General features: G+C 55.3%; 2 protein-coding genes across 2 annotated transcripts; both read left to right on the top strand.

Moving 5' to 3' along the window:
* Positions 1 to 1,414: 1,414 nt before the first annotated feature.
* Positions 1,415 to 25,142, top strand: VSIR (V-set immunoregulatory receptor; the record flags this gene model as incomplete). Its single annotated transcript, XM_079698722.1, has 7 exons — positions 1,415 to 1,496; positions 12,266 to 12,691; positions 13,443 to 13,499; positions 19,769 to 19,876; positions 23,308 to 23,335; positions 24,632 to 24,828; positions 25,011 to 25,142. 7 exons carry the CDS (start codon positions 1,415 to 1,417, stop codon positions 25,046 to 25,048), a joined length of 936 nt encoding a protein of 311 aa, XP_079554848.1. The 3' UTR covers positions 25,049 to 25,142.
* Positions 25,143 to 56,327: 31,185 nt separating this feature from the next.
* LOC307062849 (uncharacterized protein C10orf105) lies at positions 56,328 to 56,699 on the top strand (the record flags this gene model as incomplete). The annotated part of the gene is made up of 1 exon (XM_079718740.1): positions 56,328 to 56,699. The coding sequence occupies one exon, from the start codon at positions 56,328 to 56,330 to the stop codon at positions 56,697 to 56,699; it is 372 nt and encodes a 123-aa protein (XP_079574866.1).
* Between the last annotated feature and the right edge of the window lie 4,249 nt (positions 56,700 to 60,948).

Raw genomic sequence — 60,948 nt, 5'->3', positions numbered from 1 at the left:
GAGGGAACCTGCACTGAGTTGGGGAACAGCCTGAAGCATTTGTCTCAAGAATGAAATACCTTTGAAATCTCTCCTGTTATCTTTGAAAGCTCATATAAATTTCGCAATCTTTTCCATAATGTGTTTGCATTAGTTTCCATTAAAAATGGTGGTAGAGGCCCCAAATACTTGAGTAAAGATGACTGTCAAGGAAGGCCACCGCGTTCATCTTGTGGCTCTGCACACAAGATACAGCTCTGAGCACTTGCCACTGGCGAGGAGCCCAGCATTGCATCCTCCTGAGCCCCTTCGGCCACAGCAAGAGCACACGAGTGCCGCCCTACAGGAAAGGGATGGATTCCAGCCTCACCAATGGGGGTGGTACTGACATTTCCTACTTTCCCAGACTCCTGGAAGTGGGTTTAACCATCGTCCAGTCTGCAGGGGCTGAGAGTGGGGGGCTCTAATAGTGCTGCCCCACGGAGCCCCTTCTCTCTGAGACCAGGACTTGAAAGAGGAGAGAGATACTGCCAGCAGTGCCAGTGCTGGGTGGGGTGCAAGAGCAGAGGACTAGAGGGGGTGTGTGTGTGAGAGAGCATCCTGCAGACATCTAGGGTGCGGGGAGTAAGAGAGGCTGGGGCCTGGGTGAGGTGAGTACTGCTGAGTTTCTGTGGGACACACTACCTGATGTTACACACACACACACGTGTGTGTGTCCTAGTGTAGGGGTGTGCCAAGCCTGCTGAGTACTCCTGCACCTGTGCCATGTCTGTGTGTGTGTGTGCACGTGCACAAGGGTGTTGCAGGCTCTGGAATCTACAGTCAAGCCTCCCCCAACTCATTCACCTAGCTCTTTACAAAAGTTACATTTCATTCATCTATCCATCTATTCATTCATTCATTCAGTCATTCCACTACTGGGAGTGCCAGGACCTGGGCTGGGCTGGAGGACATCAGGTACAAGCCTCTGCTGGTGGGTGAGGGCTGATACAATCTATGATGATGACGATGTATCACGCTAAGTTAGACGCAGATGTACTTCTCAGGCTTTACAACAATACTAATCCTCTGCAAAGAGTAATGGGGGAGAGAAGAAAAGGCTTCAAACGGGCGATCAAGTGGCGCTGACTCTTGGCATACTGACTGGCTCCCCCACCTACAAGGCCAGCCGGGTGCGAGTCAGCGGGAAGCCCCTCCCGCGGGGGCCCTTGGAGAGGCAGCGCTCCAGTCTTGGCCGCCCGGGGGCGCTGTGGGCCCCTGGGAGCGGGCGGCTCTCGGGCTGCCGGCCGCGCTCACTTGCTCTGCGCTCACTCGCGCGGAGGTTTCCCCGCCGGCCGCGTCCCGTCCGCTCCCTGCGAACCAGGAGTGCCTCCTGCGCGCCCCCGGGCTCCGCTCCGGCCCGGCTGCGCCAGACGCAGCTCTGCCCGACGGCGACATGGGCGTCCCCCCAGTCCCGGAGGCTGGCAGCTGGCGCTGGGGGCCTGTGCTCCTCGCCTTCTTCCTGGCTGCCTCCCGAGGTAAGGTCGGCGGAGCCTGGGTGCTAGGGAGGAGCAACGGGAGAGCACAGCGGGGCAGGGTGGGGGATCCCAGGTCAGATGGGGGCGCCCTGGGAGCCCCCTTCAGCCTGCCGTGACCCCAGCCCGCGGCAGGGAGGCCGCTAGGACGGCTTGGCAGGGGCGGCGGCTCTCTGCCAAGTGCCCTGGCTGGGTGGTGGGCACATGTGTATGCCGACAGCTGCCCAAACAGCTGCCTGTCCAGCCCTTCCCAACCCAGAGAGCCCAGGCACGAGTACCTTCTGCAGAACAGAGGTAAACACGGTGGAGACAGCCCAATGTGTTCTAGTGGATGCCACTGGCTTTTGACACCTGTGGCTTCTCCCTGCCCCACCACAGGGCCCCAGGATCTTACGAGGCGCCGAAGTTGTATACTCTCAGTCAGTGTCCTGTACCCTGGTGACACTCTTGGTTGAGCCTTGGTGGGCACTAGTCAGTGCAGGCACTGGTCCACAGCTGGACATGGGCGCCCTTTGGTCCTTATCCTGAGGGTCTGATGGCTGAGAGTTGAGTGGTCAGCTGATTCCCAGCATCTTAGCAAAGCTGCAGCTCAGGGACTGGTGTAGGAGATGCACTGGGGAGAATGTGGGACATTTCCCAGCTTGGCTGTGAGCCCCTTCTAAGTCCTTGGATAACTTATAGCATCTTTCGGGCCTCAGTTTCCTCTGCTCAAACACAGAAGCCATACACAGGGAGGTGTCACTTTCCCCTTCCAAAGTCCAGACTGTCACAACTCTAGGTGGTATCCTAGTCAGGACACAGGGGTTCCTTGAGTCAGGGGCAAAAGTCCCGGTACCCACAGCCTGGCCCCTGCTTCTTGCCTGTCCAGGACTGAAGCAGTTGGATCTTGAGGGAAGAGGGGGCCGGCAGGCAGCCTATGGAACTAAACTTTAAACTTTTTCCCTGGGAAGGCTCAGGGAAAGTGTGAGTCATGCAGGGAGTCAGAGGGAGGCAGGAGGGAGGTGGGGAGCTTGGCAAGGGACCCAGTGGGTGAGTCAGAAGAAGAGGAGTAAGGGGAAGACAGGGTAAGAGCAAGAGGAGGGTTCGGAGAGAACCTGGAAAACACCTCAGAAACTGGGGAGCCTGCAGGCAGCATGGTATCTCAGCGCTGGAAGGCTGGCCTGGGCCTCCTATAAGGAGGAGGGAGCCCACACCCCACAGACAGAGATGCCTAAGCCCTGAACTGGATGCTCCCCAGGAAGAGCCGAAGGGGGTGGGGAGCAGTCTCGGCACCAAGGCCATGGCTCATGGCAGACAGGGCTTCCCAAAGGAGCAGTGGATGGTGGCAGGCAGGACCGGCCAGCATCCCACCCACTACAGACCGCCTGCCCTGCCCCATCCTTTCCAAGTGACCCCAAGAGGCCCTTCAATTTTCTTACCCCTACCCTGTCCTCCCCTGGCTGAGCTGCTCTCTGTTCAGCAGCCCCAGTTTGGGAAACTGAGTTCCAGAGAACTAGGGCATAGAGAGCCAGCTTGCACAGAGCCAGTAGCAGAGAGGCTCAGAGCCCCTCACTCCATATTGTCTCTACAGCTAGGAGGCTTCACCCCCAGAGGTCTTGGCTACTTAAACAGCTTGGCACTCCATCTCTTCCTGGGCCCAGCTCAAGGAGATAATTAGGGTTTGAAGCAGCTTTCCACTGAAAGGAGTCAGGAGAATTCTCTTAGTTCTGAACTACTCTGGGACTCCGTGTTCCTAACTGTAATATGGGTGTGCTAATGAATATTCATGCTGCTACCCAGTACAGTGTGCCAGAAGGGGGATAAGAGATAGGGAGGCCTGGTTGCAGGCATGGTCCGGAGGGTGTCTGAGTTGGAAAGACATGCTCACCGGCCTGCTGAAGTGCTGGGTGGCCCTAGGCAGGATTGCTCACTGTCAAAGCCTTGATGCTTTGGGAAGGTGAGATGGAGGTGGCTAGTGCAGACCTGTTTGTTCTCTAGCTCTTGGGGCTGGGCCAGCACCGTGGAGAATGGTGGTGGTGATAATGGCGCACAGGACCCTAGGAAAATTTGCAGATACCCCTTTACTGGGCCTGACCCAGGTTGAAATGGGTGGAGGGAAGCACCTAGGGAGCCAGGACCCAGCAGACCCCAAGGGTCGCAGAGCCTCTTCTCCCCCTATTGGCCTTCCCAGGATCTGTGGAAGTTATTGTCCCTGCCATGTCCTCACAGGCTGACCCAAGAGTCCCAAACTCTGGGACTAGCCCATGGAGGCACACTGGGGCTGGGGAGGTGAGAGCCCATCTTCCCCTGTATGGTAAGCAGGGTTGCAGGGCCTTGTTGAGTAACCCAGTGGTGCAAGCCTCTGACGCAGCAATGATCGGCTCTTAGGAAATCCACAGTCTGCTGCCCAGAGGCCCTGAGGTGGAGAGAAGCAGGCTTGAGGCCAGCCCATGGGCATAAGGGAGCCTCTACCCAATGCCAGGCGTACGCAGCAATACTGGGGAGCCCCTTGCTGAGTTGGGCTGGTTGCTCTCTCTTTCCCCCAAGTAGGGCAAAGGTTCCCTGCTGGGGCCTGACCTCCGTAGGAGAGGGTGGCCCAGGTGGGAGGTACACTGCTGGAAGGCCACCTCCCTATATGCACACACATATGGGATCTTAGGCCCAAGCAGACAGAGGGAAAGAAGAGAGGAAGAAAGGGGTCCTTGGTGCCCATCAGGTATACTGGCAGTGACCCCTCACCAGCATTGACCAAGCCCCAAAGACTGAGCTTGAGGTGCCAGGTTTTAAGCCAACCATTCATCCAGGAGCAGTCTGGCCTCACCAGGGGAGGGGGCACCAGGGAGCTGCGGTGAAGCTTCTGATGGACCCTTGGATCCCCTTAGCAGCAGCGTGGGCATGCCCAAGGCCTTCCTGATGCCACCCTGTGTGAGAATGGAAGGGACCTGGAGTTGTGTGCCCTGCATGCCAGGGCTTCCCGTTCAACCCTGTCACTTAACAGTCTGGCTTGGGGAGTCAATCAGAGCTCCGTTCAAATCCCAAGATGGTCCTTTACTGCTCTGTCACTTTGTACAAGTTACTAGCATCCATGAGCAAGTTCTATCATCTCTCCCACAGGGATGATGACAGCACCACCCTCAGAGGGCTGCTGTGAATATTCGGTGCACACGTAACACAGAGCCTGGCATAACATAGTGCCTGGCACCTGGTGAACTCTGGCTGTGTAGTATTATTCTGCCTCTTGGCTTTTGGAGGCCACATGCCATTGGTTTACCACCTTAGCTCCTTGCTTCCTGCAGGGTCTGGTAGAGCGCCCAGAGCATGGGAAGGCATTGACTGGTTTCACTGGGACAGGACTCTCTAGAATCCTGGAGGTCTGAAGTGCTGGGCCCAGCCCTCTGTGGCACCTCTACACACTTACAGTCTGTAATGCCCATGGAGGTGCCTGTAGATTCTCCTCTTAAAGTTCCCCAGAGATGGGACTTTGCCACTTCAAGGCAAGCCGGGCTCAGGGTTTCCTTGTCTTATTGGGGTCTTTCTTGCAACTGAGCTTAACATTCAGCCTGTTTACTTTGGCTGCCCATCCCCAGAGAGAAAGACAATGGCCACCATTGTGTCCATCAGTAACTCAGTAATGAAGTTGCTCTGCTCGTGACCGAGCCAGCTTAGTCCGTTAACCTTTCTACATAGGATCTTACTTCCCATGGGGACCGGGGGTCAAGCCCTGTGTCTGCTGTTCACTTACTGTGGGACCACAAACACACACTCCGCCTTTATCTGAGCCCTGGGCAGGCTGGGTAACAGGGTCTCGGCAACGCTGACCACTCACTTCGGAAGGGTAATTCCATGATGGTGTTTCCTGACCTTCAGTCCGTTTGTTCACCACTTTGGGGATTTCTCCAGTGTCTGCCCATCATTATATGTGCCCTCTTTAACTCTACTCATTCTTTGACTTAAGTAAATAGATTTTAAAAGGAAACTTTGTATCACCGCCATAAATGGAAAGCCTGTGTCACTTGCCATAAATAGAACAAAATCATAAAAGTACATAATAGGAAAACCAAATAAGGTAAATTCTAGTTGGAAACTATAGCCTGGGGAAAGCTCCAAGCCTGCTGTACCTTGCAGGAAAAAAAAAAAAAAAAAAAAAAAAGAAGAGCTTAGCATATAATAGAGATGTTTTGAAGACACACTGGCATCAAACTGGGACTTTCTCTTTGATGTAATCAGGACTGAAAGAGAATCGAAAAGGGAATAACCTTCTCTCTATGCGATTCAGTGTTATTTAATGCCATAGAACTGAAAGTAAAACCACCTATGCTGTAGGTGCCGTCAGCTCCTCTCCATTGAAAAAGAAAACTCACCACTGTGAGGAGTGGCAGCTGGGGGCAGGGGACAGTTCAGCTCTCCTGGAAGAAGGGAGAGATGGCAGTGCTCATCCTAAGAGGCCAGGACAGGGTCAGCAGGCCTTTCTGGGCTTCTTCCAGGCCCCAATTCTCCCAGCCCCCGTTGTCTTTCCCAAATAAATACGGTGGCTCTAGCTGGGTCCTCTCCCCATGCTGGGGCCAACGGGCTGTCCCAACAACTACGGAGAGAGTGGGAGAGGGAGCCTGCAGCCTCACTGGCCAGGGCAGCCTGTCCATCTTCAGGAAGGAGGTGGAGCCTCTGGTCAATCCCTGGCTACTTCTACACCCCAGACCTCTGGAGCGAGATGACCTGGGTTCAAATCCTGGCACCACCACTTGCTATTCATGAGACTCTGTACAAGTTACTCAGCCTCTCTGTGCTTCAGTTTCCTCATCTGTAAAGTGGAGACGATAATAGTACCTACCTTATAGGGAGGGAGGATTCAATAAGTGACTCCATATAAAAGCGATTAGAATGATGCCTGGCACAGAGTTAAGAGCCTGCTACTACATCATTACCACCGAGCCTCCTGCACTGAGGGTAGGGCACAAAGAGATTTGAATCTGAACCTTAGGAAGTCTTCACAGCACAGGATCTTGAGGGTAGCTGGCTGGAGCTGGTAGTCTGGGCTACATACAGTTGTCCTCAGGGAGGGCCTGGGAGAGCTGAGGAACGAGTCATCCAGAGACGCATCCACTGGTGCGGCTCTGGCCAACCGCCCAGGCCCTCCCTGGGGAGGTGTGCTGGCCAACAGCCTCCAGCCCCAGATGCACTGATGCTTTCCCAATGTGCTGGAAGTGCCGCTTCCTCCGATAGAGCCTGGCTTCCCCTTCCCAGACTCCCTGGTCCAATGTGAATGGACACTTCCTGCAGGAGCAGGTATCAATAAACACATCTGAGATGCCCTTTGTCCTCACTGGCCGTGGAGCCCCATGGGTGGACCTGCCGGCTTTGGGCCCTCGGCCCTTTGTCCTGGAGGTACTTCCTGGAGCTTTAGCACTGGAATCAGGGCCAGTCCTGATTGGGCCTTGCCTCTTGCCCTCTGTGCTCTCCATCTTGATAAAGACAGAGCCTAGCCTTTCCTTATACCCTCCATGGACTGTCCTGGAGGACAGGGTCTGGCAGGGAGCTGGAGACGAGGTCCATGTCTGTCTGGGGCCCCCTCTGAGGGCGAGGCCCTGGCCTTCTGCATCTAGCACAGGGCCAGCAATAGCAGGCCATCAGTAACCGTTTGTTTACAACCCCTAGCAGCTGGACAGAGTTCAGCTCTTTGGGTGGGGCCTCCTAGGCCTGACTAATCAAGCCAGGGACCCACCTCCAAAGGCTGGGGCGTTGCCTTGGCGACTGTGGACTAAGCTCATGCCGGGTCAGGGTAAATACACAGGCCTGTCTACACCCACACACACCCATCCCATGCACACCCACAGGGTTTCATGAGGTGAAAGCTTATGGGGGGAAAGAGGTCACAAAAAACTAGCATCCTGAGATGAAGCTAAACAAGAACTCCTTTCCCCTACACTGGAGCTTTTACAAGAGGCTGAGGCCCTCTGTGGCTGAGGGTCCCACTGCTAGAAAGTGGCAGAAGCAGGGCTAAATTCTGAGCAGAAGTCCCTTAGGGAACTCTGCACTCCCATGGCCTCTCTGCCTTGGGCCTGGCTCATGTTGGGACCTTAGTAAATATTCGTGGAAGGAAAGAATGATGTTTTCGGTTTGGGTCTGAGGCAGAGCAAGGCTGGCTGCGTGGAGAGCACAGATGTCAACCGGGGGTCAGTTCACTCTCTAAGTACCTGGAGGATGAGGTGTCAGCCCCACCCGCAGGAGGGGTGGAGGGCTCTTGCTGCCTGTAGTGCTGACTTGTCCAAGGTGTGGGTCTCAGTTCAGCCACGTAGGGCTGTGTGGCCTTGGGCAAATCGTTTGACTTCTGATTTGATTTCCTCTTCTTTAAAATGGGGATAATGAGACCTACATCAGGGGCGTTGTGAGACTTAAACGAGTATAAAGTGCTCAGCAAGTCCTAACATGTAAGAGGGGCTCATAAATGCCCGTCATCATCTTTGTAGCCCATTCTTGCCTCCTTCCTCTGCCCTAAAACAGCCCTTCTCACCTGCCACAGGGTTTCAGAGCTAGAAGGGGCCTAGGAATGTGGGGAGTCTCTCCAGATAGGAGGAAGAAAGGGAGGCCCAGAGAAGGATGGGACCTGCCCAAAGGCACAAAGTAAGGGCATGGCTAAGTGGGGATTGGGGCCTAGGGATCTGCCTGCCCAGGCCAGAGTTTTAATTCTGAGACCTCACATTTCCCAGGATCACAGCATTCTTCCTCCAGGTGTTTCTGCCATCTTACCCAGCAGCAGGTGGGGGCTGGGGGTGGTGGTGCAGGGACCCAAGAACAGCACAATGATGGATGGTTCCCACATGGGCACAGGCTCAGCCCAGGGCTGGGGGCCTTTTCCTGTCCTACACGCTCTCGGCCACCCTGGAGCCGGGAGCCTTCCTCCCCAGTCTCCGACAATGCCCCAGGTGTCCAGAAGGATCTGCCCCTGGCAATAAGCAACATCCTCCCGCCAATAATTATGATTCCAGCTGGGCTATTTATAGCCCCTGATAACACACATGCGCACGCGCAGTCACGGAAGGCATGTGGCACGTGCGCTGTTTTCCCTAACGCCGTGCCCTTGAGAGTCCTCCTAAGGACAGGTTGCCCGTGGGCCTTGTCCTGGCTGCAGTCTCAGACACCACAAACAAGACGTTTTCTCTCTCCCCAGGACAAAACCTGTAGATGCCTGGCCCACTCCTATCTGGCCCTTTTGCTCAAACTGAATACTCTCACCCACGCCCAAACCTAAAGCCCAGGGTAGCTTCTCCTTTTTCTAAAAGGGGAAGAGGTCCTTCTGGGGCGTGTGGGGTGTAAGGAATTGAGCAATGCCCCCTCCCCAACTCTGTCTCTGAACCCGAGTTCTCTGTGTCCCCCCCTGTGGGTCTTCAACGAAATCGCTCCTCGGGCTGAAAATCCCCTCTCCACCACTTCCTGGGCAATTCTGCAGTCATTAACACCACTGCTTGGACCCAGGGGGCTCTGGGCCTGACGTCCTGCAGGAGGCCCTGGGCTGGTGCCCCACTGAAGGCCCTGCTCCTTGCTCCCGTCCTGCCCACACCTACCCCGCCCACAAGCTAGCCTCAGGCTTGCCACATCTTGGCCCCAACCCGTCCACACCTCTGTCCACTCAGCATTCCCCGCCCTGCTCAGCTCTGTGCTCCACTTCTTGCGTCTGCCTCTGCCCACCCCAGACCTGCGGCCCTGGCCTCTACTGAGCCAGCTTCCCCGTGGCCCCCAAGGTGTGTGTGCTCCTGCAAATGCTGCTGGATCTGGATTCGGCTCTCACCCTTGGAGATAGTTCTGGGGCTGAAGATAATGTTGGGAAAAGGGGAAACCAGTTACCAGCTGGGAGAGATGCTGCTGGGAGCTGCCCTGTGGCCTGCTGGGGAAAGCGGGGAGTAGAGGGCAGAAATAATCCAGGGTCCATTCTCTGGGTGGGTTTTTATGCTCTCTTAGAGGGTCTTTTCTGTAGCTACTCCCCACTTCCATTTACTGGCACAGCCAAAATTCGGCAGTCAGGCTTCCACTGGGGACCTTGGGTGGATCATTTCCTCTCTGAGCCTGAGGGTTTCAACTGTAGAACAGTGGGCTTGGGGAGTAGAATCCCTCCCTGGTTACACCAAGGAGCCACACGCATGGATCAGAAACTCAGATGCCCACGGGACATTTATGGTGAGGGAATGAGGCAGGCCAGGTGGGAAGTTAGGGAGTAAGTAGGAGGGACCGCAGCAGCTAGAACACCAGTGTCCCATCTAAAAAGGAGGCTGCTGCTCAGATCCAGCGGACGGCTGTCTCATAGGAGAGCTGCTTTAGTGTTGATTTACTGACTCTCAAAGAGAAGCTACGATCAGAATTTTCATATCAAATTCCCGGTCTTTAAATTTTGGCGATCTCAAAAAAAAAAAAAAAACAGAGTAAAATACTTTGAGGGTCAAATAACATATGTTTGAAGGCTGAGTATGGCCGGTGGGCTGCCAGTTTCTACGATTTTTTCTTTCAGTACAGAGTCTAAGTGCCTGAGTTTAATTTTGACTCTAGTACTTATTTGCTATGTGAACTTCGTTGAGTTACTTAACATCTCTGTGCCTCTGTTTCCTTATTGGTGAAACAGGAATAAAAAGAACAGCTACCTTACTGGGTTGTTAGACATGCCCATGCTATTCCTTCTTCTAGTTCTAACTAGATCCTGCTTTACCTGAAGCCCCCATGCTCTAGGTTCTGAGTTTATACCCTCTGGAATGTCAGGCAAACAACTTTCCTTTTCTGGTCTTCTATATTTCTGCTGGAAAGGGAGATCAGCATCTCGCTAAAGAAGTTCTGAAATCCCTGCTTACCTTGGCAATGACTTTCCAAAAATCTGGGGCTCCCAGACATGGCTCTCTCTCACATGTGGGTGCTGTGAGTGGGAGGCTCCGGTGTGTGTCTGTCCTTTTTACCTTCTGGGGCTTAAAACTCCACCCTTGCAGACATATTCTTTGGGGCCGTGGCTTTGCTGCCTCCTCACACTGTGCTTTAAATATGCAGGCACGCCAAGATTGGACCACAGCTGTTACCAGTCATTCACACCTTAGTGGGAGAGAATCTGAATCTGGCTTCTCCATTCTATCGTGCAGAACGGTTTTCACTCTTAATGTCCTAACGTCTCTTGAATTGCAGAAATGAGTTAGAGACCTATCTTTCCCAGATATCAAGCACCAACCTTCAGCGCATTTCATGTAAATTATCTGTAATTCTGCCTCAACTCTGGCAGGTAGCTGTTTCACTTCTAGTGAGGAGTCTGAGGCTCAGGGTCTATGTAACTCTCAGCGGTTGGACTCCAATGCAGGGTGGGCTAATTCCAAAGCTACACCAGGCTGCCTTTCTCCTGACTGGGCCAGGCTTTCAGCTCTGCCAGGTGAGGGGAGAGGGGGATGGGCTGTAAAATAGGGAAGGGGCATCTGGAGGGAGAAGTCGTGTTGTTATCTTGGGTTCAGGCAACGGCCATGGCAAGGACATATCCATTTTGATCCTGTACATATTTACAGGGTCCTCCTTCCCTGTCTGCCCACAACAGCCCCTGATTTTAGCCAATTGAAATCAAAGTATCACTAACGTGTAATAACTATAGCTATCCCTCCTGTGTCTGCAGGGGGCACGAGAGCTCGCATCTCGCGTTCTCCTCTTTTCCTCATCCTGTCCCCTCACAAGGCTCTTGTAGCTAATATTGTCCTCATTGCACACAGGAGGAAACTGAGGCTCACAGCTAGACAGAATTTTCTGTTTTTAAGGGCCAGTGCTTTGGGGGGTGAACCTGGTTCAATGCTGGGAGGCTGGGGTAGGATAAAGAGGACCAGGGCATGGCTTCATTTGCTTACTGAAAACAAAATGAACTAGAAAATATTTCTAAGAAGACTGGGTAGCAGGCAGGTGCCTGGATGAGATGACCTTTTCTGCATTGCCTGTCCTTGACCCTTCGACACCTTGGGTTTTCCTGCTTCCCTACCACCTTCCACTTGCTGGAATCCTCTCTGTCCATCTACCCCAAAGACCCTCCTTCCTTTAAGAAGTCTCCTGACCATCCCCAGGAAGGTCGTGTCCTCTTTTCTCCAAGTGCCCTGAAGGCTGGTACGGGTTTGCCCGTTAGCCTATGGGGTTATTTCGTCAAGAGGCAGGACTTGTCTACCCAGCTAGGCCATAAGCCCCTGGAGAGGCCACATCCAGGTGAGCTGTAGCATCCAGATGAGATGTAGCACCTGGCACAGGCCTCACGCAGGTAGATGCTCTGTTAGTGCTCACGGATGCGGAGACGCGAAGGCAAGGCCAGCCCCAGGAGCCGCTGGCCCCCAGAGGGGCAGTCAAGGGCAAAGCGCTGCTTTTCCCAAACAGCCTTCCTCTCCTCACCCTGATTCCCACCCGACAGCACTGGGCATGGAAGCTGGAAGTGCCAGGGGCCAGGTGTGGGCAGAGCCATGGTGCCTGCGGTAGGGGGATGGGAGCTGGGGCTGAAGCACATGTGCCACCTGGGAGAGGGACACACGCTGGCCGGGCCCAGTCTGCTGCCTGCCTGGAGTCTCTCCTATGCCTCATCCAGCTACACCTGGAGAAGCTCCTGTGGCTCCTCCCACACAGCCTGGGACGGAGCCGGGTTCATGAACTAAAGAAGAAGCTGAGGCTTGGGGAGGTCAGCTGACTTGCCCAGAGCTTGTGGCTGGGGAACCCGCATCTTTGAAGCCCCAGACCAAGGTTCTTCCCTACTCTGGGGGCACTGGGAGTGGCGCCGGCTCAGGCGGGTGACAGGCTCTCGTCTCTCTGAGCAGGTCTGGTGGCAGCATTCAAGGTCGCCACGCCGTATTCCCTGTATGTGTGTCCTGAGGGACAGAACGTCACTCTCACCTGCAGACTCTTGGGCCCCCTGGCCAAAGGGCACGACGTGACCTTCTACAAGACCTGGTACCGCAGCTCACGGGGTGAGGTGCAGGCCTGCTCGGAGCGCCGGCCCATCCGCAACCTCACGTTCCAGGACCTTCACCTGCACCACAGCGGCCACCAGGCCAACTCCAGCCAGGATCTGGCCCAGCGCCATGGGCTGGAGTCAGCCTCTGACCACCACGGCAACTTCACCATCACCATGCGCAACCTGACCCTGCTGGACGGCGGCCTCTACTGCTGCCTGGTGGTGGAGATCAGGCACCGCCACTCGGAGCAGCGGCTCTACGGAGCCATGGAGCTGCAGGTGCAGAGAGGTGAGGGCTGCCTCTGTGGGACAGCTGGGGTGGGGGCATCCCGCTGGGGATGGTGCCTGTGCTTGTCTGGGAGGGGGAGCAGAGAGGAGGACAGCGTGGCTGTGGGGTGGCGCTGTGCATCTGATGGTGTGACACTGTGCCGGAGGCTGTGTGATTCTGTATAGGTGGTGCTGGCACTGCAGGGGTGGCACGGTGTGTGGAGCTGTGTGCGCGTCTCTCTGGGTAGCTGGGTGTGATGGACGGAAGGGCGTACGTGGCTCTGTTTATGACAGTGGGACTTTTTAACGGGAGGGGGTGTATGAACTTGGGCTGGGAGTATGACTGCTCACCACAGTTCCATGGCTCACACCTGGGGTGTGAGTTAGGCGAGAGAGAGAGAGAGAGAGAGAGAGAGAGAGAGAGAGAGAGTGTGTGTGTGTGTGTGTGTGTGTCTGTGTGTGTGTGTGTGTCTAGGTGAGAAGGCAAGGGGCGGTAGACTAGATAGAGGTGTGGGTGTGGGCAGGTATCGACATGCCCCTGAGGGTGTCACGTGTCATGACAATGAGCAGGGCATGCCTGGCTGTGCAGTGAAAATATGCCTCCGTGTGTGCGTGTGTGTGCGTGCGTGTGTGCGTGCAGCTGGGCCAGTGTTGCCAAGGGGACACTAGCCTGAGTACCTGTGACAGGAGGGGGGGGCATGCCAGCCTGGACAAGTCTTCTTGGCCTCCTGGGTCTGACGCCCACCTAATGACCCTTCTCTCTGTTCCCACAGGCGAAGAAGCACCATCCAAGTGCATTGTGTACCCACCCTCCTCCAAGGAGAGTGAAAGTAAGGAACCACCTTCTTGGCTCTTCCGGGTTCTCTGTTCTCTTCTGTCCTCATCCTGGACCCAGACCTCATTCTGAACTCTGACCTCATCACACCAAGCCCACGGAACCCCCATTCCTCCTCCTTTGCTGCTGCCTCTCCCTTTTGTTTCCTCCTTCACCTGAGCCACTGGGCTGCAGCCCCCAGAAGCCCATGCCCCTTCCAAGGCCCAAAGCCTGAGGAAGGCGGCTCCTGGAGTCCCAGCTCCTGACTCTCTGAGTGGGGCTGTGCCCCGGCAGTGACCTTTGGCCAAGTGCCCTCACGACAGGTACTGGGTGCCACAGGCTGCCGAGCTCGTTTTCAGTGGGCACGGCTCCTATCCACTAGCCCTCTGCCACAGGCAAAGGTTGGATCACTGTGGTGGGGGTCCTCCTGGCTTGGACTCAACTATTTAAAATCTCCTTGTTCTGTGTGGGGAGGGAGGAAGGAGAGGCTCAGGAAGGGGAACAGAACTACCTTTTCTTGAGCTCCTACTATGTGCCAGGACTGTGCTAAGTCCTTCCAAGTACTGGTATCTCAGTGGCTTCTTATAAGAACCCTGTGAAATAGGCATCACCAACTTCACTTTACATACATGGAAATGGAGGCCCAGAGAGGTGACATAACTGCCTCAATTCACACAGCTGACAAGGGAAGTGCAGCTAGGACTGTGCTCACATCACCTTCTTCCCACGTCGGGGTAGGAGACTGGACACACAGTGTGGTGGGTGTCAGTCAGCCCCCTAGTATTTGCCCAGAGGTGCCCTACAGGGGATGGGGGCACTGCTTCAACAGGTGCCCGGGGCTTCCCTGGTGGCGCAGTGGTTGAGAATCCGCCTGCCAATGCAGGGGACATGGGTTTGATCCCTGATCCAGGAAGATCCCACGTGCCGCGGAGCAACTAAGCCTGTGTGCCACAACTAGTGAGCCTGCGCTCTAGAGCCCGCGAGCCACAACTACTGAAGCTTGCATGCCTAGGGCCCATGCTCCGCAACAAGAGAAGCCACCGCAATCAGCCCACACACCGCAATGAAGAGTAGCCCCAGCTTACCACAACTAGAGAAGGCCCGCACGCAGCAACGAAGACCCAATGCAGCCAAAAATAAATAAATTAAATAAATTAAAAAAAAAAAAAAAAGAGGTGCCCGGGCACTAGAAGACCAGGCGAGAATGCCCAGCAGCTTGGAGACAGCAGGCAAAGGGGGGACATCTTAGGGACACGCCCCTCTTCTGAGAGGAGGGGTTTTGGCTTCCTCAGCCTTCTCTCTGTTAGTATTTATCAGGCATCCAGTGTGGACCAGCCCCGGCCTAGGCCCTGGAGACACAAAAGTGCAGGCCTCCTCCCTGCCCTCCAGGAGGACATACACCAAAACTGAAGCCAGGAATGGGAACAGCTCAGCTACAGCCCCGGCCAAGCCTCCACTCAAAGGCTGTGGTGACTTTCTATTCGAACTACTTATTTTTTTTGAAGCAACAAATGGACCAGCCAGGAACAAAATTAGAACGCACAGTTGGGTCTGAGTTAGACCCACATGGAATTAAGAACAAGCCCCTCTTCCTGCACACCGCAGAGCTCGTGTGTGGCCTCAGCACCAAGCTGCTGCCTTCCTCACTTCCTCCACTGGCAGCTCCCTGGGGAGGGTGGAAAGGGGGCCCCCCCACCCTGAGCAGCCCCTCCCTTCCCATGCAGCAGCTTCATGACTGTGCGCACATGCGTGCTGTGCACAGGTCAGGGTGAGCCTCACGTGGCGGGGTCCCTGAGTGTTTACTTCCCCATCGCCCCTTCCACTCTGAGCAACCCCCTAGTCCCACTTCTGCTCCCGCAAAAATACCTCCGCCACAGCCGCCATTTCACAGATGGAGAAACCGGGGTTCAGACGGGTGAAGGGACTCGTTCCCAGTCTCCCAGAGCCAAGAGGAGAAGCCAGAGCGCCTGATTCTCAGTGTGCAAACCCTGCCTGAGCACTGGGGCCTTCCCCTCTGTCAACACTCGTTTTCTGAAAATTAGCTTTATGAGTTAAGTCTTGGAGACAGAGACAAGAGATGCCAGAGGGGATGGTGCTAGAGAAACCAGGTGTGAAATGGAGAGGGAGTGCAGATCTGGGTTGTTTTTCTTGATCTAGACTCTAGAGAAGCAGCTGCTGGAATTAAGGGAACGGGAGTCACCTGGGAAATCCCAGGAGTCTGGCTGATGAGAGCCCAAGGGTGAGGCAGAACCTTGAACTTGACTGTTAAGGGTCAGGCCTCCTTGGCTGGGCACCTCTGCTCTCAGGTTTTGACATTTTCCTCCTCTCCAGTTCGCGGGATGTGCAGCCTCACTCTGGTCCCTGCTTCCCTGAACTACTGTCTACAGGGAATTGGCTACTTAAAGGCCAAAGGGACATGTTTGCTTCTGTCTCGGTGTCAAGGGCAGGGGGATAGCGTCAATGATCTCTGGAGTCCCCTTTTGATCCCCTTCCAGGCCCTTGGTTCTGGAGGTCTGCAGACTACAGCTGTGGTGGAGTTTTGGCACTAAGGCGGAAGTGGTCTCAGATGAAGAGAAACCCGGCTATGCTTTTGGGTGGGGTGTGTGGGCTTCGGGCAGTGCTTCCGTTCTCCAGGCATCATGTGTCCTCTGAGCAATGTGAGCAGGCGTGTCCCTTTCCAACTAACAGGGAGGCCCCCTGTGTTATCTAAGGTGCTGAGTCAGGGCTCAAAAACTAAATGCCCGCAGGGCCAGGGAGCTGGTGGGTAGGACAGAAGGGAGGGGTACAGTCTGTGGTGAGCCCCCAGCTGCCAGTCTGTACTTGCAGTTCCAACTGCCACATGCCAGGAAGGGGGCCCAGGGTTGCCAGAGCCACTGAATTTTCAAGCCAAGTCAGAAGTCCAGATTTTACATGAACTCTCTGAATTTTAAAATGTTGGCAACTAATTAAAAAAAAATTAAGTACTGTGTCGGCCGTAGTTGCAACCTGAGTCCATTCTAGTGAAAGGCAGTGTGGTAAAGTAGGTAAGAGCACAGATCCTGAAATCAGCCAAGTTGCTTAACCTCCCTGTGCCTTAGTTTTCTCATCTGTAAAATGGAGATGACAGTTATAATCATACATTCCAGGTTGCTATGAGGCTAAAATGAGGTACTCTGTGTAAAGAAAGCGCTAAGAACCACGCCTGGCACAGAGTAAGTGCTGTGTATGTGTTGGCTACTATTACTTCTAATGTGGAATTCTAGGCCTGGCTTCCCAAGTCATCTCATCCATTCCCCTGTGCCAAGGCAGGATGGCAAGTAGATGGCAGCAGACAGTGGACACATATCCTGTTTTCTAACAGTTCGAAACATTTGCCTGGTGACCCATGTGCTTAGTAGGCCCCAGGGCTGACCGCTGGGTACTGCCCTCCACTGCCACTTGCCTTTGGAAAGATCCCAGTCCCTGCTGTAAGGCAGGTGCCCCCCAGCCAGCCTTGGTACCTGATCAGTTAATGATGCTTCCAGCCAAGAAGCTCTTTGAGTTTCCCTTCTCTGGCTGCAGCCCCAGTCTCCTAGCATTATCTCTGGGGAGGAGGAGAGTAGTTGGTCTATGAAATCCTCTGAACGCTCACAGCAGCTTGAGGTGGCAGGGGAGGTGATAAGAGAGGAGTGGGGCTGAGGAAGGTGGTACCCAAGGAGCCCAGGAGCCCCGAGTTGCTGGGGGGCTGTGGTTTTTCACTGAACCTGGGGAAGGGGGTTGGGCAGCCCATCTCCCTGAGAAGCAACCTCCCTACCCCCCAACACAGCAGGAGGTGTGGTTTGCTTTCATCCAGCCCCATCCCCTCCTCCATGAACACCCTCGGGGTACTACTGGCAGGCCCTGGACAAAGACTCGCTGAGCAGGCTGGGCCCCTCCCATCCCACCCCGCTGTGTAAGGCCCTGGCACACTGCTTGCTGCTGGCTAGGCAGGTGCCTCCGCTGGTGCCTGATCACCTTCTAAGCATGAGTCTGGCTCTGGATGGCTACAGAGCAGGAGCCCCCAACCTCACCCCCAGGTACTGGCCACACGTAGCAGGAGGGCTGGGGAGCTGTGGCGAGGCTGTGCTCTGCAGAGGAGCCCATGGTGTCGGAGGGCAACTGGCCCACAGAACTCTCCCCAAACCCTGCCCCCTGGCCCTAGCCTCAACTCCCAGGCCATGATGTAAGGAAACCAAGTCCTGATCCCCTAGAGGGGCCGAAGAGAGGGAGTCTTTGCTTGGGGACAGGAGTCAGGTAGAGGCTGGGCCAAGCCACCCACAGCCAACAGGGAGCTGGACTCAGTGGTCACTGATGGACTACACCAAATGCTGCCTAGTACCAGTCTGGAGGAGACCTGCTTTGAAGACCAGAAAAGAGCGCTGTGCAGCCGGTTTCTCAGTGCCCACAATAAGGTCCTGTGATGGGGTTCAGAGATACTCAAATGTCTGAATTATAGAACATTTAACTTTCAATACTCTCAAAGTGCAGCCTCGCTAAGATCTGCGGGGAACCTGCTTTAATGTGGAGTCGAACTTGCTTTGTAATAGCACAGCAACTGTTCCTGTACCAGCGGGTACTTCTAAATCGCCTGAAAACAGCTTGTTCTCTTCTGAGGTCTGAACAAATCCCCTGAAAGCTTGTTTACACCGTCAGGTCGTTCAGCAATACAATGAGATAAAAACAGCCTTTCTTCCCAAATAAGTAGTGCAAAGGCAACATTGAGTCCGTTCACCTCCCCAAAGCTCCCTGGAGCCAAGCTGACGCTGTGACAAGGTATCCCAGCCCATGGTTTTTCTGTCAGAGGGAAGGGCTAAAATTGGGAAGGAAATGCATTTACACTAGTTGTGGTTCTGAGGCCACGTCTGTTCCCAGCCAAACTCCTGGAGTCAGCAGATGGACTGAAATAAATCAAACCTCCCATGCTGTTGATGGGATCTTGAAGCAGTACAAGTTTTTTTTAGAGGACAATTTAGCAATAGCCTAAAAGAAAATACACTTACTCTTTGGCTCAGCACTTTCACTACTAGGGTTTTATGTACGGATGTACTTGCCCAAGTGAGCAAAGATGCCTACACAAGAAGTTCATTGCTACTTTACTAGTTATGTTGAAAATGGAAGAAACCTACATACACACCAGTAGGGGACTGTTTCAATAAATTTTGTGTGAGCCACGTGATAAAGCCCTAGGCAGAATGAGGTAGATCTCTGTGCCAATACAGAGAGGTGTCTAAGCTGTGCTAAGTGGGAAAAGCAATTGTCCTGTGATCCCATATATGCGGGGAATATATCTAGACTATACACAAAAAAACTGCTGACAGTGATTATGTCTTTGGAGGGGGCCTGGGTAGAGGTGGAGGAAGAAACTTTTGAATTTTTTTTAACTTGTAATTTTTTGTGTGTGTAATTTCAAAAGTTTTAAAAAATTTAAATGTTGGACAAGGATTCACATTTCCCTAGTTCCTGCCCCAAGATTTTTCCCCATGAATTGTACATGTGAAATCAGTTTAGAGGCCCCATGCTGGAGCCAAGGAGTCTCTCCGGGGATAAATAGGGCTTTTTATTCATTTATTTTTCATTGAGATAAAACATACATAAAATTTGCCATTTTAATCTTTTTTTTTTTTTTTTTTTTTTTTTTTGTGTGGTACGCGGGCCTCTCACTGTTGTGGCCTCTCCCGTTGCGGAGCACAGCCTCCAGACGCGCAGGCTCAGTGGCCATGGCTCACGGGCCCAGCCGCTCCACGGCATGTGGGATCCTCCCGGACCGGGGCACGAACCCGCGTCCCCTGCATCGGCAGGCAGGTTCTCAACCACTGCGCCACCAGGGAAGCCCCATTTTAACCATTTTTAAGTGTGTGATTCAGTGACATTAATTATGCTCTCAATGTTGTGCAATTATCACCACTATTTCCAAAAGTTTTTCATCTGTCGGGCTCCTTCTGACCTTGAACTCTGTGGCATGAGGTCTGTGAAGGGCCTGCTCTCCCTTTTCAGGGAACAACCTGTCACCCAGGGTGGTCGAGCTGTTCCCAGTGGGCTGGGATGAGGACCCTTCACTTTCCCCACTTGAGCAGCCTCAGTTGTAAGCGCCTGGCCGGATTTCTGGTGCTCTGGCCCCCCTGGGGTCCCCAGACCTTCAGTGCCTCTGCAAGTCAGTGAGGGTCTGGCTGTGGGGCGTGGGTAAAGGTGGGTCCCCCTGTTGCCAGGCCTTCCCTCTCTGGGCCTGAGTTTCCCCTCCGGAGGTGCAGTGGGAACGGGGCCTCACCTTGGCTGCCTCTGTCCTTTCAGGCATCACAGCTGCTGCCCTGGCTACGAGCGCCTGCATCGTGGGCATCCTCTGCCTCCCCCTCATCCTGCTCCTGGTCTACAAGCAAAGGCAGGTGGCCTCCAACCGCCGTGAGTATCCCTGCCCGCCTGGGCTAGGTGGGTGTGTGAGTGACCTGCCCCAGCCCCCCTCTCAGCCACGGGGATTAGCAAAGGCTAAAGGCAGGCACATTTCTTCTCTTCAAGAGACAGGAGCTGCTACAGTCCTTGCAAGGAGCTGGGCTCAATGGTAGAGAGAGGAGGGGATCCACTAGCCCCTTGGCACTCAATGAATAACTGCTGAATGAATGAATAATCATACGGAGTAGCTGAAATTGGTTTATAAATGTGCTACCACCTGGAGGTTGTTTGGGGCCCTGCTTTAATGTATGGGTAGGCTTGTCTTGGTAGCAATTGTTGGGACAAAATGACCTTTGGATTATCAGAACTGGGAGGGATCTTAGAGATAACTTGATTCAACTCTTTCCTTTTACAGGTGAGAAACCTAAGATCAGCAGGGTTAAATAACTAACCAAATGTTATATAACTTAGTAAGTGGAAGAGCTAAGACTCAGACTCAGAGCTTTTCACCTCACGCTTTTCAGGGAATATAGTCCCATCACATAATGAAAAACGCTCATCAGCATGCGCGTCATAGCAGACGACCCCTAACCAGTAGGATTGCTGTGTCAGGTACCATGCCAAGCTTGCTATATACATTCTCTCACATATTCCTCATAACCCCTCTAAGAGTTTGGTCCTACCATTGGCCCCATTTTACAGCTGAGCAAACTGAGACACAGAGCCGTTCAGTAACTCCCTTAAGGAACCACACAGCGAGTACGTGGTGGAGCCAGGTTTCAAGTTGTGACCACAACTACCTTTTCACCCGTCTCTTTGGGTGACAGTGCCCCTTGCCCTTCCTTTGACTCCACCCATGAGCCTCGTCCAGTCTCAGTCTTCCAAGAGCAGGAGGGTGCGGGCCCTCGCTTCGCCTCCCCCGCCTCTTCCCCTCTTGTCCTCTGCAGGAAGGCTTTGGCTTGCACCTGATCGCCTTCGGCTGGACTGTAACAACTTGACACCCCTCTGTCCCTGGGTCACTCAGAGGCTGTGGCCACCTCTCCCTTCCTCTCAGGACACCCTTATTCCTCTCACGAAATCCACCACAGTCTATCTACACAAATACCCTGGGGTTGGGGCCGGGGTGGGGGAGGGTAAAGGGGTTGGAGCAGAAAGAGGAACCCAGGGGATCAACCAGGGAGAGAAATCATTGCAGAGCTGCCCTCAGCTCCTGCTCGTCTGTGGAGCACTTCCACAAGGGGACGAGGAGGGGGCCACGCTCAGCTAGGCTTGGCTCCCAGCAAAAGAGGTGCTTTCTGTCCCCCTTACTCCAGACCCCAGGGCTGTCTCCATCAGGGAACGGGAACTGGGGAACAAATTTCTGGCAGAGGACAGCGTTGGGTGGAGGAGGTGCACTGCTGACCCTGTTCTGGTGCCTCACAGCCTTCCTTACAGGGCCCCAAGGGGTTGGCCAAGGCTCTGCCCCTGTCCTGGGCTGGAGGAAGGAAACCCAGAGAGGGGACATCCCCAGGCCAGAGCACTGTGGGGTGTCCTGAGGACACGGGGAGCCGGGGTCAGCCCCCAGTATCTCTTATTCCACGCACTGGGACGCTTGCAGACGGAGGGCTTCGCAGAGGACGGGACAGATGAGCTGGGTGCTGAAGAACTGCACTGAAGGGAGGCTCAAGGGGGTGCGCTGGGCCGGCGAGGGCTGTGCCTTGACCAGCGTTGAGCACGGCTTCTGAAACTCTAAATGAGCCCCATGTCTGTGATGGGCAGCCACTTCATAGCACCTTTCCCCAGATTTAATATATGCCGTAACAGGAAGGTATCAATCATTTATCTCCTAATAGTATTTTTGAGGGCTTCCCTGGTCGCGCAGTGGTTGGGAGTCCACCTGTCGGGTTCGTGCCCCGGTCTGGGAAGATCCCACATGCCGCGGAGCGGCTGGGCCCGTGAGCCATGGCCACTGAGCCTGCGCGTCTGGAGCCTGTGCTCCGCAACGGGAGAGGCCACAACAGTGAGAGGCCCGCGTACCGCAAAAAAAAAAAAAAGTATTTTTGAGGCCAGTCCTCTGTCCTCTCCAAAAAGAAAAAAAAAATGACTTGCATGGTCGAAGGCTTAGAGACAGACACAAGAGATGCCAGAGGGGACGATGCTAGAGAAACCAACCAGGTACGAAATGGAGAGGGAGTGGAGATTCAGGTCATTCTTCTTGATCTAGACTCTAGAAGCAGCTGTTGGAATTATGGCGACAGAAGTCACCTGGGACATGCCAGGAGTGTGGCCACAGGGCAGAGGCCGAGTGGCCCGGAGTGGGGCAGCGGGGAGGCAGGTCGGAGACAGAGTGCACGGGAGCGTGTGTGGTGCACTGTGGGCAGGACGATGGCACGGAGCCTGGCACAGAGCCTGGAACAGAAAGTATGCTTGGGAACGAGCCAAACTCAGGAAAAAAGAAAGAGAAAGGGTTGGGGGCACTGAGGAAGGCGTGTGCTGCGGAGGCCAATGGGTGTGGCAACCTCTCTAGTATTAGAGCCTCGGTGTCCCCAGGGCAGAGGAGAGGATAAGCTGAGGGAACGCAGAAACCTGCACGAAGCCCCACGCAGTCACTTGGTAAACAAGGAGCCATGATTCTGATACCTCAGAGATTTCAGGAACTTGTGTGCAACTTCCCGTGGGCGTTCTGTTGTTGTGCCCCTCCCCTACCGCTTGTTTCCCCATCGTAATCAGCAGCAAAGCTCGTAAAAAACGAGAAAGATCTGTGGGAGTACATGGGGAGCTGCAAGAAAGAGGGAAGTTGGGGTCACTACATCTGGTTGGTGGCCAGTTTTGGGGGGTGGGGAACCCTCACAGTGGGGCAGGGTGGCAGCAGCTTGGCTGCAGAGTAGAAAGTAGTAGCATGGCTGAGAAGTGATAGGGTCTCAGACCCCCTAAGTTTTCTCTAAGAGATGTTGCCTTGAAAGCCACCCTATTAGGCAATGCAGAGGATGGGACAGAGAGGACCAGGAACTCTAATTAGGAACTGACCTTGCAACACTCCTGCCCAGTAAATCATGGCTGACGACCAGAACGTGACAAACGTCCAAACAGGAAACAGCAAGTTCAGGAGCCAGGCCTTTGGCTGATCATGAATGTCTAACATCACCAAGTTAAGACATGGGAGAAATCATTGGCTGCCTTTGGTTTCCTGGCAACAAATGTTGTCCCAGACACTTGTAAAATGCAGCCCAAATTTCATTGATCACCGGTCAAAACGGGCCGCTCACTGAGGCCTCACCTGCTGGGTAGACACGCAGAGAACTGCCTGCCATACGGGCTTCCTGAGTGAACCGAAGTGGGATCCAGGGCTGAGCACGGCCCTATCCAGGACTGCTCCCGTTCCCCGAGGGGCATCTGCCAGTGAGGGCAGGGATGCTCTCTGGGGAAGCCTTCCCTTTGTGACTAGCTTCTCTGTTTGTCCCTAGGTGCCCAGGAGCTGGTGCGGATGGACAGGTAAGGCCCATGGAGACCTTCCTGAGAACACTTCCAGCAGCTGTGCCACCCCGATTAAGAGTCTGGCAGGCTGTCTCTCTTCCCTGGGCTGTCCTCTCTGAAGGGCAGCATCTACACCCAAACTCCTTCTGCAGCAGTTAAGGGGGAGGGGGATCTTTTAGCCAAGGACAGACTGATTCTCCCAACTTCACCAGGATCTCTCCCCCTCTCCTCTCCGGTCACTGCTTATACCACGACAGGGCTGAGAACACAGGTGTGGCCTCCCTGGTCCTCCCTGTGCTCTGGGCCAGCTGTCAGGAAGGAGATATTTCTGGGCAGTAGGGCCCCTGTTTAGCTGCCTGGCACAGCTGGTTAGAAGAGCATTTGCCATCTGCCACCGAGGCCTACACATCTGGGCCGATGGGCTGTTTTCCCTGCCACCCCTCACCCAGCAGTCTGAGCTCCAGGATGCTTGGATGAACTACACACCCACCTTCGGGCCTCAGTGGTCAGCCAGGCCAGGGTGGGGGAGGGGAGGAAGCAGCTGAGCCCAGGCAGACACTGAAACATGCAAAGGAGGCCAGCACACCTGGAGTTGTGGCCCCTCCCTGCAGGGCACCCCAAGGAGAAGGCTGTCAGGCTACAAGGGCAGAGGCTGACCGGGCTCAGACGGAAGGCGGCAGGTTGGGGATAGAGTGGACAGGGAATGTGTGTTGGTGCACTCTGGGCAGGAAGCTGGCATGGAGCCTGGCACGGAGGGCGTGCTTGGGAACGAGCCACATTTAGAAATTTGGCCCCGGTACATGCAACACCCAATTCAGAGCTCCTCCCTGATGTCTGAAAGGGATGATATTCAAGACGGGTCACAGGAAGTCCTGCTAGCGATCCTGCTAGAATCTCAGAGTTGGAGGGGTCCTCAGAGGTTGTCCCACTCCCAAGCAGGAAGAACGCCTCCCTTCAGCTCAAGACAAGCTGTGGGGACATTCAGTGCTAATGCCATTAACTCTACTGACCAAAGAGAGACTTGTCCCCAGATTCCTGAGGCGCCTCTGACCCTGGGCTTCCTTCCTGGGCCTGGGGCAGATGGTCAGACCACAGGGTGGAGCTGAGGTCAGAAGCCCTTAGCTCAGGGCAGGTGGGGAGGGCAGCCCATGGCCTTTTCCCTCTGGCCCTGGATCCTCCCTTGCTGCTAGGAGAGGCTGCTGAGGCCTGGGGTGGGAAGGCAGGTGAGGGAAAGGGAGCAGAGAAGGAAGGCAGGTGGGAGGGCAGAGGCCTAGCCCCAGGCAGCACGGATGACCTTCAATTCTGATTCTCTAGCAACAACACTCAAGGAATTGAAAACCCCGGCTTTGAGATCCCTCCACCTTCCCATGGGATGCCAGAGACCAAGCCCAGGCAACCCCTGACCTATGTGGCCCGGAGGCAGCCTTCTGAGTCTGGGCGGCATCTGCTCTCTGAGCCCAACACTCCTCTGTCTCCACCAGGCCCCGGGGATGTCTTCTTCCCCTCCCTAGGTAAGTGCTTCTCTTCCCTCACAGCTCTATGGCCTGCAAGGTCATGACCTCTCCATGGCGTGCAGGGCATCAGCCTCACTCCCCACCCTCCCTGGGGAATCCTCACAGCCTCAGGGTGCGGGGTTGGGGGGATGAAGGACAGAGGAACCCCCACTTCACTCTGCTTCTCTTTTCCTTTGCAGACCCTGTCCCTGACTCTCCAAACTCTGAGGCCGTCTAGACTAGCTGGGGGCCGTGGGCAGTTGTGGCCGGGCCTGGGGCAGGTGCATTTGAGCTAGGGCTGGCCCTCTGAGTGGTCCCTTGGCCTTGGCCCTGGTTTCTTTTCTCCTGCTCTAAGCTCAGACTCTTTGAAATACCCCTGATGGCCAGACCCTCAGCCTCTCTGGATGCTACATGGCAGAAGGGAGGTGTTGAATCGCTCAGCCCCTGTCTCAAGGATGGTGGGGTGCTGGGATCCCACCCCAGAGACCTGAAATTCACCAGCTACTGATGCCAAATGACCTCCATCTTAGAAGCCCCAGAACTGCCAGCTGTGCGGCAGCCTCTCTCCCTGGGACATAAGCCTTGGGATCTGACAGCAGAGATGGGCACTGGGCAGACTTCCCAGTGCCACCCTCTAGGCACGAGGCATAGGACAAGATGTGGAGAGACTCCTCCCCATCGTGGTGGACCCAGCTCCCCCATCTCGCCTGAGACTGCTCATCCGTCAAACCTCTCTGTAATCATGAGGCTCTGGGGCTGGGCCTGCATGACCCTGGGCCGTGGGAGCCTTCCCCAGCTGCCTTCTAGCAGCCAACTCTGAAGAGCCATCAGCACGTAACACGAATCTGGGGCTCCCACTGCCTGCACTCTGGTCCCCAGAATTCATTGGCCAGAAGCCCCAAAATGGGAAGTATATGCTGCGGCACGGTGGCCACTGTGAGCCAGCTGGCATCTTGGGCAATGGGAACCAGGCCAGAGGTTGCACCACCCACCACAGATGGGAGTGGAGGGGAGAGCCAGGGGCCTGCTGGGAAGGTGAGAGGAGAGGGCTCCACCGCCTGCCCCCTGCGGTCGAGAGAGATGGTGACCACAGAATGTACTGCTCAAACTGTGATGCTCTTGGGGTGCTATTCAAAACTACTTGGGCAACCTGTGGGTGGATCGTAAGAGCTGGGTTTAAATCCCTACCCTGTTTCCGAGGTGCCTGAGGCCCAGGGAGCCCTCTTCCCACCCCCACCCCCACCAGTCAATCTGTGCTGAGCCTTCACTGCAGCGTGATCCTGTCGGGTGGCAGGAGCGGGCGTGTCCCTAGAAAGTCTTATGCCCGCTCTGCTCTGGACCCTCTGCCCCACCTCCCGCTTCAGGACATGACCCAAGTTTGTTTTTATACACATATATGAGGGGAGTCCTTTGTGGAATTTCGATTAAAGAGTTTTAGAGCATGGAGAGGAGTGGGGAGGGGTCTCTGTACACTGTGGGGTGAAAACGGGTGGTGGGGCCCGAGAAGGGGAGGAGAAAGTTTGAGCTGGACGGAAGCCCCGGGCACTGCACTGTGGAGGGCGTCATTTCAACTGGGCATTCATCTGCCAGCAGCCTACACTGGCTCTGCTGAGCCAGGCCTGGATGCTGAGAGCCAGGGCTTCAGGCCAGGGTAAGGGCCCAGCAGGCAGGGAGAAGCCCGCCGGGCCTGGTTGGGGACGGGAGTTGGGGTGGGAGAAGGGAACAGCTCGAGGCTCTCCAGCAGCAGTGAGCCCCGGGCCTGCGGGTGAAGCCAGGGAGCCCCTTGGTGGCCTCCAAAAGCTCCCTTCTCAGGCCCAAGACTGTAGGTCAACGTGGGCCTCTAGCTGTGTGCCTGGGGGCCTTGAGGAGAAGGTGGGCACAGGCCGCGGGCCTCGAGACTCTGCACTGACTCCTCCAGTGGCCAGAATGCTAAACCCTGGCTCCTGCTTTGTCCCTGGGGATCTACCCCTCGGTTTCATCTGTTGCTGGGGACTCAGTGCCAGCTGCCGCAGAAAGAGGGAGCTATTCTCACAGCTTGTGGGGGCCCAGGGAGCAGGGATGGGCCGGGTGATACCTGCTCGAGGCAGGGCCAGGCTACCCCTAGGGTTGAAGGACAAGCCCATGGACCAGCCTCCTCACGCCCCAGCGCAGAAAGAATGTTCCTGCCCAATGGGGAGGCTGGCCTGGCCCAACCTCAGCTTCTGACCTCAAGGCAGAGACAACTTCTAAGAATCTGGCTGCCAGACCCTAGGGCCAGCTACGCTGTGTGGAGGAGGGCGGAGGCCCCGCAGCAGAAAGACACCACACTTCCTCCCCAGCTTCCTCCTGCATGGCCTCGAGTTCTTCTTCTCTGGTTTCCTGTTTTCAGTGAAATTTACTCTGAGCTCCAGGCTCCATCTTCATCCATGACAACACGCCCTGCCCCTAGCAACCCTAAAGGCACCCTCCCTGACGCTGTGGGGAGGGGCAGGGCACTAGGGTATCCCTCTGTGCCTGCCCCAGGGTGGTAGTGCCTCTGGAGATGCCAGCTCTGGTGGCCAGTTCCTACAGGCTCAGTGTCTGTGGGCTGGGGTGCATGGAACGGAATAGGGGAGCAAGAACATGGTACCTGCCTCCAAGGAGGCTGGGAGGAGCCCTGGGGCCTTCTGGGCAGGGTGGGACTGAGGCAGGAAGCTCATGGATCATGGCACTGTCTGAGGCCGTGGGAGGGAAATATGTGCTTTTAGGCACAAAGTCATTGTTAAGAGATGTATCAGGAATTCTGGGACCTGTAACCTATCTCCTGATGTTCACATTTAATAAAGATCTCCTGCCTTTATTTCCGTCAAGTGATAAGCTAAGGGAATGGAATTGACCCTCTCTGAAAACACACTGCAGAAGCCACTGGATATGCCGCTGTTGGATCAGGCTGGCCCTGCCTGGGGGGTCTGTGGTGATGGACTGGGGTAGGTGTGCAGGAACCCCGGGGCCACTTCTCGTAAAGACCAGCCCTGGGGATACCCTGGCTCCTGCCTGGCCAGAGCTCCCTCCTACACGCGGCAGCCTGGGATAGAGGGGCTAATGCATCACCTTCTTCACGGAGTGCTTTGTGGTGGGGAAGCTGGGAAGATGAGGTGGGGCTGGGGGTTGCAGAGGCCTTATCACTCTCCACCCCAGCTGGGGCTCTGCGGCCCTGCCTCCTGGAAGAGGGCTTCCTGGGTGACAGCTAGAGCTCTCCAGGGCTGGCCTAACTGTGCTGGGGGCTGGGCTAAGATTTGCTCAGGGAACTCAAAGGGAATAACAATGGCAGAAAGCGGAATTGGGGTTGGCAGCCAGGATGCTAGGTGCAAAGTCCTCTTGAGAAGCTGACACTCACAGCCCCAATGACCATCTGTCCCAGCCCACTGAGAGCACTGACCATCTAGCCCCTTCACTGGGCATTCACTGTACCTGCTTTGCATGGTCACCTATCCTGCATGGACGCTGTGTCTCCCTAACTATTCTGTGAGTTCTATGGCAGAGATCCAATAACAGCCCGCCCTTTGGACCTGGTTGTAGAGCTGATGACTGAAACACATCCACTGGGTGATGGGCCGAACCAGGATGCCAGGGTTCTGTCCTCTGGACCACTCACAATCGGCAGGGCCACCTCTGACTTTTGGCTAGCTCGAGTTCCCAGCAGCTTCGTCTGGGCTCTCTCCTCAACAGCAATGATGCCCTGAGCTTTTGCAGGCCAACGGGCATGGGTTTCATTTTGTTTTGCAATTCTGATCTCTTGGTACGGCTTCCTGGAATATATGTTAAGAGGGATTCTGAAGTATCAATATAGTTTAATGAGAAAGTGCTGACATCCGCTAGCAATGCATGCCTTGGGCACAGGATAGGCAAGGGCAGTATATGTTCCATATCTTTGCCTCTTCTGTGATAATACTGTGCTTTCCAAAACGCTTTACCAGGTGTTATTACTTCTTTGGTTCCTACTCCTCCCTACCCCTCCCCTGGAAAAACCTGGAAGGTTTTATTGTCCCATTTAATGCATAGGGAAACTGAGGGTCCAAAAGGTTCGTGTCTTGTCACGATTGAATGTGGAACTGGGACTGAAGCCTGGGTCTCCTGCTTCCCAGGCCTGTGCTCCTTCCTCTGCACTGAAGCGAGTGGCAGTACAGGCCATGGACTTGCTCACAGTACATACCGGGCCCTGGGGGATGAACCTGTGCCCACAAGCCCGTGGCTGTACTCCTTCCACATCAGTCTTTTCACTCCCCTTCCTGCCTGGCAGCCCTGAAACCACAGGACTCCTGGTGGGCATGGCGGCCCATGCACCCCACTTGCTTGCAGGAGGGGAATGGGGAAGGGAGAAACTCATCTACCTGCAGAGCCCCAGGGTCTCTTGGAGGAACTGAGCCAGTTGCATGTGTAGCATTTGAGCAGCTGCAGAACACTCTCAAGAAGCAGGGCTACGGGAAGGGTCTGAATTTAATCATGCTGGGCCGGAGAAGGCCGGCTTACTTGGTGTGCAGCACAGGGAAGGGGTGGGGCTGGGGTTTCCTGAGCTTGAGCCAGGGGAAGCAGGCTTCACAAACAGCAGCAGGGTCCAAGTTTAATAAACAGAGGAGCCTCAGCTCTAAAAATATGAGGTGAGTTGCCAAGAGCAGCATCCCCTGCTCACAGACTTTCATGGGGCTGTTGCTGGCGGCTCTTGTACCAGAAGCGGGTGGTGGGAGATTTTCTGTCTTTCTGCCTGGTCAGGTGTCTTCTGCAGGTCCCCACCAGCCTGAGAAGCCAGGGCTGGTTATCTGGGATTGCTAATCTCTGGCTGTGATTCGCACAGCAGGGAGGCCCCCCTCAGGAACCTCCGTCTCCCCATCCCCCTGCCAAGGTGCCTCTGTGCCTGGGGCTCAGCTCCTGACCTCCCAGTTGCCTTCCGTCCTTCCTCCCTGGGCCCAGCCCTTCCTCTTGCAGGGGTCTCCTGACGGCCACTTGGACACCTCCCCCAAGCCTGCCCTCCCTGTCTGTGGCCTGGAGCGAGGCAGAGGGCCAAGGCTGTACTACGACTTCCCCTGCTGGGTGCACACCATTGTGTGACAGGCCTAGGCTGGCCCGGATGCCCCTTGCAGCACAGCTGTTCTGAGCTCTGGGTGATATGGGGCTGAGAGCTGGGTGGGGATGGCCTGGGTTACTTGCAGGAATGTTCTGCTCTCGGGAGACTGTGGGGGAGGGGACCCTAGGGAGAAAAGAAGAGATGGGAGGCCTCGGATATAGGATTTCTCTTGGTTTTAGGGAGACTTTGTAGCTGAATCCCACCCCCCCACCCCCGTTTAGAAAGCCTCATCCTTTAAGACATGGATGCAAATGCCTTGTCCAGAACCTTCCCTGGCTCCTGGCTCTGACATCCTAGCATTCTATCACATCCTAGAGTGTCAACTCTCTGTTATATGTCCATTTCCCCCACTAACTGTAGGCTCCTTGAGGGCAGAGCTGTGTCCAACTCATTTCTGACTTCCTGGCCTCTAGCACAGGCCTGGCACATACTTGGTGCTGAATGAATGAATGAATGAATGAATGAATAACTCTTACTTGCCCTGTCCAACAGGAAGGCTGGTCCTGTGCCAGTGAGAGCTTGCTTGAACCAGGCAGGTACTTGTAGGTGGGAACAAGAGGATGGCGTGTGGGTCTGCCGGGCATCTCTGGACAGATGTATGCCCCCCTATTAAACCACGGTGACCTTTCCTGGAACCTCGAGATGGCTGGTCTGAGGCTTCTCAGGGCTCTGGCTGGTCTAGAAGACGCTGGAGTGATCCTACTTCCTCAACACTCAGCCAGTGAAATCTGCCCAGTAGCAGACAAGGTCCCTCCTCTGGTCACCTCTGGCTTGGGGGCACTCATGACCCCAGAGGGTTCACTGCCCAGAAGTAACAGCCTGGTCAGTGGCAGCAAACCTTCAAGGGTCCAGCACTCCTCAGAGACAAATGCCAATCATGGAGGGGCACTGGCTGTAGGGCCCTGGCTTAGCTGAGCCAGGAGGGAGTGGAGGGGGCACTTGGGAAAGTATTGGGACTGGCCCCTGGGGCCTGCCCCAGACAGAATGTGATGGGGAGGATATGTAGATACAGAGCCCTGCTCTGGGCTCTGAATGCTGCCAAGGGTCTAGACTACCTGCAGCTCCCTGGACCCACCCCGGATTATTGCTTGCTCTTAGGCCTTTGTTCAGGTTGATGCCCAGTTCCAGAATATGCTTTCCCCCTTTGCTGTGCTAACTGTGACTGACTGACAAGACAGCCCAGGTGTCACCTGCCCCGGGAAGCCTTCCCCTAGGCCTTCTCAGTGCCCCATCTGCACCTTGGCCCTGCACAGGGATGTCCTCATAGCCTCCCTTACTCAGCTGCACTTCATCGTGGCAGGACCCGCACTGCCTTCATCTCTGTATCTCTGGGGCCTGGCACATAGAGGGTATTCAGGGAACACTGGCTGAATGAATAAATGAATAAATGAACAAATATGATCCAGTGCTAAGTTCTCAACAATGCCCCTGTGGTCCCTGTAGTTCTTCACTGTGGTGTCGCCAACAAAAATCAAATAAAAGTGATCTTTTCCCATCATGAAGCAGGAAAAAAACGGAAAGGATGGATACTTTTTGACTTAAAAGTTTTCTCCTTTAAATGTTTTTCCAGCTGGTACCTGATGTTGTTTGTCTGTATTATTATAGTACAGCCCAGGAACCATATACACACATATACATGTACCCCATTCCTGATCTTGGTCATCCTGAAGTTGTTTTCTTGGAGCAGAGTTGGTGATGACCAAGATGAGGAAGGTAGACAAAGGGAGACTGCGTTTCTCACCACCCAACTTCCCACACTCTTACCAGGGAGCTGGAACAGGCCAAGACCTGCTTCAAGGAGGGCCAGAATGTCAGGGGCCCGCGTGTGAGAAGTCAGTGCTCACAGGTCTCCATCAGGCTAGGGTGGATCTCTAAGGAGAGTTTGGTCAACAGATGAAGCTTCTGGCCATGGGGACTAGTCCCAGGTTCTGCAGGGACTGCTTGGGGAGTGGCCCACCATTCGGGGCGGCTAAATGTGGCTAGGGTGATTTCACATTTCTCTAATTCTCATTTCTTCTGGGGACCAAAAGGAAACCAGATGTTGCCTCCCGAACTCAGGGTCTTAGAATATTATGGGTCTCACCATCTGCCTCCCTGGAAAACTCTAGGACTATGGGTTATAGAGAAGGGTGGGGAGTGGGGGTAAGAGTGGTGTGTTCACTAGCCTAGGTCAGGATGAAAAAGAGCAGCATGGCAGATGCTATGAGTTGCCCACCTCTTCTTCACTAACAGAGCCCTGCTTTTATTTGAGGCAGTGTTATACGTGGCCCCCAAGTAATTAACCAAAGGGCAGAGGTGGCTTGCATAGCTCTTTTTTTTTTTGTCATTTCCTGCCTTGAACTCTGACATGATGGCTGGAGCTATAGCAGCCATCTTGCAACCATGAAGGAAAGGCCAAGAAACATTAGCTCTGACATCACTGAGCATGAAATCAACGTTTGTAATTCTCTCTGGAATTGTTGTTATGTGAGAAAAATGCATTCTCATTTATTTATGAATCCATAGTTAAGTTTCTGTTACTTGTAGTCAAACACATCTGTAAATGCTATTGGAGAGATGACCAAGAAGATGATTCACTCTGAAGCTAGGTGCAGGTAGGGAGGGGTTATGTCAAAACTGAGTCCCTCCATGTCACCACAATAAATGATACCCCTACCTATCCTCCTCTCAGTTAATTACATGTGCCCTGTAAATGTGTCTCCATTTGGCCCACTGGGTATGACTGGCTGAAGTGATTAGTATTATCCTGGGCTTTTCAGACTGTGGTTTCCTGGGATCGACCCAATTCCACCATCCTCCCCAGAGTCCCTCCAGATAAAAAGCCCCACCCAGGCCTGCTCTGATCCCACAGTCCACAGTGCCACTGCCAAAGGAGAGGGGTCCAACAGAGTCACCTTTTGGGGGTAGAAGGATAGAGCTGAGGCCTCATTTACAATCAGGGTCCCTAGGGTAGACAGATTATACAAATGTCCCCAATCCTTACACCTCCCTGTATGTATACTCTTTGCAATGTGACTTTGCAGTTCCTTCCTTCAAAAGAAAGAGTTTATTTCCCCATATTTTGAACCTGGGCTGGCCTTGTGACTTGCTTTGGCAAACAGAATGTGGCAGAAATAACCCTGTTCCAGTTCCAAGCCTGGGCCTTGAGAGGCCGTGCATGCTTCTGCTCTTTCCCCCAGACCTTTTCTGGCTCCATGAGAACCAGCACTGACCAGCCTTCTGAAAGGGGAGAGACAGGTGGCCCAGTTGCCCTGTTATCCCAACTGATGGGCAGCCAACCCCCAAAAGAACAGCCGTCTAATCGACATACAGCTGCCCATGCACACATTTGGGAGCCCAGCTGACAGCAGAAGAACCACCCAGCTAAGCCTGGTCTCAACTGCCAGCCTGCAGAATTGGAGCTAAGTCAATGGTTGTTTTATGCCTCTCTGTTTGGTTTATAATGCAGGGTTATTGTGGCGATAGATAGCTGATACAATCCTCCACCTTGTGGTTTACCAAGTGCTTCCACAGACAAGAGCTAACTCAATTCCCCAAACACCACCTATGAAGGAGATATTATCTCTCTTTCTCATGTGACAAAACCAGTATTCAGAGAGGTTCTGACTTGCTCACAATCATGAAGCCAGCTTACAGTAGACATCGTCATCCCCCAGCCCATCACCCCACACAGCGGCATCACCATCCAGCCCTGCAGGCCCCGCCTCCTTCTGCAACTTTGTGGACTCTGCACATTGCCCTGGGCAGTGGCCCCACCCATTCATGCATCAGACTGGACCACGGATATCAGCCCTTTCCGACCCTGATGTGTTGCCACAGAGTCTCACACCATCGTGATGCAGGGGAAGAGGCCAGAGGGCACCTTTTCCCATTTGGCACAGAGGCCCCACAGGTACATGGCGCGGCTTGGCAGGCGGAGTGGGGGCTGGCCAGGCCCTGAGGTTCAGGCTCAGTCTGTACCATCCCATAGAGCTGCACTGAGCAAGCAAACACGGCTAAATAGAGGCTGAGTGGCTGCAGAGGTGGGTGAACCGACACCCTAGCTTGGCACACACTGGCCTTCCATAAATACTCATAGACTGATGGACTCAAGGTGCAATAAAGGAGTTGTGGAGGACTCATCGGCGCGTGGCATTCCACTCCCACCCATCTCGTCCCTGTCACACAGAAGGCGGAGCTGCCCCTCCCCCACCCTTCTCTCCCCAAGGCCACCCCCCATCACTCACCGACAGGGTAGGGGTGCCCTCGTCCTCCACGGTGACCACCAGGTGGTAGAAGCTCTGGCGCTCACGGTCGGGTGGTGCAGGCCGCGTGGCAATCTCGCCACTGATGCGGTCCATGCGGAAGGTCATGTCCTCATTGCCCCCAGTGATGTAGTAGGACAGGATGCTGTTGATCCCGATGTCACGGTCAGTGGCTCTCACCTGGACCACAGCGGTACCCCCGCCCACATTCTGGGGGGAGAGCAGGAAAGCGGTCATTCTGGATTCAAGGCCTTTGGGGCAAAGTCTAGCTCCTGTTCCTGAGAGCCCAAGGGCTGCATCTGGACCTCTAGAAAGCTCTGCTCTGACTACCCTGGGGCAACGATGAGGAAGATAAAGATGACGGTGGCGAACATTCTGTGGGTATCTACTACATGCCGGGGGCCTGAGTTAACTCATCAAATCCTCTCTATAATGCTACAGATTAGGTCAACCCCATTTACAGATGAGAAAACTGAGGTGCCTGCCAGGAAGGAATGTGTGCAAATCACACAGCCAGTCAGTGGGAGAGCCAGGGTCTGAATTGACGGAGGCCTTCATGAATGTCCAACCGGGCATGATACCCAGCAGTGCCTGGGCAAAAATTCTCCTGACATGACTCAATCTTATTGAGTAATAAATGAGCTGTTTTTACAGATATTGGAAACAAACTTATGGTTGCCAAAGGGGAAATGTGGGGGGAACGGAGAAATCAGGAACTTGGGATTAACATGTATACACTACTATATATAAGCTAGATAATCAACAAGGACCTACTGTATAGCACAGGTTCTCAATATTCTGTGGTAACCTATATAAGAAACTGAAAAAGAATGAATACATGTATAAATGAATCACTTTGCTGTACGTCTGAAACTAACACAACATTGTAAATCAACTATACTCCAATACCATTTTTTAAAAATGAGCTGTTTTATTTAAAAGCAGCTCTCCCAGGGTAAACCTCAGTTTCCTGTTGATGGTGAAAGGCCACTTTCTTCTCCCCCTCTCCTTTCCATCCAAACCACAAAAAGTTACCACATTCCAGGACTTGGCCTAGGTGTCAGGGATAGAATCATGAATGAGTAAGCCACGTCCCCATCCCTGTGATCTGAGAAACTATGGGTCAGGCAGATATTTATGCGTTTTTTTTTCTTTTGGCCACACCACGTGGGATCTTAGTTCCCCGACCAGGGACTGAACCTGCGCCCCCTGCAGTGGAAGCATGGAGTCTTGACCACTGGACCGCCAGGGAAGTCCCCAGGCAGATATTTAAACAGGTGCTTCACGGTCGGCTCACACCCACTGTCCACTCCAGACGTCCAGCTCTATGGGCACCAGAGCCACCCTTACCTCGTTGACGCTGACATTGTATCCAAAGGGGCTCTCGATCACCGGGGGGTTGTCATTGACATCCAGGATGGTCACCTGCAGGATGTGGTCCTTCTTCCGTGGAGGGGTGCCACGGTCGGATGCCACAACCTGCGAGGAGGGGGATGACTGGAGTCAGGGCTAAAAGGATCAGGAATATGGAGTCCAAACGGGCTGCCTGCTCAGTGGGCGGGGCGGGGCGGGGGTGGACTGAGAGGCCAGAGAGACTTGCTGGCCCATCCCTGCCCCCTGCCCCTTGGGGTTTCCCCAAGGCTTTCGCCTTCTGCCCCATGCTGCAAACAACCGTTGCCCAATACTTGTCTGTTTGGTAACTGTCCTTTGCAATCTGACTCCGACGTGCAGGGTCTTTACCTCCCCATCCTGCCCCTGACTGTGACCCTGGGCCTGCAACCAGACCCAGGGCTCCTGCCTTTAGCTTCAAGGCCTCTGTTCCATGAACTCTGACCTGGTCTCTGGCAAATAGAGGAACAGTCTCAAATAATCTTTTTGGCAATGAGCTGGAGTCCTAACCATAGCCTGAGCCTGCCCCTAGGAGCCCTGATGTTTCCTGGAGGCCTGTAGAAAGTGTTCTAGAGCTCAGACGCCTGCACAAGCATGGCCCTGGGGTCCCCAGAGACCCTTCAGGAAACATGGTAGCCTCAGCAATTCAGCAATAGTGGTGGCCTTCGTTATTCCTCACCTCAGCAGAGGAAGCCAGGTTTTTCTGCCCACTGCACAAGAGGGGAAACTGAGGCCCAGACAGAGTAAACAACTTGCCCAAGGTCACACTATGTCTGTGGAGGAGTCGGCTCTATCAGCTGCCAGGCTTCCTCTCCTGGCTCCGGCAGCAGGCACAGACACCTCTGCTGTTTCCTGCTCTAGGTCCAGGAACCCCTTCCAGGATGCCATTTCCAGGTCAGCCTCACTCACGCTCTTGGTCCTAAGGGGTGCTGCCTGCCCACGGCACTTGGTGACAACAGGAAGCTGACAGCCAGGGCGTGCTGATGGGCTGAGCTCTCTTGGGATGGAAGGCAGTTGGCGCTCACCTTGAGGATGTAGTGGTCCAGCTCTTCTCTGTCCAGGGGTCTGGCCACAAACACTTCGCCAATGGAGTCGTTGGTGGTGATGATCTCAAAGGCCCCGGCAATGTTGCCAGAGACCAGGGAGAAGATCACCTGTAAGGGAAGAGAGAGGATGAGGGGCGAGGGGTGAAGAAGTGGGGAGGACAAGCAGCCGGCCAGGCCAAGGAGCACTCTCCCACCCACCTGAGCCCTCCGCTTAGCCTGGGAGATTGAGAAGAATGTGTTTTATTCAGAAGTGGTTACATCCTTCAAAGTGGGGGTGGCAGGTCCACAGAGCGGGTGCAGGGCCTATGACAGGCTAGGGGTGGGGGGGATGTGAGCATACTGGCCTGGGGCCAGGTGCGAGTCCCACCACATGGGATTTCCCAGGGCGGGGAAGCACTGAGCCCCCCTGCGAGGAGCAGGCATGGCCCTGGTGTCACATGGGCTCTGTTCGGCTCTCACAGCAACCCTGTCAAAGGGAGCTGTTCTCTTCAGCTCAGAGAGGAGGTTCAGGAACAAGAAGTCACTGGCAAGGTCACACAGCTTGCAAGTGCCCAAGAGAGCAAGGATTTGAGCCCATAGGCTTCCAACTCCAGAGGCAGCATCTCTCGGCCCCCTAGAGGTGTGCAAGCATTTAAAAACCAGTGGAAACCTCCTGAAATACACCTCAATTTGTAGGACAGATCAAAGTGGTGTGACGACTGGTGTGTTCTGTCACCCCTCTTCCTTGTGCTCAGGGGGTGGGTGCCCAAACCTGCAGTGGTGGGGAGCACTTCTTGCCAGGGGACAGGGAGGGGGGCCTGAGAAGCAGGGGGAGGAGTGTGATCTCTTGGGGCCCTGGGTCCTCGTGTGGAGGGCTGGCCCAGGGCTGGCACACAGGGGTGAGATGCTGTGTGGTTTGTGGATGAGGTGACCAAGGAGTCACTGGGGAAATTAAACCCCCTGTGTTCAGCTTGCCACGGGGACTGAGCCGTGGCCAGCCTTGGGCCTCGTGTTCCCTGGACACAGGCAGGGACAGCTTGCACAGCTCTGGCTCCTTCCCTGGACCATGGACGGCGGTGAGGGCAGGGCGGACCTGCTCGGGGCCCGGCAGAGCCTGGATGACCCTGCTTCCTGCTCAGGGACGGGATGGCTTTGGTGGTCCCCTCCGGCTGAGGGGCTGTGGGAGCCCCTACTGACAGGGCAGATCTGGACTATTTCACTTGGTGCCCACCTGCCCGTTGCTGCCGGCGTCAGGGTCCTGGGCCTTGACAATAGCCACACGCTGGCCCACGGGGCAGTCCTCGGGCACACTGACGGCCGAGTCGGACGTGAAGTCGAACCGGGGGCTGTTGTCATTCTCGTCCAGCACAGTGACGTAGACCTGGGTGTGAACATGGCCAGAGACCTCCCACCTTCTTCCCCTCCCTGACCCCAAACACAGGGTCCCATCGTGGGCCCAGTGGGGACTGGAGCTCCAATCAGTTCCAGAAGGTCAGCAAGCTTTCACAGCCTGCCTAGGCCAACCCTGACTTTACACAGAGGCCCTGAGCGCATTTCTTCTGAAAGTCTGGTGGGGGAGGGCTGCACATGCTCAAATGCTGGGGCCTGGCGGGGGGACTCAGAGGTGGTGGGGCCTTGGAGAACCGGAAGGCATGGGCCCTGGCTAAAGGAAACGGAGGCTACTCGGCTCCAGATCCGTGAGGGTGTGTCAGCCTGGCACTGGCAGAGCTTCCTGTTTTTCAAAAGGAAATAGGAATCCAGATTTTTATGTGGAATTAGGTGTGATAGTAAAAAGAAATTTTTTTGTGTGGGCCAGCTAAAACACATCTGGCAACCAGATATTGCCCAAAGGCCTCTTCACTTGCACCTTTAGATTAGAGGGAAGGAAACAGGGCTCAGGAGCAGGAGAGGGGTCACAAAGCGGCTTGGTGGTCCCAGTGGGGAGAGGACAGATGGGGAAGAGAGGGGAATTTCCAACTACCAGATAAAAACAGGGAACATGCAAGTTGCATGCAAAAAGCACATTGTTTTGTGTCTGCAGCTCAGGCTTCTCCTGCGGGGTTTGAATAGCAAGCCTGGAGAGAAGGCCTGGCTGGGGGTGCAGCTTCCAGCTCATGGATGGCCATGGGCCACGCAGCCAGCATCGTAGGTACCCCTCGGGTTCACTGATGAGGGGACTGTAGTGTGGGGGGAGGGGAGGAGGCTCAGGTTCTGGCAATCCCAAGCCAGGCCTTCTCCCACCACCCTGCTCCAGGCCAGATCCCATCCTCTCCTTCCCCAGGCCTGGGGCTCCGGGGCTCCCAGGCCTACCTGCCTCCTGGTGTGCACAGGACTCCGTGGGGAGCCTGTGGAACCTCTCACCACAATTCAGAGAAGATTCCACTTCATCCTCCCTCCTTCCTAATCAGGACTATCCCCTTCTCAGTTCTAGCCACACTTCCACATTTCAGGCAGCTGTCAGAACTGTAGGCGATAAACCCAGGCTTCACAGCAGGACCAACCTTAACACTTATTAGCTGTGTGATTTGGCAAAAGTTATTCAACCTCTCTGATTTTGCATTTCCTCAGATGAAAGTAGGAACGAGAACACCTACAGAATCAGGATGCTGGAAGGAATAAATGAGCCAACAAGTGTGGTCCTTGTCCTGCTTCTGGCCTGGCAGACAGGCAGGATCTCACCTGCCAAGACGCTGCCCACCCATCATAAATTTTGGTCAGGGAGTTCTGTGGAGTCCCGGAACCCCAGTCAGCTCACCCGTGAAATGGGCATAATAATGTCTACCACCCTGTTCTCAGGGAGAAAACAAATAAGCCCCCTGCAATCTGATCCCTCCCAAACTCTCTCACTCTGGTCAAGGCCTTGTTGGGACTCCGTATGCTTCCTCCCACCACAGGGCCTCTGCACCTGCTGTTCCCTCTGCCTGAAATGCTCTTCCTTCTCTACTGTGTAAACTCCTATGCTTTCTGAGGAGCTCAGCTTGAGTCACTTCCTCCGGGAAGCCCTCCTTGATTTCCCTGACGTCTTGTTATCCACTCTCTCGTGGCATATATTTATTGGTGTGGTAATTTGATCAGTGTCTTTCCCCTACTCTATCTTATGCCTGTGAAGGCAGAAGCCACGTCTGATTTTGGTTTCCCATTGTAGGTACCCTGAGCCCAACCCAGAGCCTGGCACACAGTAGGTGCTCCCTCCACGTTTGCTACTCGGATGAGGTGATCCCAGCAGTGGGGAGTCTGCATCAGTGAGTGAGTTAGGAAGGCAGGTACCAAGATCTACGGGAATGAGCTATGGGCCTGTGTCCCCACCCAGGGTCTCAGGGCCCAAATCTCCCTCCCTGATCCCTCAAAAGCCCGGGGGTGTTACTCAGAGCTCCTACGGCTCTGAGTAACCCCCCAGCCACCCCCACCCAGCCTACCCCTTCTGCTGCCTCCCCACCCCTCTCAGGGCCACGGGGGCTGCTGGCGCTGAGGAGGAGTCAGGTGTAGGTGAGCTGTGGTTTGGGGGTTCCGGCCTCGCAGAGGAAATGGTGGTGCCTTTAAAAGGCCCCTCAGCTTGCCTCCACCCTGGCACCTCCAACAAGTTTGGGACTGACAGGGCTGGTGTATCTGGGGCAGTGGCCCCTGGGAGCCTCTGAGAGGAAGCCAGGGCAGAACAAAGCGGGGTGGGTCCTGCTTCCTGGAAGAGGGTGAAGGGACTGTGGCAATACAGGGGCCCACAGAGGAGTGTGTGTTCTGAAACGCCCTCGCCAGCCCCAGCATAGGAAGTAGCTGCCTGGTCCACGAGGGGCTTCGGCAGCCTCGGGAGGGACAGCCCTACTGCTCACCAGGCTCTACCTGGTCTCAACCCCCCTGACTCCGCACAACAGGGGCGAGTGGAGACTGGGCCCATTTTTTTTTTTTTTTTTTTTGGTGGTACGTGGGCCTCTCATTGTTGTGGCCTCTCCCGTTGCGGAGCACAGACTCCGGACGCGCAGGCCCAGCAGCCATGGCTCACGGGCCCAGCCGCTCCGCGGCATGTGGGATCTTCCCGGACCGGGGCACGAACCCGTGTCCCCTGCATCGGCAGGCGGACTCTCAACCACTGCGCCACCAGGGAAGCCCGAGACTGGGCCCATTTTATGGATGAGGCTGCTGAGGCTTGTGGGAGGGCTCCATTTAACCCCTCTGAGTCTTAGATCCTCTGGTGGGGAAGACCAGGAGCCTCACCATGAGCTGTGGGACACAGGGCACCTGCCCACCATCTGCCACCTGAGGGCTCTGCTCACTGGCTGCCCTCAGGGACCTGGGGGGTCAAGGGGAGCTGTGTGGGCTCACTGCTGCCTGTCGCCTCACTCACCCCAGGCTCGCCCCGTGGATGGAGGGGCCTTTTGGGTACGGCCAAGCCACAACCAGGGCCACTGGAGCCGGCACCTTGAGGGAGCCACGGGGCACAGGATGCCAAGCAGCTGCCATTTGGCTCTTAGCCTGGACACCGGGTTGGTCTGTCCCTTTAGGCTAAGGTGACAAGGACTCAGCAGGGGTGAAAACGTGGCTGTAACCAAGGCTGATGATGAGCTGGACACCCATGTGGTCTACAGATGGCCTCAGACCTGTCTGGCTGGCGCCCAAGCCGAATTGATTGTTACATGTTCTCATGATCACTGCAGGATTCCACCCCACGACCTGCCCCTGGGGCCCACCTTCATATCCACCCCTAGCTTGAGGTCACCAATTCTCTACCCTTCTAGGAGTCTTGTCTGCACCTCTGACCTCAGCAGTCACCCTCCCCGAAGTTCACAAGGGCTCTGTGCCTTTACTCAGAGCCCTCGAGGGCAGTGACTCACACCATATGCCCACTGCTGCCCTTTGCCCACACTCCCCTGGCCGTGGCGCCCCACTTCACATGACTACTGTAACATACTCCTTACACTGACCCCGAGAGAGGGAAGGGGTCCCCCGTACAGACCCCGCTCCCATCACCCCTCCCAGTCTACAAAGGCTTCCTATCTGCCATCTCCATCACATCCTCTGAGGAAGGCAGGGCAGTTGGTATGATACCCACTTTAGGCCCGAGGAAAGGAAGCACAGAGAGGTTGAGCAGTTAGCCTTGTCACACAGCCGCTGAGGGGCAGAGCTGGGATGAGGCTTCAGTGTTCTCTCCACTGTGTGTTCCACATACTCCCTGTGAGTGCAGTGCCCGCCCCAGGACCCACCGGGGGCGCTTGACAGGACAGGGAGGGCAGAGGGGACAGAGCTGGATGTGGAGTTCGTGCTCGGGAGGGGCCTGGGCTCAGGTGTGAGAGTGGATGGGCGGGGGAGTTTGGGAGGGGTCTGAGCAGGGACCAGCTGCAGTCCTGTCCATGTGACCCTCTCCCCCAGGAGAGGCAGAAGGCCCAGCGCCACACAGGGCCCAAGCCAGCACTGGCCACAGGCAACCCACAGGGGAGGGCACGAGTCCATGGGCTACTCACCTTCTGTAGGCAGAGGCGGCAGGAGGTGGCCAAGGGAGAGAAAAGGCAAAGATGCAGGTGGTTAGCAGTCCCAGCTCTTCCAGCCCCACTCCAAGCAGTGGTCTGTGGAGGATGCCACCCCTCCCCCCACCTGAGGTCTCAGCCCTGCCCAGGCTGCCCGGGAAGGTGTGGCATGGCCGGCTACAGTGTCATCCCTGGGCTACCTAAACCCTCACCCACTGCCTGCCTGCGTGTTGGGTGGCTGGTGAAGATGTCAGTTTGGGGGGACTTGGAGCGGTGACAGGCTGTACCCATGGGGCTCTCGGCCAGGGATCCACTCACCACGGTGGAGTCCACCTTGGGGCCGCCATCGTCTGCCACCACCGTCAAGGTGTAGAAGTCACCTTTCTCCCGGTCCACCAGGCCCTTGACGGTGATCACACCCTGCAGGGAGGGGGTCAGATGGGCAGTGACATGGTATCCCAAGCAGTCCTGTGCCCTGGCCAAACTAGACTCCTTGCCAACCCGGGACATTCTGTCCACTTTCCCACCTTCACATTACTCCCTCTGCTGGCATAACTTCTCCGTGAAGCTCTGTCCACTGAAATCCTACTTCTCTCTCAATCCCACTCGGATATTACCTCTTCCATGCAGGCTTCCCGCTTCCCCAGGCAGGTACGATCACTCTCTTTATTTGGGCCCCAGAGGCGCTCCATTACACCTCTACTGTAGATCTTTTCATATCTTCCCTTGTGATGCTCTGATCTGCATCCTTGATTATTCCCACTTCTACTCCTAGCCTGAGAGCTCTTTGAGGGCTGCGAAGGGCCTTGTTCATCTCTGTGTCCCCAGCATGACCCGGAACAAGGCGTGGCACATTGTAGCAATTATTACCATGCTTATTTTCAAAGAAGGGATTCTGAGAGAAAACACACTAACGCAAAGATGCAGGAGTAAGATCCAGGCAGTAGATAAGACATCGCTGCACCAGACACCTAACTAAGACTAGCTACTGCAGTGAAGCGTGAAATTTATATCTGAGCCACGGTACAAAGGGAAACACGATGACTTGCACAGCTTTCATTATCTAGTAACAAGGAGACAGCAGGTTGCCTGTGTATAAACTTTACCTTATCCCTGCATATTAAAGGGATGTATTACGGGGATGTTTATCTTTATGACAAAGAAGAGCGCTGGGCATATAGAAGGAGCTCAATAAACGCTGGTTAGCTTTACAGGAATTGAGCTTCCTGCCCTCAGAGAGAACCCTTGCTGTGCTTGAACCTTGCTGTGCCATCCCTCACCGTGATGGCATCTATCTGGAAGAGGGCTTTGGCCTGGGCGCTGGTGTAGGCGTCAAAGCGGTAGGTGATCTGGTTGATGTTGTCAATGGAGTAGGCCTGGACCCGCACGATCTCGGTGCCCAGTGCCAGGTTCTCCAAGATGGCAGCCTCATAGGAGGCATTGGAGAATTGCACAGCTTCGTCCGGCTCGTTGAGCAGAGTGATGTAGACACTGCAGAAGCCCTGGTTGAAGGGGGGTGCCTGGTCGGTGGCGGACACGTTCATCAGGTAGCTGGTCTTGGTCTCGTAGTCCAGGTAATCCACGGTGATGATAAGCCCCGTGCTCTCATCAATCTCGAACTTGCCCTCCGCGCCAGACAGGATGCGGTAGTTCACCAGGCCACCATCCCCTACAGGAGGGCACAAGAGGCTGTGCAGTCCCAGGTGGGGGTGGGCTGCCTTGTGGCTTTACAAGCTGCCCCAGCATGACCACTGCTGTCCCAGAGGGACAGGGTGAGTGGCCTTGGCTCACCTACCCAGTGTGCACCCCCCCCAGACTCTGGGTCCGATTGTCCCAAGAGAAACTGCCGAGGACGGGGTCAAGGTCAAGGACGGCAAGGCCCAGCGCACACGATTGACACCTTCTGGGGCCTGGCCTTGAGATGAGAGATATGCCAGAGCAGGTTGGTTCTGCTCCTGGAGCCGTAAAATTCAAGCTCAAGCACCTCCCTTGGGTATCTGGACAAGGAGAGGGTGGGGAAATTAGGGATCCCTTGTAGTGGAGGCTTTGATTTAGAAAGCGTTAGACCGGGGCAGCATCCTCAGAAGTGGCTAAGCCTTCATTTGGTCCCTATATAGCCAAAGGGTTCCAGTGCCAGGGTCACCTTTCTTTGTTCTCCCCACTCCCTCCACCCCCAATTCCTGTGCCTTGGAATACATGCTTCAACCAGGAGCTAGAGTTGGGATTCCTTAGCTGAAGTCCACATACTTCAAAGAGAATGATTATAAAATCACTCAGGAAATCCCAGACTTCCTTGAAATTATTTACAAAACTCTGGGCATGCATTCTTTCTGGGAAGGGATCCATAGCTTTCACTAGTGACCCAGAAAATGCCTTGAACCATTAGCCCCCAGCAATGTATGTGATCTGAGATGTATAAAGGTGCCACTTATTAAGGAAGAACAATCACTCGGGAGTTTTCAGGCCTATTTCTCCCTCTACTCCATCCCGTGCTCCAGGTGAGCTGGGGATGCTGACAGGGGCTGGGTTGGGAGCCACCAGAGCAGCTGACATGAAAGAAGGGCAGGAGCTGGGAAATTAGAAGCACAGGAAGGAGGTTTTCTCTGGCTGTATCCCTGGCCTGGGGCACAGGCTCAGACAGCCAGGCCCTGTGAAGAGGGCCACAGTGACCTGGCCATCTTTCTCCTTCCTTTTGTGCTGCTAACGGTAGCCACCTCTAGGGCTCGGGGTCTTTGGCGAGGTCCGGGCTGCCTTCAGGGATGGCCACAGCCCTGTAGAACAGGACACTGCCTCTTGTGAAATGTGTGTGTGCCAGGCCCTGGGCTGTGCTGGCTGGAGGAGCAGGCTTCAACCAGCTTTTGGACAAGTCCTTTATCCCTCCCAGCCCTGCCTAGCCCTTAGCCAAAGGTTAGCCAGGAGCTGCCAGGTTCTGGGACGACAAATCCGGACTTCCCAAGCTTGTGACCTCTCCTCTCTCTGCAACTCCCCTTGACTCCCATCCTCCTGGGACTGGGAATCTGGTGGGGATGCCACCAAAACTGTCCCACGAGCCCCTCCCCCCCGGGAGCCACTCAATGGGGGAGCCCGAGGCATCCCAAGGATGACAGGCCCCGCGAGAGAAGGAGGCATGAGCCGGGGCGGGTCACTCTGGGGAATGGACTCCCCGGCTTCCTCCTGCCAGCCTCACCAGTGTCTCGGTCTGTGGCTCGGACGACGATGACCGACGTGCCGATGCCTGTCGTCTCGCGAAGCCCCAGGCGGCTGTACTGCTGCTGCGTGAACACTGGGGCCTCGTCGTTGACATCCTCCACGTACACTATCACCTGCAGGAGCCGGGTCAGGGTTGGGTGGGTGGGGCTGGGCAAGCCCAGGGCTGCGCCCACCCGAGCCTGTGTGTCTGGTCACTGCTCTCCTGGGCCAGCTGTGAGCTCGCTACGGAGGGCCTAGGGCTGTCTGGTTGGTCACCGTGTTCCCCCACCCTGCACAGTACCTGGCGCATGGCAGGTGCTTAAATATCATGTTAGAGAACAAACTTTGTCTTGCTCTTGGCTCCTGTGGAAACCTGTGGCTAATTAGTGAAACTTGGGCCGTCCAATTTCTCAGCTATGAAACGGTAACATCAATTTAACAGTTCACGCCCTGTGCCACTCCTAGGATGGTTATGAAGACAAAATGAGCCAGGGCCTTGCAAAAGTGCCTGAAAAGTTTAAAGGGACCCCATTCAACTGTCAAGATACATCTGGGAGAACAGGAATGAAAACGTTAAGTATGGTGGTAGCAGAGGATGTTGGTGCTCAGACTACTCTAGATTCTCCTGTGCTTTCTCTGGTGCTCTCACTGCCAGCGGCCAGAACTGTGGTTCTTTGTTGGGGACTAACCCCAGCCCCCGCTGCTGCCGGAGCCAGAGACACCCAGAGAGCCGGAGGTGCCTGGGAATTACGTCCCACACTGGCTAAGGCAGCCCTTAGCCACTGACTGACGGGGCAGCTGAGATGACTCTCTCCAGAGCTCCCTGTGGGACTGAGTCACAGTTTCCTGTGTTCCACTTTGCTGGCTGCCTTTTCTTCCTGGTCCCAAGCCCCTTCCAGCTTTTCCTGGGAACACTTCCTATACTTCCCACTCATCACTTTCACACCAATCCTTGTCTCAGGATTTGCTTCTGCAGACCCTGCCCAAGACAGTGGCTATGTCTGAATTGTGGAATTATGCATAATTTTCATCACTGCTTATTTACATTTTCTAATTTCCCTTTAATGAACATATGTCTTACATAACAACAACAAAAAAAACAGTTCAAAAGATGTTTATGGAGAGAGTTGTTATAGCTAGAGATCAGCACCCCACCCTTCTTTTTGTGCACCTCCATCCCCCCCGCCACACACAGGAGCACGGGAGGGTCTGGTCCAGGTATGGGCAGGACCAGGGCTATGTCTAGCAGGATCAGTGTGGTGGGGAGGGGAGTTATAGGCAGAGACCAGAGAGTGGTGGCACTCAAGGAGGCCCAGGGCTCCTGCCTCTTTTCCCAGATGAGGGAACAGAGGCCCAAAGATGGGGAGGGACTTGCCCAAGGCCTCATGGTCACCGAGAGCTGGAAAGAGAGTGGGGCTTCTCCTGGTTCCGGGTCTAGCAACCTTACCACTCTTTGCTATATCCTGGGGATGAGCTGGCCCCAAAACAGGAGAGATACACTACTTCCAGTCTAAAAGAGCCAGGGCCAGCAGGAACTGGTCAGCAGAGCGGGTGGGGAGCCAATGAGGTAGGGGCAATGACACGTGGCATGGATTTCACATGTGTGGTCACCAGCACCAATGGCGGCGCAAGGCCCCATCTGAGAGCACACATATTTGGTTTCTGATCTGATCACTGCCTCTCAGATCAGCCCCAGCTTCTCTTCCAGGGTTAGCTGGGAATTAGCTGGACAGAAGGGAAGGGGCTTCTGTTGGTATAAGTGGAAATGGTGCCCTGACCAGTGGAGAACTGTGAGGTGAGTGGGGTGGCAGAGCCAGTGGGGAGGAGAAGTTTATGGGGGTTAAGGTTTCTCTATTTCCCTGCTCTTGGGGCCCGTGTAGCCCTGCTATGTCATCAAATTTTCATGTCCAGACACCCAGAACCCACTATGCAAACTAGCATGCCTACTTCAGAGCACAGCTGCTCACAAGCCAGAACCTTCTAAGTCTGGCTTCACCAAGAACTTGGCTGGGGAGATCCTGGGTGGGGTGGGTGGGTGTGGGGGGGATTTACATGGATGAACTTCAGGAACTCTCCTGCTGTAAACAGAAGCTGCCCATCCATCTTTTCAAACTGTGAACCTTCCCCTTCCCAAGTCTGCTTGTCCAAATGGCCTTGACTCCAAGGGTCGTGGGGAAAACACAGGGCTAGTCTGACAGTGCAATAAACAGAGGGAGGTGGCATGGAGCCTGGGTGTGGTCCTCCATGAGACTGGCTGCATGCCACTGTCCTCTAACCGGTTTCAGCCTTGTTTTTAGCAGCAGAGACAGGAGGTAAAATGGTATGTGGTTTGCAAACCTGAGAGACACAGATGTACAGGAAACAGCCAGGTCTGCCAAGTTCTTGCTGAGCAGGAAGGCTCAGCGACTGAGCTACCGGGTTCCCTGGGTTCCCAGCCCCACTCTGTCCAATGCTGTGCCATCCAAAGGGGACGAGGCAGGAGATGTGTGTGCGTGTGCACATGCGCAGTGTGCACGGGAGGCCCTAGTCTCTACGAGGACCGTTTCACTTCACACTCCCTGGCCCCTCATCTGTGCTGTCCTGGTCTCTGAAGCAGGAACAGGAGAATATGGATTGTCCCTACAAGCCAGGTCTGCTGCTGCTGGGAAAATGAGTCCAGGGAGTTCCTATACTGTCTTCAGGAAGGTCCCCAGCTTTCCCAGGGCTCAGGGGTGTGGGAGCTGGGTACTGTAAGGGCCATCAAGTTCTGGCCCTAGGGCCAGCAACCAAATTCCCACCTTAAAAATGACTCTTTGGGGATAAGGCAGCAGTGGTCTCTGTGCTCTGGAACCTTCCGTGAGGCAGCATAGTACCGTGGTTAAGAGAACAGCCCTGAGCTGACTGCCTGGGTGTGAAGCCTGGCTCTGTCTACCCTTACTGCCATGGGACCCTAAACACATTGGCCAAGCCCTCCTTGCCTCAGTCTCCTCATCTATAAAATGGGTATAATAACAGTGCCTACCTCATGGGGTTTTTATGAGGCTTAAATGAGTTCAATAAGTAATTCACATGCTGATTTGATATCTCGCAGTCATGCAGGTGAGCGTGGCTGTGTGGGGCTGCCCTGGTGCACATTCGGGTAACTGTCTCACCCTAAGTCACCAGGGCCCTGGAATCAAGCAGTCCCAAGGTATAAATACCTGAGGGATCTGACCCCCTCAGCCATCTCCATCTGGGAAGATCTCACTTAGAGGGGCAGCCTAAAAGGACCCAAGTTTCCCTTCCCATCTCCTCCTGGGGCAGAGCTGCGGGGGCAACATCAGAAGATGGGCCAAGGCTGAGTCACTCGCTCGCCAGCACCTCCTTCGTGATGGTGACCCGAGGCAGGCTTCTGTTCACTGTTTCCAGCCAGAGGGAAACAGCGGGGCGGAGATGGGGTGATAAGAGGAGCTGATTCAGCCCCACTCAGTTCTGGGTAAAAGTCCCTGCTTGCTCCCCACCCCATCTTTTCCCATCTTCCTCCTACTCTTCACCTCTAGGGTCTGACTCACTTTCCATCTGGTTAAGGGGAAGGGGCTGTGAGCTGCTGAGTGTGCAGTGGGGGCAGGATGGGGGTGACTTGAAGGTTATCTCATTCATCTCAGTCATCCCCTTGTTACAGGGCAGGAGAGTACATCAACCAGCCCAGCCAGCGGAATATCTGGGTGCATATTTTTGACCATTCAGGAAGATTAAGGTCAATTTGATTTTAGCTCCATAGGGGAGAGGCCCGAGGTGAGTGAGGGTGGGCAGAAAAGAATATATCTGATGGGGCAGTTGGGAGTGCTGACTGGAATATCTGGGGGACACTTCCAATGGAAAGAATACCAAACTTGGACTCAACGACCTGGGCTCAAGTCCTGGTTCTATCACGAGTGACTTTTCTGTGCCTCAGCCTCCTCATTTGTAAAATGAAGCTGGCGACATCTACAGCTCCAAGATCACGTATGTGAGATTTCCTTGGCCCACCCTAAAGAGTCGTGTGGATGCAGAGGGTTAGTATAGTCAGGACACCTCATCCTTTAGGATAGACATCAGTATCACTGATCCCTTTCTACATCTGGAGAAACTGAGGCTTAGAGCAAAATGACACGTCCAAGATCCCAGGCTCCCCCACCGTACCTGAGCTCCAGGTGTCATTTGGCACCTAAACTAGGGGTGGCCCTGCCCCCACCGGGTCCCAACTGGTGGCCAACTCTGGCCCACCTGAGGCCTTGGCCCAGCCCTGAGGTCAGCGCTGAACAGGAAGCAGGGCTTCACCGAGAGCTGTCCCAGTGCGCATCCCCCCCACCCACATGCCCAGCCCGAGCGCCCCCGGCCTCACCCTGACGGAGCTCCGCATCGGGCCCAGGTCATTGTTGTAGGCCTCCACTATAAGAACGTGGGATGAGTTCCGCTCCCGGTCTAGGGGCCGGGGCCCTCGCATTAGGAGCCCATTGCTGACATGGATCCGGAAGTTGTTGCCATGGTTACCTGCGTGGAGGGATAGATGATAGGCATGGGCTCTGCCCTGGAGTACGATGCTTGTGGGATTGTGGTGGTGGTGGGAGGGAAGCTGGGGAGCCCAGACCCACAGAATGCAGACTCTGCCCCGAGGTCTTAGGAGCTTGGCTGAAGCCTGAAGTGGCAAAGAAGCCTCTGCCTGATGCTGCCCTGGCCTAGCAGGATTTGAGGGAGGGGCAGAAGCTCACTCTGTGACCCCTATGGAAGGCGTGCAGGTCCCCTGAGACCCCCATACCCAGCGGTGTCAGTAGATTCAATATTTCAGAGGACTCTGGGGCATTACAAAGAAAGGAACTCAAATCAAATTCTCTGTTGGGGGTTTAGTGGGGACGCTCCCATTTCCTCATCTTGTGGATGGTGATATTCCTTTGGGATCCACCCACCTCCACTCTCAGTCCGTGTGCTTTGCATAGGGGTGATTTCACCCGATTCCAGAAGTGAGCAGATCAGCACATTTTAGTCTCTGGCCACAGTGATTGGTTCAGGCATGGTCCCGTGATTCCATTGGTCTAGTGAGACTCATTCTGGGGAGCTCACTGGGGGGCTGTCCTAGTGTCCAAGGCCATAGTGATTGGTTCAGGGATGGGCACATGATATATGTTGGGCCAATGAGGCTCAATCTCTTGGGAGCTCACTGCCAGGGGCTGCCTTGTTCCCCAAGGCCCCCTCTGTCAGGGGGACATGGGACATGGGGAGCATAGCAATTGAATGCATCCTCACTTAAAATACAAACAACTTGGTGCAAATGACTAGAGAACATCCCTGGTTCCTCCCTCTGATCTGCCTGCCCTGTGTGTATAGCGCTTGAGGCCTCTCTGGCTGCACTTCCCAAACCCTTGGCAGCCTAGAGAAGCTCTGCTACCCCCAGGGCAGGAGGGCCTGCCCCCCTCCCCGCCATCCTAGGGCAGCCCACTCACCGTGAAGGATGCGGTACCACACGCGCCCAAACTCGCCCTCGTCCGCATCCGTGGCTTTTAGCTGAGGGAGAATGAGACACGCGGTTACTCCTTGAATTCCACCCACAGGCAGAGAAGGTGTTTCTGGAGTCCCTCCCCTTCCCTCACACCACTCCCAGCCCGTCCTGCCTAAGCCCATGGTTTCCCACGAGGCTGGGGGTGTGGGAGAGGAGAGAGACACAACTTTCTCATCCCCCACTAGGAAACCTGTCTGTTGATGGCCCCATGCTGCCCTGTCCATGGCGAGGCACCTGCCAGCTCTGTTCCCTGACCCTCCTCCAGGTTCTCGGGGAGCACGGAGGAGAAGGTGGGTGACAGCGCTGCAGCTCTCTGGATCCAGGCTTGACTAGCTCAGCCCTCCACAGTTCCCTCCTTCAGCCTTTTGAGATTCCAGGAGCCTCACCTGGGGTAGGTGGATTGCATGACTGTTCCTTGCCCACACTTCCTTGGTCTGAAGCTATTCTAGTCACACTGGCTCCCAGCCAGGCACTGTATACTATAACAGCCACACAGAAATCCCACCTCCCAAAGGTTCCATATCCATTCACACCAGGATCATTCCAGTGTATTCCAGCCCGCCCAGCTTGCTTGGCTGTACCTCAGGCTTAGGGACTATCTCCAGGGGGACTTGGGGGATGCTGTTCTCACTCTGAGAATGCCCGGTGCTTAGCCCTTTTGACAAGGAGTCTGGCCTTGAGGCTGTTGGCAGTCACAGCTGGCCCTGAGGTGTGTCCTGTCAAACTGCGAGCTGAACACCTCCTTTACCCGCCACATATCGGCAAGGAGTAGCGAACTCCCCTGCAAAGTGATACAGAGAGAGGCCCGAGCCTGCCTGGCTGGGCAGGCTCCCACGGGGCCACAGTTCCTGTGGCTTGCTTTGTAATGCCTGGGACCCTCCCTCTTCTTCTGGATCTGCCCTCTTGTCTCCGCCAATCACTTCAACCCTGTGCTGTGCGTCTAAGGATTTTGAAAGGTGTGTTGACGGTGGGGAGGAGGGGAAGTCTGTTGGTGTGAAAGGAACAGAGAGGGTCTGGGTCAGGAAGACCCAAGCATGAATCCTGGCTTTGTCATTACTGGCTATGTGGCCATGGATATGTAACCCCACCGAGCCCCAGTAGGTACAATGATAACCAACCTTGCGGGGTTGATGGGAAGATTAGAAATAATCTCTGCAAAGCATCTGGTCTGATGCCTGGTGCAGAGATAGACATTGAAGGTTGGACATTATGAGATAGGCCACCTTTTCCTGGGAGGCCCTCTTGATTTATACTGGAGGTGGTATGGCCGGGTTGCCCCTTGCTGTGGAGTTCTTCTCTCCCATGAGAAGTCTTAAGAGCTAATAGGTGGAGGGATGTAGTGGGGCACTTCAACAGTCCGATCTGGAAGGGCTCAGGACAGGGGAGAGGGCTAAGCTGTCCAGTGGATGCCCTTGGGTGTCTTCTATCCGTGGTGGGACTTCCACTGGCAGCCTGCACCACCCTGGGAGTGTTGCCTCCTACCATCTGAGAAAAATGGAGGCCACAGATGGGGTGTGCAGTCAGCTTGGGAAGAGAAGGTGAAGGAAAATGAGGTTCATTGAAGGGCGAGGTGTAAGATGCAGGAATCCCAGTGGGAGCTCTGGGCACTGGGAACATCCTTAGGCTGATGCAGCTCATAGCGCCAGATGTCTGGTGCCCATGCCTGCCCACTCCTTTCAGGGAAAGCACCAAGTCCTACCACTAGCTTGCTGGGTGACCCTGGCCAGGCCACACCTCTTTAGATCTCAGTTTCATTATCTGAGAGACAGGGGGATGGACGAGATGACCCCTCAGTCGTCTAACGGACTTTGACAATCCTATCCATTTGGGGCTATGCAGAGGATACTTCTTTTGTTGTCAAGGGCTAAGGGCAGGAGGGAAGAGCTAAATGCCAAAAACTGAGGCTCCAAAACAAGCAGGTGGACCCCAGGCTCAGGTCTTGGGCAGAGCCACAACTCCCCCCATCCGTGTTATATTTCTGGGAGCTTGGGGGTCCTTGATGGGAAAGCTGCTTAAGACTTAGGCTCCTAAGCAGGCAGCTGGTTGCCAGGCAAGTGCTGGCTTCCAGGAAGAAAGGAGGCAGGGGGAGGGGGAGGGGGAGGTAGGGGTGTGTGTGTGTGTGTGTGTGTGTGTGTGTGTGTGTGTGTGTGAGCCACCGCCTGGAGGGTCTCCAAGGGCCCACCCAAACTACAAGCAGCACAGCCCTGGCTGTCTCTCAATCCGGTGCTTTTTGCCCTGTTATCTCTCTGACCTTTGAAAATGCCTCTCTCCCTCACTTCTGCAGCCAGACGCCCTCAAAGGGAGGGTGCTTTGCTGGGAAGTTGAGGGGAGGGGGGGCCTGGGGATTGCCAGGGCCCATCTCTCTGCCTGTTCCCCTCCCACTGTGTGGCTTGTAGCCCCTCTCCCTGGTAACCTGAAGGCTGGCAGGCACTGAATAGCAACCCGCTGGCTGCCCCTGACCATACTATTCAAACGAAGGTGAGAGCTGTGGGTGCAGAGGCAGGGAAACCTTCCCCCTGCATCTCCCCAGTGCCTCCGCCCCTCCAGAGGGCTCCAAGGAGACAGGCTGGAGTGAGGCCCTGGGAAGGCTCGGGAGCTCCCAACTCCTCTGCAACGCTCCCAGCCCAGTTGCCATCCCTACCCTCCTGGCTGTCCCCTCCCCCAAGGCAGGGCCCAGGCTCTTCCAGACAAAGCCAGGTCTAACTGGAGAGTGAGGGGCGAAGGCCACTCTGCCTGGCTGGCTGAGGGGCACAGGGCAAGGCAGAGCCTGGGGCAGGTTGGGTCACAGTGGTGTCTGGTGCTCCTGGGGCCTCCCTTGGACAGCTGAGAAGACCTCTTCACCCGGCTGGGGACTGCTGAGGGCTGCCTCTGAGGTCAGTGCTGGGGGACTGCAGGAAAGTGGGGCTGCACCCTCCTTGGGGTACTCTAGGGAGAATGTGAGGGCATGCTCAGACCTGGGGCCTCCCTCCACTTTTCTGGAAAGTGGAAAGGCCCAGGTAGGAGCAGTGGTTAGTCTGAGGCTATACAGAAAGTCGTGCTGAGGTCAGTCCCCTCTGCTCACAGCGTGCCCTGCTCTATGGAGCTCTGAATGAAGAAAGAAGGTTCTAGACTAAGCTTGCAGAGATATGTCCAGAGCAAGGCCTGCCGGCATGCCTTAGACTCCAGCAGGCAGGGAGAGGCTTCAGCTGCTCTCAAGATCATTCCTAGCCTTGGTCTGATGGAGGTCTCCTTTCCCGGAACCACGGGCCCCTGCTGGCTGCTCAGAGAGGGTATCAAGGCGGCCTGCAGCTGGCTTTGCTGGGCATCCCAGGGGGGATGGCTTGATGTTTTCAAGCACTTTGGAACCTCTTGCTTTGAAGGAAAAGACTCAAATGCTAATTATAGCCTCACTTATCTTTTTTTAAAGCGCTGCCCCAAGGACTGAAGCCTGGACCTGCTTTCCTGGCCTGATAGGGTCTCCAGATCCATGGGAAGGCCTTGAAATAACATTAGGACCAGTAGGATTGAGACTTCTCCCACTTCCGACTGCCCTTTTCTTACTCCCAGCCCAGCACTGCCCTGGGTAGGATAGACGGACGGGCAGTTTTCTCCCCATGGGACATGGTGGTGGGCACACTCCATCCTTCCTCCCTGCTCAGATTCAAGGAAGGGCCAACCCACGTATGGCCTGGCCAGAGCACTCTCTAGGCCTGATGCCTGAGAGGCGGAGGCCCTGGGTAGCTAGATGGGCATCAGAGTTTCCATCTGGGAGCTGGGAGGGGTGATGTCCTATCTGGAAATGCTGGAAGGAGTGTGGTGGGAGCTGGGTGGGAGGGGGGTGGGGTGCACTGGATGCCCTCAGTCGCTGGGCACAGGGGAGGCTGCAGGAGGGAGGAGGCTGTGTACAGGCAGCCAGGAGTTAGGTCCTGAGGCTGCTGGTGAGTGCCTGGGGAGCGTGGGGCTGGGCCGCCCCTCTCCACGTCCCTCTGCCTGCTGACTTGGACTCTGCAGCCCACATGCAGAGCCTCGGCATGACCTAAAGCCCTTCCTCCTGCCTAGTGTTGGTGCTAGACCTTGACTGAGTTAGAATAAGCTGCAAGTTGGGAAAAGGAGGGAAATCTGTTACCCATCAGGCTCATGAAAGTCTCCAAGGTCAAAGAGAAATAAATGATTATTTCTTATTAGACCCCCCTTTTGGATTTCCTGTACTGTGTTTGTAGAAATCAAAGATCACAAATGCTGGCCTGGAAGCTGGATGTAGCCTCCTTACATATTTTGCTTGGCCTGTTGCAGTATTTTAAATATTTGAAAATTCATTTTGATTTTTAAAAAAATCAAGTTTGTTTGTCCTTTGCAGTGTCTTCCCCCCGCCCTCAACCAGATATGAATTAGTTGCCAATATTTAAACATCAGGAACGTTTGCCTAAAAAATCCAGATTTCTGGCTTCTCTTGGGAACCTGGAAGGGGACCACAGTGGCTTGCCTTCCGGCATTCCATCAGCCTGGGTGAGGCCCCTCTGCCTCTGCTCTCCAGGTAGGCCTGCCCACCTGTCCCGCTGGTCACACGTTATCTACCATCTGCGCTCTGGAAGCATTTTAATTTGCAACCAAAAGCTCAGTTTGATTTTCCAGCGACAAGGACCACCTGCTGTCCTCCCTCTAGTGGGATGATCCTAAGTGATAACAGGTGACGATGTCAGGGTTTCGAGCCCCATCTTGTCACCTCAGTTGCTCTCTCTGGGTTCTTCCTCACCTGTTCTCAGAGCAGCTCAGGGAGTCCTGGGAGAGAGTTGGGAGCCAACGGGGTGGCAAGGCCACTGGGCCAGGAGTCAGGAAATCTGGTTCTGGCCTTGCTTGCCCACTGGCTCACAGTGTGACCTTGGCAGTCCCTTATCTGGGCCTCAGTTTCCTCACTTGTCAAGGGAGCAGGTTGGTCTTCCTCAGAAAGCACCAATAGGAATTCCCCTGGGGCCAGGCAGGTGACATAGGTGTGCAGGGGGCCTGAGGGCAGGGAATGAAGTGAGCTGGGGGCCAGCACCCTGTCTAAAAGGGGCAGCTATGGCTCAGCCGTGGCCACTGGGTGCCAGGCAGCAACTGGTCCCATGTTGCCAGTGTTGAAATTCTGAAATTTCAAGAGATGCCAGATGTTCAGATATTTATGTGAAATATCTTGGTTTTCTTTTGTTTTTAAAAAATATTCACAATTAATTTAAATTTATAAAAACACTGCAAGAAGCCAACAAAACACACTGGTGCATCCCCAGTTTGCAGTCTTGGCATTAGATAACTGCTAGGGTCCTTGCCTGCTGCAACCTCCTATAATTGATGAATCGTTCCTGGTCACAGAGCAAGTTAGTGATGCAGTTGGTCTTAGATCCCAAGTTTTCAGTCTAAGACTCTATTGTAATTCATGAAAATTGACTTTAACATGCCGGAAGGCACTACCCTCCTGCCTCCTCCATGAGTTCAGGTCCAGCTCCATCACTTTCCCAGTGTGTGACCTTAGACCTGTTACCTCTCCCAGCCTCATTGTTCTAACTTGTAAAATGACCATAATGCTATCTGCAGCTAGTTTAGCAGTGTCCAGAGCCCATCAAAGTTCCCCTCCCACTCCAGTCCCGAGTCCAGCTGATTTGTTTCTGTCCCATTCTTGTTGCAGGAGCCATGAGCACAGAGGGCCCCAGCCCCCTCACCTTCCTCACAGCTCCTGTCACTCCGGGGAGGCTCTCAGAGGCAGTTGACCCCATCCCCATGTTCATTGCCCTGGCCTGCATCTTCCTCCTGCTGGCCACCTGTCTGCTGTTCATGACCCTCTGTAAGCCCGCTGCGCTGGATCCGAGGCGCCGCTGGGCCTGCGAGTGCATGCCGCACCACCCGGGGAGCCCCAGTGAGCCCCAGCTCCGGCTCTGGAAGCGCCTGGGCTCGGTGCGCCGCTCCCTGCACAGCTTCCGCCGTGGCTGGTCTGCCCCAAAGCGCCCCCTGCCGGGCAGAGAGGACCACGACGACTGTGACTGCATAGAATCTACAAAGATGTGACAGGAGTGTCCCCCTACTCCAGGGTCCATCTGCAGGCCCTCCTGCCTCAGACGGAACCTGGCACCACAGGCTGCAAGAGTACAGTGGCCCAAACAACATGGGCCATGCGCTCACCCCCACTGGTTCCCTGTGTGTCCAGGCCCATGGCCTTTCCCAGAGATGGCCCCTGCAAGAATACCTTCCTTGGGCTTCCCTGGTGGCGCAGTGGTTGAGAGTCCGCCTGCCAATGCAGGGGACGCGGGTTCGTGCCCCGGTTCGGGAAGATCCCACATGCCGCGGAGTGGCTGGGCCCGTGAGCCATGGCCACTGAGCCTGCGCGTCTGGAGCCTGTGCTCTGCAGCGGGAGAGGCCACAGCAGTGCCAGGCCCGCGTACGGCAAAAAAATAAATAAAAAAAAAAAAAAAAAAAAGAATACCTTCCTTCCTTCAGACACTCTAGCTGCTGCCTGCTGGAAGACTCCTGGACCAAGCTGAGCACCTGCAGCCATGTGGACCCTTGGCCCAAGGCTCTGAACAGTACAAACCTGGGGCCCCCAGGGCCCCTCTCTGACCACCAGGCACCAACCGTCTCCAGGAAGCAGCACCCCTGCTTCCCAACAGAAGACCTGCCTGCCCTCCAGGTGCCAAAACCCAGCTCAGATTCCAGTGTGAGTTGCTGAATAGCCAAAGGTTCCCTCCAGCCAAGTGAAATACTCAGCCCCTGCTGGGGGCAAGGGAGTGTCCTGCCCTCTGTGCCAACTCAGTGCCCAAGGCAAAGGGGAACCCAGGGACTCTTCTCCTCGGACGTCCTGGGCCTGCCAGCATTTGCCTGTGATACACGGGAGCAGCCAGCACCCTTGGGTGGATCAGATGCTGGGTACCTGCTGGGAGGAGGGGCAAGCAGGAGGATCTCAACACCACCCAGCCAATCACAATCTTGGCTGTCATCTTGGCCTGCCCCCACCCCACCCCCCCGACCCCACGTGCCTCCGCTAAGATGGATGAGGAAGGCGCTGAGAATGAGTTAAGCTCCTTGCACAGGCCAGGACTGGTCCTGCGTCAGAGTGGGAGGAGGCACTGCCAGCAGCTGGAGGTGCTGCTATCTGGGCTCTGAGGACACAACATAGCGGCTCCATGCCTCACCCAGGGAAGGAGGCGGCCTTCCTTCGAGTGGAAGGGTCCAGATCTCTCCAGGACAGCTGTGGGACCTCAGGCTTGGACCACATAACGTGTGCTATCTGTATTTCTGGCAATTGCTTCATTGACTGGCTACTTGTCAAAGTAATCCCACACCAAGGTGGGCTTCTCAGAATCCCAAACCTTCAACCTCTCATCACAGTGCTGGGGTTAAGCACTTTGGTTGGGTCCCAAATTTGGAGGGTGGGCAGAGGGGTCTGAACTGCCCAGCTTCTGCCCCAGAGAGTCATCTGGCCAGGGCCACCTTGTACCCCACCACGGACTGCTCCACCCCACCCTGCTACAGCCCATAGCACAGCCAGCCAAGTCTCCTCACAGGGTGAGCTCCGATTTTGTCACTCCCCGGCTCCAAAACCTTCACTGGCTCCCTACTACCAGATCAAGCCAGAGCTCCTTCGTCTGGTGTTTGGTGCCCATTGGGAGCTGGCTGTGAATGATCCTTCTAGCCTCTTCTTGACCCAAGACTCCAGGTAAACTGAAATACCTGTCCTCCCCTGGCTACGGCTTACTTGGCACGCCCTCTGTGAAGCCCTCTTTGCTCTACACCTGAAACCACCTCCTACCTGAAACCAAGGGAGGGCAGGGATCACTTCCTCTTGGCAGTGTGGGTCATCCCTGTGTCTCCGCCTTCCTACAAGCCTGGGAGCTCCCGGAGAGCGAGACCATGTCCAACCCCTCTCTGCCTCACCAGCTCTGGGCTTAGAAGTACGGGGCCTCTGTTGACTGAGTGAAGGGTGGCCCCGTCTAGTCCTGGGGGGCATCCCCTTCTTCCTTCTGATGCCTCTACGGAGAAGCTCTCTGTCCAAGCAGGCCCTCTTGGACAGGCCCAGTGTACCTTCCTTTTGGGTCAGTCTGACATCAAAGAGCGAGCCCGCCTTGGCCAGAAACTTCCTTCCAGGGTGGCCTTGGAGAAATCACCAGTGCCTGGATTTCTCCCTGAGAAATGGGGAGAATCAGGCCTGCCTTATATTACTCACAGGCTCTAGGATTTCAGTCTGAGTAGTTTGTACAAGTAGAAACCAATTCTTGGGGTTTAGAAAGTGCGCAGGCCCCCTCCTGCAGCGCTGTGTCCCCCTCCCTTCCAGATTAGTAACGTCTCCCTGCTTTGCCTCCTGCCAGCTCTCCCTGAGGCATCCCAGGCTGCATTCTGCCTGCAGCCGGTCCCCCGACCCCCACTGGCCAGCGTGCTCTGCCTGGCATGTGGTGCCACAGGGGTGGGGAGTAAGGCTACCCCCGGCCCGAAGGACGAAAAGCTGGGGAGGAGGAGGGGCTTGCAAAGGTCTGCCATACCCCCAGCTGTGTCCCCAGGTTGGTCCTGGGAGAACTGTGTGAGCTGGGGGAGGCGGGTGTTAGGTTTCAGGCTAGGGGAGAGGCGGGGCCCCACAGCTTGGTGCGTGTGGGGTGTCTCTAAGTCCCTAAGAGCTGAGGCTCAGAGGGACAGACCCCTTTTCTGGAACCCCCCGTGGCTTCCTGGACTCTCGGCACCTCTGGACGTCAGCACCCTGCCCCCGGCTCCCCTCCTGCCCCACGCCCGGCCCTGATGCAGGGAGGGGGGCACACTCCCAGCTTCCTGCTCTTCCGCCCCTCCCAAGCCCCGGAGCCTGGCCCAGTGAGCAGGCCCAGATTCGCTCTGTTTGGCTCAGCCTCCAAGTGGGAAACCCTGCGCTCAGCTGGTAAAGAGGGTAATTCATGCCCGGCCTCCCTCCCCACGCAGCAACTGAGGCCTCCAGGGAGGGCGGGGGAGGGCACCCAGCCTCCTTTCCAGGTCGCCCCCTTCCTCCCTCGGCCCAAAGTTGTCGTTCCTGCTCCCCGGGCAAAGGAGCCCTTTCTTTTTGTGCCGGTTTATTTCCCAAGAGGGGAGCTTCAGCCAAAAGTCCTGTGAAAGCAGCTCTGTTCTGGGCCTCACTGGGCCCTGGCTCTCTCTCCTCACTCCTTTCTGGGAAAATGTGACATCTCCAGCTCCCCCTGCTCTGAAAGGCCCTTCTGGGCGCAGTGGGGGATGGGAGAGGACTGTCGGGGAGGGAGGGAGGAGAGGAGGGCCGAGGCCCTCCTTCTGTTTTGCGGGGAGCAAGGCCCCATCTTGGGCTACATAACCTCAGGGCCTACTCTCCCCAGGAGGGAGAAGGGAGCCTGGGCCCCCCTTTGGCCATAGCGCTGGCTACTTTTGGAGCAGCAGCTGGACCCTCTCCTATTTCCATCCCGCTCTGCTGCGAGGCCACTGAGCGTGTATGCTCTGAGCTGAGCTGCCTGTGCCCCGGCTGCCACCTGCCTGCACGATGCTGTGGCCCTCAGGGATGTCCTCGGGGACGCTGGCTTCATAACTGCTCTGCAGAAAGATGGGCCGGTTGTCATTCACATCCAGGACGGTGACAAACACTGTAGCCGTGCCTGTGCGCCGCTTGCCCACGGGGCCATTGTCTGTGGGAGGTGAAAGAGGATGGGTGTTAGCAGCTGCCTGAGGGGCACGTTCCCGGGCACCAGCTACAGGTATGCCCTGTTCCCCCACCTGCTCTGGCCTTTGCAAGGGGGGGCTCTTTTTCTCTTTAGATTAGGAACAACGCTGACCGTATCTAATACGTTCCAGACGCTATTCTAACTCATTCAATCCTCACAGCAAGCCTGGCAAGCGGGTGCTCTTACCATCACCCCCATTTTACAAAGAAGGTAACTGAGGCATGAGGTGGGTTGAATGGTGGCCCCCAAAAGATACACCCATGGCAAATCCCTGGAAACCTGTACGTGTAACCTTATTGGGAAGAAGGGTCTTTGAAGATGTAAGTAAGTTAAGGATCTTGAGATGAGGTATCCGGTATCCTGGATTATCTGGGTGGGCCATAAACCCCATGACAAGGGTCCTTAGGAGGGAAAGGCAGGTGGGATTTGACACAGAGAAGGCCATGTGAAGTTGGAGGCAGAGACTGGAGTTCTGCAGCCACGTGCAAGGAACACTTAGGGCCACCAGAAACCGGAAGAGGCAAGGAAGGATTCTCCCCTAGAGCCTTAGGAGGGAATGCAACCCTGTCGACAATTAATTTTGAACTTCTGGCCTCCAGAGCCATGAGGGAATACATTTG

This window comes from Hyperoodon ampullatus, assembly GCF_949752795.1.
Source record: "Hyperoodon ampullatus genome assembly, chromosome: 1".
Taxonomy (NCBI): Eukaryota; Metazoa; Chordata; class Mammalia; order Artiodactyla; family Ziphiidae; genus Hyperoodon; species Hyperoodon ampullatus.
The sequence above is the reverse complement of the archived record's forward strand: the minus strand, read 5'-3'. Positions and strand labels throughout refer to the sequence as shown.